Here is a 72,089-nt window from a genome sequence, read left to right as displayed (position 1 = left end):
AAAATGAAAAGCAAAAAGAAAGATAAATAAAAATATTTAAATTTCATCAGACAGATTAGATGTCAGTGGCATAGGTCAATGCTGGCCTAGCATTTATGTTTTGAATGTCTGTGGATTCAACTTTCTCTTTTTTAACAGATCTTTAAATCATCTACAATGAGAAACAAATTCACATGAATATTGCTTAGAGCCTCAACATTCAGAAAATATGAAAATGAACTAAGGTACAGACCATGTTGTTTTACTTTGTATTAAATGTTCAATGTCCCTTTCAATGACAGAACATAAAGTGACATTAAATTTAATGTGAGAAATATCAAAATTTATCTACCTCTTAACAACAGAATTCAAGACATTGAGGTTTTTGTAAACATTAATGGAGTCAGGATAAAGGATACTTTTCTGAATCTGTCACATTATTCATGGGCACAGTCTCATGGACTGTTTACTTGAGCAAATGTAGACATGTGGATAAGCATTTAGAGATCAGAAGCCATTAGCAACCAAAGTTCCCAGCAAGAAGATTTTTATACTTCTGGAGAAACTAACTTTAACACAACAATGCACTTTGATGGTTTGGTTCAGACAGACAAGTGATTCAGAGCATCTTTTATTTATTTATTTTCTTCCTGGTATTCAGTAAAAATAGCTGGGCAATTAGCAACAGTTAAATAGCTGCAACATTACCAGCACTGAATAATTTACTAATTGGCAGAACAATTCCCATCTCGTCCCTTTGACCGGATATTTATTTTATGTGTGTGCTTGATATGCAATATTTACTCCTGATAAACTGGGGAGGCAAGTGTATTTGCTTTTGCTAAATCAGGAGTAGCAAAACTTGTGGTTGAAGATATGATTATTATGAATATGACATTGAAAATGGAAATAGAAAAACATTTCCATACTTTTTTTTTTTTGTCAAATGTAAGATGTCATTTGTGCTCTGCACTTTTAAATTAGGATTATTAGCTATTCAATGAAAAAAGATTAAATGTTAGAGGTCTCAAAGAGGTCTTCAAAGACTTTTTACCCCTCTGTTAACTTTTATTGTAGCTTTTCTGCTTAAGTAGTTTAAAACATTTTGGAACTTTTTTCTTCTTACCTTTTTTCTCTTAAAGATAAGAATTTAAAAGTGAAATAGTAAAAAAGGGCTGAAATGATGAGCTCTTTGTAAGAACATATTTGTAATACAACTTCTCCTGTTTTTATAACGTGGGTAACCTATATTCTGTTCATGTGGTTTTCAAAGAGGAAACTTTTATTTTTCTCATTTTGTATGAAAACAATATCAAAGTGAACACGTTTTGCTCTCAATTTCTTTGCACTATCTGATCTTTTTAAGTAATCTATAAAACTTAAGCCATAGGACATGTAGGATACTCAAGTTACAAGTGCCCCAGGGTCTTAAGAGATTTTTTCTGTGTCATAGAGTTGAGACAGAGAACATGTGAAGTTTAGTGATTTAAATATTTCAGTTCTGGCATTTTAAAGGTAGCAGTGCCATATGAGTAGGGACAACATTTTATCTGCCTTCTTACATCAAGATTTATTTGCCATCATTATTTATGTCCTCAATTTCTGGTCACACTGATAATATCCCAAATAGAAAGAATTCCAAGTGATTCAATGACTGATGGAGTTCTATCCAAATAAATAGATCTCCTTTTTTAACGTTAAAATATGATGCCAACAATCAGGAACAATTTAAAAATATTTTAAAAAAATATTAAATAGAAAATAATTCAGCAGTGACAGAAAGCTGTTCTGAGAAAAGCAGCAAGCAAAAGTTTATTTTAAAATAATACCTCAGAAGTATGTTTATTGTTTTCAGTGGAAGAAGTTTGATTGTTTCTCCAGTTGTAGATGTATATACCTGAGAGGCTTGAAAATGTCACAATGAGAAATGTCACAGAGAGAAGCTCAGCTGGTACAAATCAACAGGATTATTGAAGCTGGTGGAATGATAGGAGGATTTCACCTCCTCAGCATTTGGTCCTCCTACAAAGTGAACAGCCGATGATTCAAAAGGTACAGAACATTTGTACAAGCAAGGGAGACACCTTCCGTGTGCATCTCGTTAAAAGTTTGTGGCTTTGATTAAAGTGAATTCAATGTCTGCCTGACAGGCAAGATTGACAGAGCAGGAAACCGATGTCTTCCATTAGCCCCAGAGTAGTTAAAAGCAAAGGCAGGAAGATGCAGCTCCCCCCACTCAGGAAGCATTTCCTTTAGGACAGAGCAAGCCATTAACTTTCAAAGGTTTTCATTCCTTGTGATGAGAATGCTGAACGTCAGACCAGTCATACATTAATGTCTGTTTATTCCAGTATGCTTTTTGTTGGTGGTGGTGTTGGTAGGTGTTTAAAAAGGGAGCAAGGAATGCAGGTAGAAAGAAAGCCATCCCCTTGTGCCCTTCCTTGCTTCTGGCAGCAAGCATTTTACAGACTTTCTTTGCAAGACACAGCATCTATGCTGCTAATAATGAATCCCACTGTCCATCTTGTAAACTTGTGAATTTAAGATATTTCAGAGTTTAAACAAATGAAACTGAACCAACCATCACTTAATAGTATATAAATGTCTCAGCTTTTTTAGCATGGTTTTATTTCCTGATAGCTGTTACTCAGTTCTGAACCCAGTAAGGCCAGTGGGGTCTCTTGCAAAGCCTATTCTTGTCAGTACTCTGGGTATCTGGGGGATTTGGGGACACAGGAGTTCTCAATAAACAGAAAATTTATTGGTCTCCACATGAGGGGAGGATCAGGTTCTGCCTGATTTCTTATACCCAGCTTTCTAGAGCACATACAAGATGCTAGAGTTAAGCCAAATTGCTCTGAAAATTTTGGTGTACTTAAAAGTGTAAGAAAAAGAAGATTTTTCATCTTGAAAGGCTGTTTACCATTATATCTAGATTTCTATACATAACAAGAATTCTGCAATCACTTAGGAGAAAAATGAGAAACCCTGTTAACAACAATTAAAGCCTGCTATTACTTCTTTAACATTTATAACCTAATTTTAATCAGGTGTTTTCTACACAGGGTTTTGGGGTTTTTGACATGCCTAGCAGGTTAAAGGATAACACATGCCATTCTGAGAAGGCACTATGAATGTGAAACCTAATAGATTTTAAAAAGGACATTTAAATAGTATTTTTATTTGCTATTTTGTTCTGAGTCTTTCAGTCAATTTTTGTGTGTTTACTATTGCTTTCATCTGGAGTGTTCTCCATGTTTTTTTTCCCCTTTCTTTGTTATCATATGCAACACTAGCACAAACAACCACAGCAAAGCAGCAAGGACTTTTGCCCATGAAATGCAGTCCAAGTTAGACACAGTATCATAAATAAATAAAGCAGGACCAGTAACTGAGGAGCTGAGGAAATCAATGACAGAAAAGGGAAAACAGTCCTTTTCTTCTTGCATGTACACTGTAAATATTTATTTTGGTCTTTTATCCCCTGATACAATCACAGGTGTGAGGAGAAGTGGTTGGTGCCAGTCTAGAGCATATTGACAGAAAGGTAGCTGCTGAAAGTGGGGCTTTAAGGAGGGATCTTAAGGAGGCAAGCCCAGCACTGTGGGGGCTGAGACACATTGGGGTTACATTAACCACAAGAGCTAAGGTAATGACTGTGTCAGGGTGGGGGAAGCTGTGCTGAAACCACTGGGCCAGGGAGAGAAGGTTTGTGACACGGAGCTGCCTGGTGCCACGGACACACCATCGCCCTTCCCAGCATGCAGACACCAGCACCATCAGTGCCCCGCGGGCGGGAACAGCCCAGGTACCAGGAGGGAAACTCCGTGAGTCTTACTGATGACACCCAGAGGGGTAGGGGAAGAGAGAGACTGAAACAGAGGCCGGTGGGTTATGGTTCAGAGACTGCCAGTGGAGTCCCTGACGAAAATGAAATTTGACTTCTGCCAATGTGGTTGCAAATGAGCTCACTTTTGGACACATTTGGATGCTACTTCTCACTGCAGACCAGCGGGTGCTCCTGAGGGGAGGAAGGAGCTTAGCATGTCTGGCCTTGCACTTCTATAATACTTGGATATCTCAGACATGCATGCATACTTAGGAAGCTATTGTTAACAGCAATACAGTATTGCTAATATAGCATTACTATAAAAACCCTCAAACAAAAACAAACAGCAATCCATGAAAAAAAACCACCCACAAAAAACCTCCACAACTGAAAAAAAACCTTTGGAAGTTTTATATTCTCAATATACATGAGGACTATAGAATATACAAATTTAAGATAGAGGTGTCAATGCCAAGACACAAATCTGGAAAACTGCAAAGTATGGATGTGGGAAATTTTCCAAGAACTTCAGATGCTGAAAATAGAGTGGGCAGGAAGAGTAGGTTAACTCTACTTAGTGTCTTCTGAAGAACATTTTATAAAATAAACATAATAAAAATATTGCTCCTACCAAAGCATTAAATAAATAACATTTTCAGCCATATGAACTTCAAACTGATCACCAGCAATGTTTTTATTTTTTATATGGAGAATGGCATGTCCTTTTCTATTTTCATGAAACACATACCACCCCCACATACATATGTTCTTAAAATAGAAATGCTATTCATGAACAGTATCCACCTGTTCCTCAAAACAGAATTTCTCAAGAAAAGAATGGAAACTGGAACTCTCCATATCCTAATTGTTTGATCTTTCTTGATTGGTTCATAAATATATTTATGTTATACATTAATGTTATACATTAATACATACAATACAACTTATATACCACACAAATGTAAGGCTTCCCCTGTTTTTATTTTTTACAGTATACTGTAATTATTTACTGTAATACCAGTGTAAGACATAGATTCCATTACAGTCACCAACTAATTTATGTTTTGACATTGGATTGTATCAATAAGGCTAGAACAGCTTCTGCCCCTGCATTCTTCCTTTTAACAAATCCCAAATGACATCCCATGCTATGCCTTTGCTTCTATAAACAATTAAATCATATGTTCACATATATCTGTAGCTCTCTGTCAGAGGAAGATTTCTTAGTGATGGAAGAATTTGCCATCAGACGTGCTTCTAGTATTTCAGGTCCGTTACTAATCCAATCAATTATTCTACATGTAAACTATAACAGGCACCTGATTAGATCTTAGTCTCATTTATTTCTTATTTTTCCCAGTTTCTTTTGCATTGGATGTAAGACATTCTCCTAAATGAACCTTGTTATTATGCTTACTTGAAAACCAACATAGGCGGATGTTATTGGAAATAATTTCACGGAATACAGACATCAGTATCTCAATCACTATAAATCATAGTGTAGATGTAGTTAAGGTCTGAAGTAGTCTCTCTGTGCTCTCATTTATGTTCAGAGAAATGAAATAAGCACTTCTAGAGTATGATTCATCCCATCCTAAAATAGATGGTGAAAATAGGTCAAATGACTCCTATCCTTAATGCACCTTTTTCTCTCTCTTCCCTATAAAGGGAATCTTAGGCGACTGCCTCACACAGATACCTGAATTCTGTGAATCCCACCTTGTCTTGCTTACCAGCGATGTTTATGGGACAGGATAAGGCTTATTTATTTAAATCCTGAAAATTCCATAAATTCTTCAAGAGGTCTAGGTACTAATATATGTGGGTGTCTCAGAGTAATTTATTTATAATCTTCTTATCATACCTTTGTTCCTCCAAGCTCACTGTGATTGCAGCTTTTCTGTTAAAACAGCTGTATAGAAAGAAAGGAAAGAAATAGGCAGTAATGAATCTATTACATCTGAACCTGAGTATTTCAGAAGGGAATTCAGATAAAATTAAGCTGAGGTAAAATCCTTTTCTTTTTTTCTTTCATATGACAATTGTAGAACATTCTCCCAAGCTCTATGACCCACGAAGTGTTTTGCACTTTCAGGGGCAAAGAATCAAGATCTTTAACAATGTTGTGATGTGTTTATACTACAATGCCAGTGAGTTTTACATGTTTACAAATGTTTTACATGGCTTTAGCAAAGGATTTGCTCTTTTAATAATGTTCAGTGCCTGATTACCTTGGCCCTCCCAAACCACACCCTTAATTATATGTAAATGTTAGAACCCTTGTCCAGCCAGGGGCTGATAATTGTATTTCTTATTGTGTTTTGCCCCAGCATGTTACTGGGACAAGTTTAGGGAAAATGTCCTGTGTCTTCTGCAACAGATAAACCTGAATTCCCCTGCAAAGCTGTGAGGTTCAGCCCATTCATGTGTTCAGAAGGGTGCCCATCTGGAAGTGCTTTACAGTTTTCATTAACAGAGAGATTTATTGAATGCAGGAATATAAAATACAAGTAAGTGAATCAGAGAAGCATTCTCTATGTTATATACATTGATCTGAAACTCAACTATATATTTTCATGCTTTACATCTGACTTTCCATATTTTTTGCTGTGACAACACATTTAACACTCTGTTTTGGATGATGCATGAAGCTCCATATGATGGCCTGCGTGAAAGGCAAGCCTTTCAGGATGCCAAAGGAGGTGGGTATCCCCACTGGAACTGACTGTGGAGGGACAACACCATAGGACAAAGTTGCTTTTCAACTCATCCTACATGCAGTGGCTGACACAATCCTTCTCTGGAATGCTTGTCTCGGAGAGAAAATCAATGTGTCTCAGGAGAAAAACAGAAACCGTATCATTCCTAGGAAAGAACTGCACACAACTTAGTAGGAGACCCATGTTTTCAAGCCCCGAATTTAACAGGACTGACATCCACAAAATCATAGAATGGCTTGAGTTGAAAGGGACCTTAAAGGTCATCTACTTCCAACTCCTCTGCCCTGGACAAGGACACCTTCCACTGGGCCAGGTTGCTCTGTTCTCCATCCAACCTGGCCTTGATCATCTCTAAGGATGAGGAACCTTTTCTGGTGCTTCACTACCCTCAGTCTAAAGAGTTTCTCCCTATAATCTAATCTAACCCTACTCTCTTTCAGTTTGAAGCCATTCCCCCTTGTCCTGTAACTACATGCCCTTGTAAAAAGTCTCTCTTCATTTTTCCCATGGGCTCCTTCTGGTACTGAGAGGTTGCAATTAAGTCACCACAAGGCCTTTCCTTTTCTAGGCTGAACAATGCCAATTGTCTCAGCCTTCCCTGACAGGAGAGATGTTCCATCCCTCTACTCACCTTGGTGACTCTTTCCTTGACTCACTCCAACAGGTCCATGTCCTTCCTGTGTTGAGGATCCCAGAGCTGAATAGGGGTAGGGTCTCATGAGAGTCTCACCTCCCACAATAACTGCCCTGAAGAGGCTGTTGGGGAAATCTGCTGGGTTTAAGGAGCTGGGCTGTTTGCACATAGAACTTTTAGCATTTTTGAGAAGGATTTTGTTTTCTTCTGTCACCTATGGATGGGAAGGACTTCAAAAAACTTGAATGTCTATACAGCCCTTTGCATCAACATCCTTGACAAAACAAATTTCTTGCTAGATCTTTTTGCCTCATTATCTGCTGCCTTATCCAACTACGATTGTTAAGAACTGCATTTTTTTTAATCTTGCCAAAATGGTAAGTGGTATGAGATCTCATTCACAAAACTAGGTGGCTGAGTTTGAACCAAGCATTAACTCTGTAGGGATAGATTGCCCCTAACACCCATGTTCCCTCTATTAGCAAGTCACTGCAATGAAAAGGGCTTTGAAGATGCTTAAGTTGTAATTACAAATTTGGAGAAAAAATTGGGTGAACTGTAGCCTGTAATTGTAAGTACATTTATACTGCTGTCTTTATAACTCCATTAGAACCACATCAGCAAGAGACTATATCTGCTTGGCTGTAATGCATACTTCAGATCTGGGAAAGCAAAACCATAGTGGTTTATATACATTTTAGTTTGAAAGCTTTTTTCCTGCTGTAAGAATACATGTCCAAATTATGCTAATGCTGTTTACAAAGTAACACATGAATACAATTGAATTTCTTTTGATGTACAGTGTAATTATCTCAGAGATCAATAACTGTGCTAAATGTGCCTTTTATAGTAGCACTGTTGTATAGTTCATTCTTTTGTCTATTGATCTACAGTAGATACAAACTTTTTTTTCTCCTCTTAATTCTCTTGGACATTTTTATGATATTGCATACTCTGAAACACATTTTCTAAGACACATGATTACCAGTCTCTTATCATTACCAACAGTTACCAGATAAAAATTTTTGCAATTATTTTTTACTCCATTAATTCTCAATCAAATACTTCAGTTGCTTTGGTCTATGTGAGACATTTCTCATTCCACTTGCACATACTGCATCAAATCTCTAGTGTCCTCCTTCACCTTACTATGAATCCTTTACATTTCAAAAGTGAGTATTATGAAGAAATAAAGCTGTGAAAGAGTCATGAGTATCAGACTGAAACTGACTTTCATTTGTTTTTCATACTTGCTCATTTCTTCTGGGTAGTCTGTCCTACAGTTAGGTTTCATGGAGTTCAATTCATAATATAAAACCATTCTGATTTTGAGACTATTTGTGGAAAACTTGAATGATTTTTCATAAGTTACAAATGTCCAGCTTTCGGTATTTGATATATGCTTGCCGTATTCCATTACAGTTGCTGTTGAAGCCGGGTTCAACAGAACAAAGAGAAAGCCAGTATTTGTATTGTCCACATCTGCCCTGTTTTGACTCTCCATGTTTGGAGAGTCATAAACACAACACTTGTGTGAGGCACATCTAACAGGTCAACTGAATGTGATACACTTAGCCTTGACCCAAATCAGGGCATAGTAAGGCACTGCATAGTACAAGCCAGTTAGCCTGTTCTGTGACTTAAAGCATTTAAAGCTCTGGGGAAGAAAAGTCTCTGCCTCTGAATTGGGTTACATTCAATTCCACATTCTTGTAGCATGCTGTCATTCCTAAGAAAAAAAGTGTCACTCCAAGTTTGTGCTAAATCAGGGGGTGTCTGTCTGTGAACTCACACCAAGCATAATTTTAACCAGTGTCACCACTGCCTGAACATCCTTTCCTCATGATCATGCAGCACCAAGTGCCCAAACATTTTTCTGAAAATATCTGAGATTTTCATTTGTGGGCCATAAGCAAATTGGATTGATACCATGCATGAGTGTCTGGCCCTGTAAGCTGGACATGGTAGATGTTTTCTTTAGCATTGCTTTTGTGTATGGTAACATTCTGCATTTTACTTTCTGATTCTGATATTTCAAGACATGTGTTCTTGTGTGCACCAAAATGGGTTAGAAAAAGAGCGTGCCCCCTGCAATCTGATTTCAGTGGTACTGTCTGACTTTGTGTTTTGGCCACACACCTCCATAACGATGCTTCTTGCAGGAATATTTTGTGTAGATCCACTTGGTAAATCTTTCTGTATTATATGTGGATTCTGTTTTGTAGAGTCATAAACTGAATTTATATTTAGGCCACTTAGCCACCTTTTGCTTACCCCTTTACAGGAGAAAAAGAAAACTTACGTATTTCTATACTCATGACATCTTTACCACAATTTTTAAAAAATTTCCTTACAATGTCATTGTGAAAACTTGTCTAGCTCAGGAGAGGTTCAGTTCATCTAATGCAAGCACAAAACTGATAATTTCAGCTGTCTGCTGTCTGCTAAGCCTCAACTATTAAAATCTTTCCTACGTGCTCAGAGCCACCCATTCAGTTCTGTTGACTGTGTCCTGACATAGTACATATTACCTTTGGTGCTACTACTAACCTTCATTAGTTACCTAAAGCAGAGAGACAAAGTACGTGTTCCATTACATAGTTAGAGTGTCACCATGTACTTCTAGCCTGGGAATCCTAACATATTTTATGACTGGATTTTAATATAGACTTTATATTGCACATATGCACAAATACATATTTTTTTTTATTTTTTTATTTTTTTTAATAAAGCAGGCTGATGCTTGCAAATGAGCTGGTGAATTTGGGCTGTACTTGGTCTTTGATGCACAATTCTGATGGACTTTAAAGGAGATGAACTTTCCCAGGGTGGATTTTCACTTCTATACTCAGATCTTTACAGGTTCTCAAGCTTAACACTGTGGTGCTAACAACCCTCTGAAAGCGAAGACCAAAATCATTGTCTTCTCCTGTCTGGTCTTGAGTTTTTTCATATGAACATCTTAATCAATATTAATCATATTTTATTAAGGCAAAAGTAGGATTTTGTTTCTGTGTATATTATAGGGAATTGATGAGTTCATCAGAAGTTACTAAAAGGACAGAAACAGGCTTGTTCACTTGTGTGTCATAAATACAATATTCTTTCCTAGCCCAAAGTTTCTTCTCTTTTCTCCAGTCAAGCTCTCCATGCTTTTAAACTTTCTGCTGTTAATAATGATTATTATTATCGGATCAAGTGCTGCTATACCTGTACATTTTGAACTTCCATATGAAAAAAATCAGCAAAAAGCAATGCAGAGCGTATTAAATTGATGAGATGACAATTTGGTACAGAATTTTTGACTTAGGATTCTGTAATACACTTAAATAAAAGATGTTTCCTGAAAATACTTACTTTAGCAAAGAATGTTCACTGAAAGATTCCCTTAGCATGGAATTGTTTTGTAAATTCTCAGTATTTCTTTGTTAATATATCAATATTTTTGCTAGGTCATTTTCTTACTCTACGATTTAAAAAAAAGCATGCTCTCTATTTTTTTCCCCTTGCACTGATTGTTCCATGTTTTTCTTCCTGAAAGAATGAATTTGCCATGTAGTTGTGGTGAAGTCATGCTTTGTGTTCAGAAATAAAAATGCATTCTACAGGAGAAACAGGACATTCCAAAGTGTCCTGTCCCTCAAGTGTTTGCAAAGATGCTGGTTCCTAAATACAAGTAGACAGGAAACAAAAATAGGTAGCTATTAATAGCGTTAATTTATAAGATTTGTCTGTACTTCAAATGCAGTTTTTCCTACCATCTAGATTAGATTCCTTAGCAGCCAATCTAAATGTCTAATTGAAGAGTAGCTTTCTGAAGAGTCTGTAACTGTCGCTTGGCTTCATCCTTCTCTGTTTGTTCCTAAGGTTTCTTTCCTCTCTTGTTTTCCCTCTGAAACAACAATGCACTCTATTTTGGGGTTGCTAGTCATGATTCCAGGAATGGGAATCCAACTCTTGAGTACAACAGGCTTTACATAGTAACTTCTTGGCAGAAATTCAGAAATGCTTTGGCCAAAGGGAATTAAAAAAAGACCCAGAACAAGGGTAACTTGAAATGAAAGACATTCACCAAAAAAAAACCAAAACAAAACAAAGCAAAAAAAAAAAAAAAAACCAAAACCCCAAAAAGTGTGAAAAACCTGACAAAACCTCACACAAAAAAGTATCTTCAGCATATAAAAGACTGAAGAATTGAGATAAATTGTGATATTTGTTTTTCATGCTTAATTGAAAGCTTTTTGCTACTCTATCACCAAGTATCATGAATACTAAGATACTTCTCTTCTAAATGTGTATGTGTATATGGGAAAATTCTAACTCCAAGCTTGCCAAACATGAAGTCCTTCTGTTTGCTCTCTTTTTAAAATTAACTCTTGATGGAGGATTGGTTCCATTCAGCAAGGGAAGGAGTTGAAGTTTTCCCTAAGTCTGGGGAATTAACATAACAATGGTCCTGGAAATGATAAACTGTTTATAACACTACTCTGTTCACAAAGAAATGGTTCACAGTTCCAGGGTTCCTGTCTGGATGCTGCTTCTCTCTCTACCCCCCGCCTATGCCCACTGCAACAAAGGAGGGACGTTTTTGGGGTCAGAGCCACAACAGGAGCTTTGAGATTTGGCACCTGAATATGTATCTTTTTATGTTTTCCCTCACAAGTTCCTTTCCTTCTTTGTGGTTATGTCTGACTTATCATTTGTCCCACTGATCATGTCCTCCTCTTGAAATGATTGTCCCAGCTGGCAGGATGTGGACACTTAATACAGCCTTTCCATCATACCTCAGAAGGCTTCAAATAGTAGGTGCTCTATTCAGTTCTTCCTTTAACAGTTCTTTTAGGATTTGAAAACCAATAAATTCCCATGTTATTTTGCTCTACTTTTCTGCTTTTATCATTACCTTGCCTCCCTCCATCCTCAAATCAGTTAAGAGAAAGAAAAGGAGTGCACAGGTGACAGCCAAATACACTTTTCCAAAGAAATGACACATCTAGTTATTGCCAAGGAGAAACACCTCTCTCCTTTCAACATTTATTTATCTATTGCTAAATGTACCAAAGCATCTATCATATTTTAAACAGAGTCTTTTTCAAGCTATTTAATAAAGTGTACTCGTACTTATGACTCCTTAACCAGCAAACCATACCCTAATGGATAGATTTCAAGTTCCTGACCCAAAACCCTTAATTAACTGTAAACCAAACATTCTTATTCTTCTTCAGAGGAGTATTATGTTAGCAGATTTGGAAGTTAGTTCTGAAGGGACCTGTTTTTATAGTACCACAGATCCTGAGGGGGGGAAAGTAATTTTCTATTCCAAGAAAATATCTACCACTAGTACCACTGAGAAGAAGAGCTCCAGTTGTTTGGGTTGTTTTTTTTTTTTAAGCCCTAATGACTAGTTTTTATTCCATAATCACAGAGAGCCCCTTTCACCTGATGATTTTTGTTTGGTCTTCAAAACACTTCCTTTTCTTCTTCATCATTCATCAGCTATGAGGTCATTAATTTTAAATGGGAGATTCTCAGTAACCAACAGAGAATTTCAGTGCAAATCAAAACTTCTCCAGCTGATAAGCTAATTTGTCAGTGAGGCAGCTCAGCAGCCCTTTTGTTTTGTATGGAATTTTCCAGAGAGTCTTTTAGGCTGACTCCAGAGAAATCAGGATCACAATTTGCCATGGGCCTTCAGTATTGATGGAGGTCCTCAAAGAAAACAGAGATGACATAATTTTCCTTGTGTTCCCAAGATCTCTATACCTCTGTATACCTACAACTATCTCCGTTCTACTGTCTGCTGGGATATGCTTGATCATACTGCCAATGTATGGATGTGTGCCAAAAAATTGTGTACGGCCATTAAGGAACACTTGTTCTCTGCCTGAAAGGGCCCCTTTACACATGTCCATCCTGAAAAAAAAAACTTGCACAAAAGCTTAATCTCCAAGATATGACAACTAACAAACTCATTAGAATCCATACGGGGGAAGGGACAAGTGGGACAAGAAACCAAAGCACCTCAGATGTCCACTATGTTTTCACATCAAAACAGCAATGACAAAAAAGCAGTGGAACCAGCTTTTTATCAAACTAGGTGTAGATTATCTGTGCTGAGGAAACTCCACAGCACAACGTAGGATCTAGTACATGGGAATTCTGTTAAAATTCATGTGCAGCCTGGCGGAACTCAGCAAATTGAAACATGCTGAATTAGCATTAACTTCTCTGTCCAAAGAAATTTTACAGGCCAGATCATTGCCTCTGTTATGACCTGGGTTTGCCCTATGCAAGTTTTTAGGTCAAGGAAAGGGAGAGGAGCAAGCACGTACTTGCTTCGTCAGTGCTCTGACTGCACATAGGCTGTGCGGGTTAGGCCAGCTGGGCTCCAGTGTACATTGGCTGGAGGAATCAAGAACATGATGTTTTCTTCATTCCTCCTGCACTATGCAGAGCTTTGGTACAGAGAGGCATTTCATCTGGCATGCATGCTCCAGAAGCATGATTTTTTTCAAAAATTAAGCTCTAATACCCAGTGTATGTGGGCAAAATATGTGTATGAGGAGAAATAATGGCAAGTCAGTCTTCTAGTTGAGACACTGTGTTATGACAGTTATGTAATACAGTGTTCTCCAGTGTTGTTCTAATATCCTTAAAACCAACTCTTGCTCTATTTCACATTGCTTTATATGCAGAAAGGAATAACAGGACTTGCCAGTTTTGATCATGGCATCCCCAAAGCTGTCCTTTTTTCATTCTCTTTTTCACCTTCAGAAAAATTCCATTCCTTCTTCCAGGTGACTTTTCAGGCCATCTCTTTGATTTTGATGAGGTATAAAAGTGACCTCTATTCTGACTGCCCTGCCCCTACTTCCTCTTGACCTGGACCTTTGGGATCACAGCCAAAGCAGCCAAAGATTAATTACAGATCTGTGCAAGAAAGAAGACCCTTCGTACTGGGATTATTGATGAAAACCCAAAATATTTTGATTGCTTATAGCACCAGGGCCTGATCCTGTCAGCAAGTCAGATGCAGACCTCCCATTAGCTCTCTGCATGTCCTACAGGCAGGCAGCTGGGGCAGCCAGCCCCCTTCAGAAATGCCTAACAGATCTGCACAGGAGTATGAATGGCATACTGAGATGTGATTTTCCACATGTAGCGCAAACTCAGCCTTACTGCTGAAGCATTGCGGTAGTTGAAGGAACACGTTTCTCAGACCCTTTCCCAGACTTTTATGATTCAGGGTAGTTAACTGGAAATGCAAAAGCCAGCCGAGTCGCTGGGTGGCTGCTCATATGGAATTTTGATGCATCAGTAAAGGAGAGAGAAGTCATCTTGTAGCACACTTTGTGCTATCAAAGGCGTGCTGGGCAGTAACACTAATTGCACTAGGCTGTGTTCAAATAAAAATGCTTGAAAGCAGTTCTGTTGAGCTTTGTGAATATGTGCACAGAGCTTGTGTATGTGACTGTTGCAATAAAGTGAAAATGTCTCTCAACAACAAAAAAAGAGAAAGAAAATAAAGAAATATGTCATTAGTACCTCACGGGAAATTTTCCCTTCAGTTTGTGACCAGTAATAACTCATTTCTCCTATAAGACATTTTCAAAGAGGTGGTTTCTTGATCACAAAACAAATCATGACACCAAAAACCACCCAATCAGAACAAGACACTCCATTGCACATGCTGCATCTCAAGGGAAAGGATGAGACAATAAACAGCATTTAACAGATGGTATTCACATTGCTTCACACACTGTTGGAAGGCTCAGACACCGTAGTTCTGAGCATGGTGAAAGAGCCCATAGAGTAGGGTCACTAAGAACATATTTTATTTAGGAAGAGATAAAAAAAAATAATTGATTATTTATACATGCATAGACAAGGTCTTAATAAAAGTAATAATCTTGAATCTTTCCACGCCACTGCTGCCCTTACAATAAAATCTTTCAAGAATACAGAAATCAGTAAAGATTATTTAAATCTTTATATATCAGTAAAGATTATATATCAGTAAAGATTATATAAATCAGTAAAGAGTATTTAAAGTTCTGAACTAAGAAATAGATACGCTAAATAACAACCTTGGTAGCATCTTATAAGGACTATCTGGATCTGTGCTAGCTTTGAATCATGGGGTTTCAAGGGAATGTTTTATTATAGTTTTGGCTTCAGTATACTAACACCATGTGGGTTTTTGCTTTAAGTTCTGAGTTTGAACGGACCTTCCAAAAGTACTTCAAAGTAAGACTCTAAATCAGGAAAATGCAGTGAGTTTCATATGCTTTCCACTCAAAACCATACCTTGGCCCAGATTCCTGTACAACGGAGGCCAGCTTCACTTGAAACTCAGCCCACATTTGTTGAAAGCGTTTACAAATCCCACCAAAACTGGCCCAAGTTTCAAGTTTGTAATAAAATCCAAATTCAAGAGTTCTTCTTGGCTACAAATTACTCTCTGTTCTAGTAATTCCTACTTGTTTCCATTAAAAGGGAAAAAAATGGTCTCATTCATGCTGATTTCTTGCTGTTGCACTGACAAACCTGGAATAATTCCATTAACTCATCAAGGTTGTTTTAGATTTGCACCAGGATAGGTGTGAGCAGGTTGATCAGAGGTTTTATTAAGACAAAAGTGGGCAGCTGGGTATACTCCAAGGCCACAATTTCTAAAAGCAACCCATGCCTTTCTGTTGAAGTTAACAAAATGCAACTGCAGACTGTTGGCTTCCTTGGGTATAAGCAAATGTTTCTGGCTATGACCATAGCACTTGAAGTGTCTCAGCATGATGCCATGCCAAAAGGCAATATCCACCATTCCGAGCCCAGGCTGTGGCAGCTCCCCATGCTGCCTGCCTCCCCCGCTCCCTCCTGCCCTTTCTGCCAACGCCGACCTCTGTACAATGACCAGGGGATCGGGCTCGAGGACTGTCATTTGTTTCCACCTGTGTCCACGCCTTGCAAACAAGCAGGACTTGAATCAATAACATTGACCACAAGGATAGTTCTGGAACATGCAGCTGGGGACACCAGCAAGGGCGATGAGCACTGCAGTTTGGATTTGAAGTCACTTAAACCACCATGAAACCATCCCTGTGCTTGCAGAAATAGGATTGTGTAAGTATATGCCTCTGCATTTGCCGGGCTTTACTATCTCACTGTTCATTGCAGATTTGCAAGGCGATATTACCATCTATTAATGTTATTATTGGTCATGCAACATTAAGAATGATATCACTGACACACCCATTACCTGAACCACACTGAATCTTATTGTCTGAGAAAAGCCCACCACAAACAAACAAACAAAAAACAAAACGAAAAAACCAAACAAAACAAAACAAAAAAAAAAAAGGCTGCATCTATTGTTATCCAGCCATCAAACCATAGTAGGGAGCTATGGTCACATTTCCGTAAGAACAAGATAGGCTTCATAGCAAAATCCACGCTGCAATGTTATGGTTGCCACCTGATTTGAGACTGGAAGTGCTGAAACCTTGCAGGGATGTAAGAGGGTCAGGTAAAATGCAGTAGCAGACAGATTTTCATTCTGGATGTTTAGACCAGTTACCCTTTCTGCACTTCCTCTGTCAGGAATCCTCAGGAGAACTCACCCTGACCCCGTGGCATTACTACAAGCCAAGGCCAGGCTTGTAGCCCTCTGCCTCGCAAAACCAGTCCATTTGGCCTTGTTTTTCATTCTCTCCTGCTCTCTGGGGAGAAGAGGGAGCTAACTGAGATACAGACGGGGGAATCAGAAATCAACGTTGTTGAATGAGCCGCTTTCAAAAGGCAGGTTTGCTCCTTTGCAGCCTTTCCCACCTTTGTCAGCCCGAACGATCAATGTATTGTTAAATAGCCCCCAGCTCCGAGCGTGCCTTCTGATCGTGGCACAAACACGTCGTAGCACTGGAAGGACTCCTCACAGGCTCCCACAGTTTGCTCCCACACGTTCTTGTATCACCCAGGCAGTCCAGAGGCGGCTTTGAGCAGCTCCACCCCACCTGCGCCACCCTCACCGCTCCCTTCCCTGACCCTCTTCCCCTGTAGAAACGCGGAGGGCTGCGGAGCGGCTACCTGAGGCCCTGAGCCGTGGAAAGATGTGATGGAGCGCAGGAAAAACAAAGTGAACGCCATGAGAAGGCCGTCCCCCCTTGCCCCCCTTCCCCAGGCGGGCCCACCAGAAGCGGCCGGAGCGGGAGCCGCAGCCGGGCCACAGGGCTGTTTGATTGCCTAAGCCTGGTGGCCAGACAATAGGACCAGAAAGAATGGCTGCTTCCTTCCTTCCTGTCGAGTGTTCTGCCTGAGTGAGCAAATTCAATAGCACTTCGCTTCGCAGCAACACCAGGCTCTCTCGCACAGGCGAAAATCAACAAAGAGCCATTCTCGGGCATTTCCAACTGCACCTAAGCCAAGGCACTGAGCTGTGGAGCCATCCGGCCTGGGGAGGGGAGCCGCGCAGGCACTGCTCTCGGCTGTGCGGCCAGGCACAGTAAGCATCCAGGTTATTCTTTATCGTGAAGCACTGCTTTCCCCCCCTCCCCCTAATGTCAGGCAGCAGGCACTTTGGTTCCCCATCCTACCCCCAACCCCTGCCACTTGCTCTGTTGGTTTGGGGGATATTTTTTTATTTTTTTATTTTTTTTTTTTAATTTTCCTGATGAATTCGCTGCTTTAAACCCCTCCATGCAGGCTGCTTGAAGGGTGTTACGAGTTATTCACACGTAACTAAATTAGCTGAAGGTGATGCTGTGTAGAAAATCTAAGCCTGCTGCTTTCTGCAGACTCAAGTGATTGCACATTTAAATCGCAGACTGGCTGGAAAAAAAAAAATAGGTGTCAGTGAATGAAAATATTTGATAAAAGTGGGCAAGCAGATGACCGTGACTATGATCAGGTGGGTATAAACTGAAACACCAGTCCCTATAATTTTCATAAATTAGAAAGTAAGATAATAATTATGTATTGCAGTTTTTTATTAGTATAAGGCTCTTTTCTGTCTTCCAGATCCCATTCTTTATTTCAGTGTTGTGCCAAAATAAGGAGGAGCATCGTGTTGCTAAAAAGACAAGGACCCAAGATGTGCACCCCCAAAGCTGACCGAAGTCACATTTTTTTGTAAGCACTGAATTTCTACATCTTTGGGAATCTGAAGTGGGTTCAGTCCATGAAGCTTTTCCCATGCAGAAATAAAAGGTGCACAGTGTTTGTACATCACTTTGTAGCACAACAGTCGGCACTGAGGAATTCCTGTGCATCTGCAGTAAGGCATCTCCCCTTGCACTTGCATGGCATAGGATGTGGGGGATACCGAGGGACACAGTGTATTCTTGTGAACATCTGGGTTTGTTGATTCGGGGGGCGGGGGGAAGAGAAAGGGGGAAGTACAGAAAGAATCTCAAAAAAATAAAAGTTTACGTGGAATTTTTGGAGTGATCTGTCTCTGTTAAAAAGCTTGGTTTTTGTTTTCTCTTTGAAACAAGCAGAGTAAGATTTTGCACTTGCCTGCTGCATCTGTTTTCTCAAGCAAAGACCTGTTTGTTTTTCCCATTGTGTGTGAACCATATTTGAAACAGACCACTGAGCCAAGTTACATCAAGCCTGTTTCTTTTCTTTTCTACTTCTGAACTATGACAGATTATCCTAACCCATCTGCAGACATGATTAAAATATGAAAATAATTTTTACTTTTCTTTTGAACTGCCTTTGATATACTATTTGCTGTCAGATAATCTATAGAGTTTTAACATCTGGTAATGCAAAATGGTATGTTATTGCAGCTGAAGAAAGAACTATTTAGAAATTTTTATAGCAATTTTTTTTGTGGCATCCAAGATTGCAATTGTGGCTTCAGTTTACAATAAACTTGTGGTGGTACAATTATGACTAAATTATTCATTTTTATGCATCAGAACATAGTTTATAACACAAAGGAAAGGAAACTCAAACCCAGCACAGAGGATCTTTATTAAGATACAGATCCTGCTTACATGATTTGGATAAGTGACATTCAGATATGTCATCACCCAATCTTAGGAAACTAGCTCAAACAACTTTCTATTAAGCAATAACCTATAAGTGACAAAACAATATCTATTTCAGTCATTGCACAGTGAAGGCTAGATTACTGTAGTTGAAAGATTTTTCTCTTTCTCCAAGAGCATTCAGAAGAAACATGCAGAGAAAAAAATAGCAATCAAAGTAGGGCAGCTGTGTAGACTTTCATCTTCTAGAATTTGAAATCAATACAATTTATAGATAGAGCTGATCTAGTTGTAGGCATTCATGTTCATGGTCTCTTTCCCCACAGAAAGATATTCACTGACTCACTCCTGGTGAGCACAAGACCCACTCCTGGTTTGATTTGCTTGGGTTTCCTTTGGTTGTTTTAACCACTGGAGAAGCTTATGATACCATGCAGTTGGTTTACTCCTAAAAAAATAGTAATCTAAGGGGATGAGGTATGCAATGTATATTTTTTAACCTAATTCAGGTAAAGTTTCCCTAAGAAAACAGTCTTCTGTTGCTTGCCCTGTAGAAAAGAATTTGCAACTAAGGATGAAGAAACTGATTTAGATCTAAGAACACCACCACCGGGCTTTATTCTGAATGCCCCAAATCTGGTATGTGTACAAATTTTATTTTTGCTGCCCCTTACTCGATATCCTCTGGAAGTGATATGCAGGTAGGTACCTTCCCCACTCCCTTCAACCAGAAGTGTGCAATACCTTAAGATTTCAGAGTCAAGTCTGAAGATTCCACACATTCAGGTATATCACATTAATTCTGAGGTCAAAGCCAAACAAACTATCAGATTCTAGCATCTGTGAAAGTGGTTGCTGGCCATGAGCTGCTCATTATAACACAACCTCTTTTCTTTTAACACCTTCTGTTCTTTTAAAATGGTCTGGTACTTTTTTTGTTGTTGTTTTTTTTTTTAATCCCCATTGTAGTCAAGCTAGAGAGAGGTCAGATGAATCAGACATTGGTTAAACCAACAGAGCTGAGATAATTTTTGACAGTTATATAACCTCCCACCTTCATTTTAGAAGGCTGCTCATACCTCTAGCCAATCGGGCTTCCCACAAGCTCCTAGGGAAAGTTGAGAAGATAACTGCTTAGTGTATTTAAGACTATATATTAAATACTCTCATTAACCCTAGGCATCTGCATTCCTCAGACTTTTGATCATTTATGTTCAGATTGCACCTGTGAGGTAGACTGATCCTTTTAGAGTTGAGTAGCTGAGGCCCTGTCTTCACTGCCATGGGGAAGTGTGGCAGCAGCAAGGACAAGCATGGCTGTGTTGGTGGCAGTGACCAACTCAGGCACTCAGACACTCGTGGAAGCATAGACAAAGCAGCCTGGGATGCACAAATCTGTCTGGGACCATCAGCATTTAACCTTCACTGAAGCCATGCCATTGGAGTGATTCCCATCTGCAATTCCCAATTTATAGTAAGTGGCTTGCTGAACCATATAAAACAAAGTCGTCACAATGGTGCTTTTGATTAAAATTTTTATAGGGGGCCACAGTGGCTTTTGAAAGCAGTGGGGGTTGACAGTGGTCTAGTGGTGCTGCTAAAAAGTTCAGGAATGCTGAACTTTAAGGTTAGGTTGTCTGACTGCAGTGCAAATATATGCTAAGTGACTTGCCCAAGGTCATTTGTATTATGATATCTATAGTAGAGCAGGCGCTGAACACTGATTTTCCATAGCTGTGGTTAGTGCTCTAATCTCTGCTATGAAAAGAAAAAATATTTTCTAATCTGACTAAGTATGTTCAATTGTATTTTAGGCAAAGTTTAACTGGCTATACAATATACATAAGTAGGGTAATAAGCATATCAGGAATCTCCATCTTTACTTCTTCCCTATGTGAACACTTGAATTGAAACAGCAGTTCATTTTAATTTACGCCTTCTGATATTTTTGATGCAGACTCCAACACAGGAATTGAAATGGGACACACTTGTTCCCAAGTGAGAAGAATCACAAACTGGTTTGGACAGAAACAATGAACGACCTGGCTTGAAATCACTTTTTTTTCTTCCTGCTGGAGAAAGTTGCAGTGGTTAACTAAAGGGACAGCTTAAATTAATCTAGTTAAACTACATTAAACAGTGGGTGGAGGTCTGTTACGTATATTCAGAATAAACAGTTTACAGCAGTTTAACTGGGTCATTCTTGAAAAACTGTGCATGTCTTTGTTCTATAGACAAAGTCTGCCATTATTGGGGTGGATATTTCTTTAGAACCTAAATTTCAGAACTTGGAGTGAGCTTTTTTCCTTCAGGTTTATTTACTGCTGTACATGAAATTGTCACTCTCCTGCTTTCCAGAGACTAATAAATCATGTGACAGACTGTTCTTCTCAAAGAGTTTAATGGCTTGTCCATATTGCTAATAGGCTAATATTGCAAAATTACTTATTATTACTGTAAACAGTGTTCAGTGTCTTTTCCAAAGAAGCTGGCTGTACTGATTGCAAATATTTTGGAGTATCTGAGAAACTGAAAATGCACGTAAATGCATATTATTACATAATACATATTAAAGCTTTTTCAAATGGAAGAAAACCCTTTCTCTAGATGACTATATTTTTACCGGATCTTATTGAAAGAGAATTTGAACACTTAAAATAAGTAATAATTTTGGAAATTGTCACTAAAGAAAACAAAAAGTAATAAGAGCAGAAACAGTAGTGGTGTGTGGAATTTCACTCAGGGTATATAAGAGTGTAAAGAAGCAGCCTTTTTCATACCCCAGAACTGTTGCGCAGACACTAGTGGAAGCCTATGCAGGGGGAAATAGATGGTATGGAGACTGCAGTAGTTCTGTAAAAGTATGTCACAAGCTCAGAGAGACAGGGAGACATAAGTGGGTAGGCTCTCTCATTTTTATGCAGAAAATTAATCATGGGCACAGATCTGAAGATCTAGTATGTCTGTGCTTAATTGTATTGCAAGCAACTTACACCTGCAAAAGAAAAATGCCCCATTTGCAAATCCACCTCTTGGGTGTGGAGTTGGGGTGAGAACTACTGTCATGCAATAATTCATGAAATGGAAAATGACTGCCTACACACTTTGTTGCATCAGGTGCTTTGCATAGTTGTCTGGTTTACAGTGTGACAAAGCGTAACAAGCTGATGCACCCAGCAGCATGATGTGAAAGTGCATTAAAAACTGTGAGCAACCAAACCATTTTTAAATACAGGCAGAATCTATAATAAGCAGCAAAACGCCCATGCCTCTCATGGCTAATGAGAATTCCCATCTGTAATGGTCTGCCACATCCCTGGTTAATTAGAAACTAAATTACTAACATCGCTAATTATTCATAATGACATTCTTTTACGTCTGTTAAATTAGTTATAAAAATGATTAGCATAAGAAATGCTCGGCTTTGAAATACTAGTCAATAAGTCAAAAAGCCTCTGTTTGCCTATTTAATCTAATGAAAGGTATTTTATCTCACATGGCATCTAAGCACACAGGCAAAATTAACCCTGTGAAAGTAAAGGGTTTTATCAAACAAAGCAGAGCAGGGTTGCACTACTATCATTTACATATACAGACTGTTTCCGTTAATAAATGTATTTCAGAATACTGTTCATACTTTGAATAAGTTACATAATTTTCTAGGGAATATATAAAAAAACCCAACCAACCAACCAACCAACCAACAACAACAAAAAAAAAAACTTTGAAAAAATGTATGTCATGATTTAATATATTAATAAAAAGATGACCCAAGTGTCTCCCAGGTTTTCCAGATTCTTGACTAGCATATTTGTTTAAAAGGTGTATATGAACAGGCAAGTTTTCACAGGGTGTCATTTTCCATATAATCAGAAGGGCTTTGTACGAAATTGTATAAGAAAGCATTCAGGGTTAAAATTCAGCATGACTCTCCCCCAAACAACCCTTCCTGCACCTTCACCCCCACTCCCACTTAAACCCTTTTGGAGGTTCCTGCCCTCCCCTCCCTGTTCTCCTCTTAGAAGCAAACTCAGCACCATTAGCACACAAATGCAAAATAACTAGCCTAGGCCTCTTCCCAGGAATACAAATTAGGGGCAGGTAGTTGAAGAGCTTAGAAAGCTGAAATAGCGAAGTTCACAATGAAAAGGATGAATAGATGAGAGACTGAAAGTGGGGTAAAGTGTTCAGCTTTTGTCATTTAAAGTGACGTCTTTAACTCTTTGCCTTCATGAAGCTGCTCTTCACAAAAATAATAATGAATTGCAATTAAGACCTGAAGGACAAAAGGGAATTATGTGTGAGAAAAAAAGAAGAGGAAAAGAAAAAAAGAAAAAAAAATATGATGACAACAAGATTATTTTTCCCTCTCATGCAGCATATGAATATCTGTCAGGAAAGCAGAGAGGATAGTTTTAGAACTGTCATTGTTTAATCTGACAATGGTGCCACTGTAGATAGTGAAACCAATGATGTCATCAAAGCAGCTGGAGAAAAGTTTGAGATGGCTCATCAGATCTTCTAAATTTATGTCCACACATGAAGTCCTGTAGCTACTTCATGTTCTGTTCTGCTTTTGGGGACATAGTACTGCTTCTTAACTAAATAGGAGATATTTTAGTTGTAATAGGAGATATTTAGTTGTAGTTTTAGCTATGTTTAAAGTTATTTGTCCTTCAATTATGCAAAGCCTTTGATTCAGCTGCACCTCTGGACTTGACTGCCACCTTGTCCCCTGCTAGAAAAGTTCTGTTTTATGCCATAGACCTATGACTAAAGTCATGGTGAGAGTTACAGCTTTAAAAGACTTCTTTAAAATGTATTATTTGTGAATATAGTTTCCTGCTGGCAGTGTAAAATGGAATGGCTCTTTGATCACACTGAGGACAAGCAGTTCCTTAAACCAGTCGTCTGGTCCACCTGAATGTGGGGAATGGATAGAGACCCAAGTTAGGTGCCAAAGCTTTAGTCCAAATTTTCTCTTACCTTTAAGTTATTAGAGCATCTCAGAAAACCTGGGAAAGGTGTCTGGAAGAGTTCCATAAACCCCTCTCCCATTTATTACTGCTACAGTATTTCCAAACAAAATGTGTTCATCAGTCTTCCATATTCACCCACAAAAGAACAAAAATAAGCCATCACTGTGGCACTTTGTAGCAGGCCATGTAGGATGGATCCACAGACTAGGGATTGCAGTGATTGGCAGAAGGCTGCATCAGTGCTTAAACAGCAAAGTAACCAGTAGAATTTCAAAAAGATAGCTTTTGAAGACAGAAAAGGAAAAAATAAACTGGCAAAATAAAAGTAAACCCTCAAATATTTATAATAAAAAGTTAGATGAATAGTATTATACAGCATTTATCTAAATGACCAGTGAGGATTATAGATACATCTTCTGATTTTACCTGGGATGTTCTTTCTAATTCCTGAAGATGTAAATATTTTTTCAGACACTGTAATGGCCATTTTACATTGTTACATTACTGAATTTAATAGCAATATACTTTGGGAAAAATTTTCCAACGGACCCATTCACGCAACACTTAAAACTTCAACATATGGAATCTTATCCAAAGTTTACCAGGATCTTTAATTTTATAAAAGAAAACTGAACATTTTACAGGTTCTCCTGTAATTCCTGTACTAATAGCCAGTATTTCTGGATCATATTTTGGAAATACCAAAATTCTTCTTAAAATAAGAAGAAACATTGAAATAGGAGAATAATTAACAAATTAAAGGTGACTGCGCACTGCTAAATTAGCTTTTCAAAAAGGGTTTACGTCAATTCCAGCTATTGCACTTGCATGACAGTTTATGGGTGTGGGAGGAAAGAAAATCTAATTTTATTTGCATTGTTTTAACTATTTTCTTTGTTAGGGATATTTCAGCTCTGTGGTGATTACTTGACATTCCATATTCACTGTTTACTGTGACATAAAAAAAAAAAAAAAAAAATCAGCTATTTAGCAGCTTTAGGGTATGTCTCCAGGGACAGGTACAGACAGATGCAAGCTTGTCTGTCTGCTCTTCAATTGGCCAGACATGAGCCAGCTCTGATCCAAAGTCATATAGAGACATTCACATGGCACTTGTGTTTTGAAGTAACCAGCAGGGTTGAGCAACCTGAGTGCAATTACTTGATTTTGGACAGGATCTGGCTCTGTCTGACCAGGTCAGGGCACAGCCAGAGGACCTTGGGTTTGTGCTTGTCCAAGTAGTCAGGCTTCAAAAACCTTCCAGAACAAAATGATGGACAGCAGTGACAGCTGAAAACAGACTTTTCAATGTCATTATAATGTAAAAGGAAAAAAATCTTAAGACCAATTTTCTTTATGGTAACATAAATTTGGATGCTTTTCAACAATCTCACCACAGTAAAAAATGAGTTATAGCTTTATGTTTAATTACATCTTAGAGATCATACATCTATTGTGAGATGTTGTGATTAACTAGTTCTTAAAAAGACCCTCCAGACAAGAAGTTTTTGTGGCTTTCTTCATTTCACAATTCCTTTGACTTCTTAAGCATATTTTAATGATTTGCCTCTTTCTTATATTAAAAAAGAATCAAATTAATGTGCTTAAATTCTGTTATAGTTGATGGAAATATTAAAAATTATTCAGAACTACTCATTTTCCTTAGCATGCCTAAGTAAATATTTCCAACACTGTGATCTATTCCAGCTTGAAATTCCCCAATGAAGTCAATAGGAACTGAACACGTGTATCAGAAGTAAAACTTTGCCTCTTTATGATTTCTAGAGCATTTTTTAAAGTCTCTGAAGGAACAACTATATAAAATACTTTTTGAGGTAAGCCATACAAGGAGAACAAAAGCAGGTATTATTTAACAGCCTCACCAAAATGCAGAGGATCTGGAATAAGTCAGGAAGAGTTTGGGATGGATTTATTGGAAGGGGGATGCTTCTGTTTAGCTTTCCATTTTTTTTACGGGAAGAATTAGAAATGTCATCTGGCAGATGTCTATAATGTTTTTGGAACAGGAAGGAAATTTGGCTTTTCCATTTGGTGTGGGTGGATGTTCCTCTAGGCCACATTTAACATGTAAAATGAGAGAGGTGGGTTTGAAACCCTTCCTAAATGGAGACCTGTAGCTGCATGTTTTGCAGACTTACCTTAGAAAATCCTCTGCCAGCAACCTGCGTACCTGATCCATATATTACCCCCAGGGAGATGGCCCTAAGCATTAGTTTCACCCTTTTTGCAGCATAAAAATTCAAGCCAAAAAAATCAAAGTATCAGGATTCAGAGCAACAAAAAAATCAATAGACCAGATAAACTGGTTTATCCTCCTTGCTGCTGTGCAAAGGAGTTATAAACATGACCTAACCAGCCAGATTCCACCAGTGCATCTAACCTTATCTGTATTTCATGCCACTAAGTACATTTTAGGTTGATGCTTGACATTATATATAATGGGTGTCCTCTCTATCCCTCCCGGAGCAGGATGTAATCCTAATCCTTCTGGATTTAGTGAGGGTGGGAGGGAAGGCTACTGCTGATAATAATAATCCTGATAATAATAACTGACACAGAAACAGTGAAAGCCCTTATATATCTCAAGAGACTACGGGAAACTTCAGAGTACCACACTCTTAGTGCTAGATGAAAAAACTGAAAAGATACAAACCTAAAGAAGATACAGAAGGACTTGAACATTTTACCAAACATTGACAAGAAAATCTAAAGTTATTATGTCCCAATACTGAAGTATGTTTCCCTCCTCATGAGAAGAAACTCCCAAGTTATAACTCAGCTGCTATTCATGCATTTGCCTTACAACAAAACAATGACATTGCCATGATTTTTGTACCCTGCATCTTTCTGGATAATTGCTGCAGAAATTTGAGCTGCAAAGACAAGGGAAGCCATCTGGCAATATTTCTTTTCCATGACTTAACAAAATCATTAGCAACCTAATAAATGTCTGCAGAAAACAGTGAAGCTTGGTGCAGGGGCCCTAGAAACATATGCACCCAATTAGAGGAATTAGCTTTGTGCTGCACCTGAGGGCTCACGCTACAGGTAAAATGCTGCAATGCAATCAAGAAATTATAGATCAAAGTACAGATCAGTCAGTGTGTCTTCAATATTTGTAAAGGTACTGAAGTGCATCAATAAAATCCAGTTTGCAACTCTTTGGAGTGAAATAAATTGTACCTTCTTTGGTCAGCTAAAAGCTAGATTTAGAGTACAACAGTGGAACTCCTTGCTGAAGGATATTGTGGACAAATGTGTTAGAATGGCTTGAGATTGTAGGCTTTAGAAGCAAACAGAAAGGTCATTAAAAAACATTAAAACACTAGATTGGATGCTGGAAGTTTCTGGGTTGAAGTAGTACTTTATTATTCCTTAAATATTGATGTATCAGTGGTTATATCTTTTTCTGGATGTTCCAGTGCTGATCTCCTGGGCATGAAATTTTGCTAGCATCACCCAGCCAATTTGCTATCTTTTGCAAATGACCCTTAAGGTTGGTGTTCACATCTGTGTTCACATTGTTGGGCCTCCTGCAGGATAACAGATGCAGTGTCTTGACTTAAATGCTTGATAAGCTGAATTTTAGTGAAAAATCTTCCCTAGGGCCACTGTAGAGAATTACTTTATCAACATACTTAGGAGAAGTTGCCCAGGGTCAGCTATAGCCATTCACATTGGAAAAAGAATCATAGATCTAGCACCACTCTGTGAGGTTTGGTTTTTGTATTTTTTTCATTATTTCTACACATTTTCTATGAGAATCCAGATGGAGATGCTGGCACCCATCTAAGCTGTAGTGGACAGCAGCTGACACACAGGCAGTTGCTATAATTCCCCTCTAACTACTTCAGGAAAACCCAAGACAGTTCTGACTTGGTATGGATTTCTGTTTCTCTAAAATGGCTTAAGAACACAGAGACTTTCTGTGGCCTCAGAAGAGCAGTTCATATAGCCCAGGATGTATTTTATGATGGTGACAAGAGAGATGCTCCTTAGAGGTAGTTTTCAGACATGGCCACTGTCTGTAGTCCATTCCCTTCCTACCCTCTCACATCCACCGCTGTTGTACTGGGACAGTAGACAGTACACCCAAGCTCCCCACTCATTTCACTTTCTGTTCAAAGATCTATGGTTCATAAAGCAAAGAGTTCACAGATACACTCAAAGTGCATGTCTTACTTTTAGCACCAAATGTACCAAAGTGAAGGAGGTTAAGGCTGACCCTGAAGCAGATTGCAGTTGGGCTGTGGAAGCTGGTTATCATTACAGGTGTTGATGAGACTGTATCTAATTGTGAAGGCTGTTTGTCCCTGAAGATTACCTTACCCACCTTCTCAAGCAGCTCCTGATTATGGGTGCAACTCAGCCTGGCTGCCACTTCTTGAAAATCTCTTATGAGGTACCTAAATTAACCTATCACCAAGCTCTTCCCTCACCAAATGTTCTGCTCTTTCTAGTGTTTATCTAGCAAGGCAATACAAAATATTAGCTTTTTACAGACCTTACAAATGTATAACTCCTGAAAAATCTGTTGTTATAGTTCCTGTAAAATGGGGGTAGTTGAATCCAGGTTTTAACCATGGTCAAGATTCCATTCTGTGCAGGGCAAACAGGAATCTGATAGCCAAGATGGCTCTTTCACAATCACACCAAAAAGTAAGATCAAAAAAAAGTAATCACCAAAAATATTTACAGTCCTGTGGTAAGACTGCTTGCTTACCAAAAGGATGTTTACTCGTCACATCATTTAGGATGCACAGTGACATAGGCTCCCACTATTTCTTCCTCTCTGCAACCAGGAGGGGGATCTCCTGAAATGCTCTGCCTGTCCTTCCTGCTTCTAGACCAAAAGTCAAACAGACCTTGTTTGGGCAATGAAGTGGTGAGTAGCTGTAAAAACTCCTTGCAGCTGGTCAGGAAGAGAAGAAATATTTGGATTTATGAAAGCAAGGTCTCTTGCATTTTAAGATGCAGATGTGAAATGCAAGGTGGGTAGTAACATCTTTTTGAGAGCGTTAACCAGAAGCTCAGGTCTTATCTTCTCTAGAGAAAGTCGGCTGGGCAATGGTACTTAGTTGCTCATGTTTTTTAAACAAACATTTTCTACTTATCAAATGTTAAAATCACAGTGCTAAGAGCATGACTGTAGCTTTTGACATGTATTGGTAGAGATGGTAAACATTTTCTTGGTAGCATGAATGACCAAACCACATGCACTGAAATTCCGGCAGCTGTAACCACATGAACATTTTGCCTTGTGCTAATGATCATGTGTGAGCAAGCAGTTGGTAAAAACCACTTTTTTTTCCCTTACAAGTGGGGACACAAAGACAACAGCTTTCTTCACCTAAGATAAATGAATTGAGTTGACAGAACTAAATCATGGACTACTTCTTGCCTTTGGCCTCTTAAGAAAGGGAAGAAAATGAGAACTTCTGAGGTATCAAAGGAGGATGGAACTAATTTCCCCCATCAAAGAAGTCCACAAATTATTTGAAATATTTTTAAAGCTGTGGAAATATGGTGACAATCTAAGCAGGGTAGGTCAGTAGCCTCTCTGACTGAAACAGCAAAAGCGTGGTAGTGAACAGCAGCCAATTACCTAAAAGCCATATATTCTCTGGAAACCAGGCTCTCAGTTAAGTCTCAGGAGCTATTTCTTGTCCTTGAAATGAACTGAACTTTGGGTATGAGCAACAAACTGTCCTGGTTTTTAAACTGTGTTATATTCTTGTTTTTAATTTTATCTTCTTGCTTTTAACTACACTCTAGATTAGGCTTGTTTGCAAAATTATAAATGAAGTATAAAGGAACCAGGATATTGATTGTTGCGTCTTCATCTAATGTCTAATGTAATTCAAATGTTTTACATGAAAAAATGGGAAGTCTGTGTATAGGCCATTGGTTTTACATAGGTCTCAGATTCTCATTCTTCTGTAGTAATGTAGTCCATGGTGGGTGAAGTAGTCCACCCACTGTTACACTGAACAATAGCTTTCATAAAGCCACATATAACTACAGGCTTCACATGCCCAAGAGCTGTACGTAGCTTTCTAGCACAATTAACCCATTGACTCTTATCAAGCAGAGCTGATATTACCTGAAATTACAGATCATTTCTAATTCTGAGTCTTGCAGAAACTGCAGAATTATCCCCAAACAGTCCAGCCCAACAGAGACCACATCATGCCAGTATGAAGTATTTCTGTACCAGCAGGGCAGTCTCAGTGGTTGTGCAGTTGTAAAGTCACAGCCCCCAGAGATGCTGTCTCTCATGGATCACAGCTGTGTGAGCCTGCCCACTAACCTCCTTCCAAGAGCCCAGGTTTTTCTGTCTCCTTATTTTTTGTTTTGCATTTGTCAACACCCCACTATCCCCGTCTAGGAGGTAGAGGAGCTCCCTTTTGTTTGATGTGAGCTGAAGGCCCGGGGGCACTGAAGGGGTTAAGTGGAGGAAATTCTTGTCAACTTCAATAGAGAATAAGGCATTTTAAAGGATTTTCTGTAAGAAGAACCCAGTATGTCTGACATCAGAGCCACAGCACATCACAGTGAAGGAGTAAAATTTCTGCTTAAAGGGTTTTTTATACTTTCAGAGTGGAAAATATTCATATTGTGGTTTCACACTAAAAATAAATTCTTCCATTCACAGCCAGCAACAGGTAGCTGAGGTTAGATCAAACCACTAGCTTACTAATGACTGTGAATTGCAGTATCTATAGAAATGACCAGAATTCAAGGCAGCCTCTAAAATAACCCAGATGAATCATTCTTGAAAAACATTATTCACTCCATAATAAATAGACCCAGCATAAATGTCCACCACACAAAGCATGCTTTAAGTATTTTATAAAAACTTAAAACACTCTTGCATGTAAATTGAAATGATCAGTTTTCTACCTTTTGCATGAGTTCTACTTTTTCACAACAAGTCTGGGAACACTGAAGTGATGCCAGGATCCTAAAGTTAAGTGACTGAATTGAAAGCACTCCTTTTGTGCAAGCATCTTGAATGTAATCAAAAAATAGCTCTTAAAGTATTATAAATAAGGAATCTGAACTGTCTTGAATTACAGTGAAAACTGTTGTTCAACAACGGTGCAGAAAGAAACAAAAGCTGATAAAATCTTAAGATTATTATTCTACTGTGCAACATGGGGTTTTTGGTAGTGAGTTATTGGTCAAACACTCTGCTCGTGGAAGTCAGCAGGACATTGCTGTCATTAGTGGTGCCAGGTTGATTTACCCAACTTGTAAATATGGGCCCCAGTTAAATTATTAAAAAACAAAACTTAAAAATCACAAACTCCCCACAATGACAGCAACCACTGTCCTGCAGTGCCGTTACATAGTTTTAGACAGGGTTATGTTTTCATATTTCATATCCAGTGTTTTGTCATTAAGGCACATGCGTGATCTGTGACCATAGGACTGCCAGACCCTAAGAAGGCTGAAGAAGATGAGGACTGTTAGGAAAAAAAGACTGAAACAAACAGTGGATAAAAACCACCACCACAACATACACACCCCTCCAAGGAAATAAATACCAAAACAGTACAAAACTTTAACTTCAACCTTTAATTTTTATTTTTTTTTTGGTCGCTGGCATTTCCTTGTCCCAGTAAAGCTTATTGTACCTCTCTGAAATTGTTACCAAGGGTGGCAGGTTGTTTGTTGGTTTTTTTTTCATTGCCATGCATGCTGTATCCTATATCTTATATTTATATATTTACCAGGGAAAAAAATAAAAAAAAAAGAAAAAAGAAAAAAGAAAAAAAGAAAAAAGAAAAGGAAAAGGAAAAGACAAAAAAAAATTGAAGAAAACAATACCTTTCATGCCCTCAATATCATATGTCTAAATCCCATATGGACAATTGCAGGTTTAAGTCCCTAAATTTAGAAATTTAGAAATGAATGCTCTTTGTATCTACTTAGTACTATTGTGGGACTGAATCTCTCAGAAAAGTTCCACCAACAGTAAACCCCACTGGTCATTATTTCATGGCCATTGCTGCTCATGGTTGGTTTCTGTACCACATCACATCTGTGCACTCATCCTTCTCTTTATCACTCATCCTTTGATATACCTCCTCCCAAAGTAGTAGTTCTGAATGTCTGTGCACTCGCGCAAGAGCTGCCTATCAGCTGCGCTGGGAATTGACAAAGGCTTTGAAAGTTGCCATATTTGTATGGTTAGTAATAAGAAAACCCATATTTGCGTCACTTGCTTGTCAGTAAAAGTACAAAGTGGAAAAAAGCTGTTCTGTTTACTGGACCATCATGCCACGCCTGGGAGATTCAATATACAGAGTACAGGGTAGGTGCACTCCACTCTGCAGATGGTCTCTCTCAGGGAAGGGAGAAAGGAGCACCTTTCACGATATTTAAAAACCACAGGAAAATGTTATAGCAAAAGCTGATACTTTGGAATAGGAATACTGGTTGCAGTGAAATATGGTAACTCAGTTCCTCATTCCGCCTAAGGAAGATGTAATTGTGATGTGCATATATCTATTTATCTATCTCTCTATATATCTCTATCTACAGGTGATACAATGCACAATATAGAAATGTAACTGTAACAATATTTTGCCCATGTTAATGGGCATCTCAGATGAAAGCAATGCTAGTACACACAGACACTTCTGTCTTACAGCAGCTCACTGTACTTTACTTTAAGCAGGCTTTCACTCATGTAACTTCAGGTAGTGCTCAGAACTGATTTAGTAACAGTCACAAACACTGTGCAGATACTATTAGTATGAATTAACCTATTTCAATTAACCAGACTGTCAGCTAAAGCAAATGAATACCCTCCCTAGACTTTTTTCGCAAGAGCTGAGCTAAATTGAATTCAAATTGTTGTAGCTTCAGTATACATGGTTTGGTAACAGTAAGCTGAAATACAAGGAGAAAGTCCTTTTTTATCACAAATTTTTATCAGCACAAGTCTGTCAGCAAAAAGCCTAACAGGAATCTACAGCACCCTTAATGGAATTAACCCCCCAAACAGAATCTCTCAGCAAAATATAAAAGATTGATGCCTAAAGGAAGCAACTACATATATCCTACAGCAGTGCTAGGAATAAATTATCTTAGTAGTAGAGTAAGTTAAGTAGGATCAGAATGAAGGTTAAAAATCCTAAACTAAGATAGCTACTCCTTGATTCAAAAGTGTGTGTCATGCAATTATAAACTTTTTTTATTCCCCTAGGCAGCTGGGATTTTCCCAGGATACCCATTCAAGTGTATGTTCAATCAGTACATATTCAGGAATTCACCTCTTGTCTATACAGAGTTTCAAGGAGGTCAAGGAGAATTTTGTCATTGCCTCCAGTGAGGCCAGGCATTTCACCCACCAAATCTTGCAGCTGAAGTGAAGTCTTTGGACAAAAACTATGTGAAATGTAAACAGAACAAATCTTGGACACATTTAATAAACCGAACAAGATATCTTTCAGTCTAATATTTCACTTTGCTTAATTTATCAACTTAAAAAAAAAAAAAAAAAATTGTTGACAATTGATTCCTTTTTCTAAACCAGAGATCTTAAGGGGTGAATTGTGACAGTCCTTTTCTCTCCAGACACATCCCTGAGACTGCATGTATGCAGAAATATATTTTGCACACACTTGAAATGTTTCAGTAAGATCTGTCCTCTCAGAGGCTAAGCTCAAGTGCAATACTTTACACACCAGTTTTTCTCTATGGAAGTCTGGAAAATCACTCAGCAATTGCAAGGTTCCATAAGCCACCCACTCTGTAACCTGGGGGCTAAGAGAGCACAGGACTGAATGCAATAAAGAGAGAACACTTTACATATATTGGGAAAAGATGAAGTTGTAATGATTACCATGAAAGGAAACTATCTTTTGCGACTGTTTTCTTCAGAGATGTATGTAATTTCCAAAAGCAAGAAACATCATCTCAATTCATTTGTAGTGTCAAACTACCACATCATTCCTAAAAATCAAGTACTGTGACATACTAAATCATACTTTTTAGTGAAAAAAAAATAGGAAAAAGTTGTTTTTTATGACTTGTCAGTACATACTTAAGAAATAATATTGCAAAATAAAACCCAAAACCAAAAAACAATGCCATTCCCCCCCCCAAAAAAATAATTAATTACTAGTTCAGGTTAGATACAAAATATCAATATATAATTTTAGATAACTGCAATGAAGCAAGTACCCCAGTCACTTAAGCTTTGCAAAATTCTAAAAAGGTATCCTGCCAATTGCCTTACTCTTTTCATATAAAAATTAAATAGGTTCCTTCTGTGCAATTAAGTTTCTACTTAAGAATTAGATTGTGTCATCTGAACTCATGAGAATTTCTCTTTGTGAGTGAATTTCCCTTGAGATGACATTTGTGGGAGGGATCTTCTTCCTCCTGGATTGCAGATAAATCTGTCCAAGAATGTTCCTGGGCACTGTGTTCCAGCTGGCCCCAAAAGGACAGTGTCCATGCTGGGCAACTCCTTTAACCTCTGAAAGAAGGAGCTGCTGGCAAGCTGACTTTTGGGAATGGGTCCTGAAATGTGGTAGGGAATAGCTTAGGAGAGTACTTTTTGGCACATGCTTAACTCACTCCAGGCAAAGTCTTAACGCTTCACTAGCGTGGGCAATTGCAATCCATTGTTCAGGAACATTTCCACCTACTGTCTGATTTACGAGCACAGAGTTGGCCAGAAACACTGTTGCACACTTTCAGACTTTGTACTGTAATTGTGTGTGTGCAGGAGAGAACAGGTCAGGCACAGCCCTGATGGAAGGTTCTCCTTTTATACCATAACCATGCCTCCCCCCAACCACACATATTTCAGAATAACTCACACAGTCTTTTCCTTCCACTTGGGATGAAGCGGTCTGAGGAGAGCCTTCTTCCCCAAGAACAGTATTGCCCTACTAGGTAGTAGGGCAGTTAAGATAACCTTCACATGTAGCTAGCTGCTTTTTTAAAATAATGGTATTATGGGATCCCCATGCACTAGTTTTAAGGAACTAACACAATGTTTCTCCAAAAAAGAAAAGAAACTGAGGTATAAAAACATAAACATGATAAACAACTGCATAATCTGCATCTGCAGGGCAGCAGAGCTAGAAGAGAGTAAAACTATTGGTGAAAGGTACAATGCATTCAATGAGTTCTGCAAGAAGGCATTGATGCTCCTGCTTAGCTTTACTACTTAATGCAGCTGCACTTAGGTTAAGTTCACAAAGTGAATTCTTGGTCCCTTAACTACTCTACTTACATATTTCATACTGCCACTTACTTCAGGGGAGCGACTCTGAGGGGGGTGTGGAGAGAGGGGAGTGAGTCACAAAACAGCACTCCATCAAATTAGCACTCTGTCTACGATAATTAAACAAAATTCATAAATAAAATGACCCAAAGCAAATAAAACCATATCACAATTTCCTCCTCTTTGCAATGCTTTATGTAAGAGAACTGAGAGGGAAGGGAAACTGTTCACTTCATGCATTTGACAGTTTGTGATTCACCAACTTTTATATGTGTCTTACGAGAAACAACACTTTAAATAAATCAGTAATTATTAAGAAAGCACTACAAAGGAAGCTGACAAAGGTCTGAGTTGATATTGAGCCCTAAAGCAGAACTGTGTCTAATTACAGTAACAGTTTTAGCATAACCAATTAGTGCAATTTACTTACAGTGCAACTAATTTTGAAACATGGCTTGCTATAGCCCTAATGTTTGTATTCATTTCTGAAGATTACAGTGGTAAGTTTGGTCATTTAAAGATTTTCCATCTTGGTGTGTTTTTTTGAGGCACACTATAAGAGCATCAATACATTCTTTCATCAGTAAACACAGCAACAACACGATTTATGACTCATTCATATGCACCACTTCTGGATCAAAATTAAGTGATGGTAAAAAATAAAAAGTAAAAAACTCCCTTTGTTCAAGGGGCTCTCCATGTCTGTAAGTTGGTGATTCTTCCTAATACACCCTTGTGTACAGGCTCAGACTCTCCAAATGAAACTTGTGCCTGCAACTCCTAAATGGCATCAAGTGCTATCTCTTATAACATATCTCAGGTGCACCAAGTGGTTTGGTAATTATATGGCAGTCTTTTCAGGAAAGCAGAGCTCCTCTGATGGTACAGTTTCTTACCTTTTAGAAACAGATTATCTCCCTTGGAAAGACCATTTTAAAATGTAACTTAAACCCCTAAGTATTAAAATATCCATAAATAATCCTACATAATAGCAGACTACATTGTCAAAGCTTCCGATTATTGGTAACTTCTACCAAAATGGGAAGTGATCCATTTTAGTCTAGCAATTTGAACATTATAGCCCTAAGCTTCTGTAATCAGTGTGCAAAGTTAAGTCAGAGAAAAAAAAAAGTTTATTACATCACATGTAAAGAGAAACTTCAGATATGTAGCATAGCCTCTGTTGCCTTCTCCCAAGGTTGAAAACACTGAACTCCCGCCCTGTTTCAAACAAAATCATTGCTACTCATGCCCAAAGCTAACTACACTGGCTCTCTATTGAAGAACCCTGTGGCAGAGGAACAGCAGCAATTCATGCTTTTATAGTAGCAACACCTCTGCCTCTTTCATCTGAAATAGAGCGCCAGTGGGTTAAAACAAAGACACATAAAGCCTTCTTGAAAAATAAAATTCATACCAAAACAATGAAAATAAGCTTTTTCTGAAATAGTGGATTCAATGTCACATGAATGGAAAAAACCCTTTATATTTCTGAAAATTCAGGATACGTGCAGCAAGGTAATAAATTTTTGTCCTAAACTTACAGGCACAGAATACTAATGAGAAAAGCGGGTTTCATCCTCCTCTTTCCCCTTTTGTTCTATAAGTGGCAATAAACTTTTATGCATTATGGCTAGGAAAGGTCAAGGAAAGAGATAGGGACCAGAAAGAATAAATAAGAAGAGAAATAACACATAGGAGTTGCCACAGGTTGAGACATGAAATATTTTTAAGCTCAAAAGTGCTATACATATCTGCAGTTTATATGCATGTGTTTTTTGAGTCAAATTGTCCCAGCTTCAACAAGACATTATTTTTTATTTGTAAGATTCCAGTTTTAAATCAGATTGCGTAAAGAAAATACCTGAGTATTTTCATTGCTAAGGATTTGGCACGCTTTGTCACCTGCAATCCCATGCCTGGTGTACTGTCTACCTGCAATCCCAATTTGTAACTGATTTATTTAAGATGATCCCACATGACAAACACTGACATTTTCAGTTAGATCTGTTCAATAGAATCTATTCAATACTATTCTTGCAGACACTACTCAGTCCAGCATGCTCTCATATCCAGCCAATTTCTGTGTCTCTGCTACAGTGACTGTTTGAGAAATTAGTCTCAGCAGATAAAATCATTATTACTTGATGTACCTGCACCCATCTAGGAACATCTGACACAAGACAGACTGTTCAAATCCTTCCTTCCCAACCATTAATTCCTAGAAGCATTTAAATGTTCCAGTGTGGAACATTTAAAACACTGTGCACTCTTCTTGCTACCTGAGAAAAAGACGTAAGATTTCACTCATTACAAAAATTAATTATTTTGTATTTTATCAGATGTGAAAAGGGTAATACAGGTAATACTGTATATTTAAATGCTGGGAGTTTAGTAAGAAAGTGTAAAAAGCCTATTGTGTTAATGATCACGACCACTTAACTACTACACTTCTGCACTTGGAGAATTTTTGGCTTTTGAAGACTGATTTCATAAGTATGTTGAATGCAAATACTCACCTGAATATGATCTCAAATCCTTTAGGAACACATTTGATTTCCATCCAAAGCACTATATATTGAATCCAAGTCTCTTTTCCTATTTTTTAATTATTTTTTTTTTTACTGCTATGACCCCTGTCTCAAAAAAGATATTATAATCAAGTTTCAAAACATTTAAGAGAAAAATAAGAAAAAAAATCTTAAGGATATTAGTAGACGAATTTCTAAATTTCTCTAAATTTGATGTATTTATTTGTAGCTTACATCATACAGAAAAATAATTTGAAAAAATGCTATTTGGTTCCATTGTTACTAGGGTCAACTGTCAGACCAATCCTGCAAGTCTCTATGCCTTAAACAAACCTTATGGAAGTTAACAGATCAAAACTCTAAAGCAACAACTCAACAAATGGATCAATAATAAGGGTTTCTCTCTCTCTCATGACTTCCTAGCAGTCTAGAATTAAAGTCCTACATGATGTATATCAAGCATGACTTTCATGGTTATTCTCAAAACCTGTGTATGGAAAATTTTCCTTACTTGGACCTCAATTTTCCTATCTCAAAGAATAAAGTTGGCATGCTTTAATAACATTATCTCAATCCACTTGAAAAGCCCTCTTAATTCTTATTAAAACAATCTAATCTGCTTGAGGCAAGATTTTGGTTTTATTTAGAATACTAAACCTTATCTAATTAAGGGCAATATTAGGACATTAACTAATATACACAAGCCAGCTTTTAAGAGTCCAGCGGCCACAAACATCAATTCATACTAACTGAAGCCTAGATCCCAGTGCCATAATTAGCCCAACAGGCCATACTTTCCTACATTCCTGTTCCCAGGAGCCATACATCCTACCCAATTTCTGGTAATGGGCTTACCTGGGGTGGGGGGGGATCCACTATTTTATCTTCGTTAAAAACCAAGTGGAAGGTAACAACCTTTTTGCTCAGTGTTTAAACCAGCTTCAAATTTCACTGTCATCAAGAAGATGGTTTTTCTTTTCCCCTAGAACCTAACTAGGCAGACAGAGAACTTACTATACTGAAAAATGAAAGCACATTCGTAATTTTAGTATTGGACTTTAGGTAGCAGGACTTTTGAGTTGCACCCTCTTTGACTGCTGTGCTGCTCAGCCATCCCAATTTTCCAGTTTCACCTTCAGCTTTCTGTAGAGTTATCTTCAACTGAAACATAAATCACTGAAAAGACGGGGCTTACCTTCAGTTTTGTCAAGTTCATCAATCCAGTGAAAACACTGGATTTACTGTTTACTGAAATCAGTGGGATTTGGGGTTTCCAACATATAGCCTAAAGGTCAAAGATTCCCCTAATGTTTGTTTTCATCAGCAAGACTAGCCCAGGACAGTTTAAGCATAAGCACCTAACCTAGTTCAATAACTACATTCAGTGAATGGAAACACTTGACGGTTATCAACCCCTTCAAGAATGAAAGTGCTAGAAACCCCCATAATTAAATAATAAAAATCTCTGTTTATCAGCAGCCAAGCACAATCTCACATATACACTCCACGACTCAGTTACAGTATACTGATGCTCTTCAAATATGGACAAATTACTCATGTAACATAAGCTACCTTCTTTCTGGCAAATTCCACTCAGAAAGCTAAGTATATACTGTTCGTCTTTGTATACCGAAATAACCAGCCAGCTGGTGCAGAGAGGAAAGCAAACCAGCTTATATTTTTCACCAGAGAGGTAAGGAAAAAAATAAAAAGAGAAAGAGAACAAGCACTTTTTAATTTCACTTGACGATTGATATCTAATATGCACAAATGCACAGTGTAAGATTTTTGAGTACTACAGACTTATGTAAAAATCATCCAAACACCAGATCTGAGATGAAAATAAAGGGGCAAAAAGAACATTTACTCAATGCTCTGGTTTTCAAATTTTAGTGAGTTCTTAATTTATTGGTAATAACTTGTTTTTCTTGGAGGAGGTTCAGAAAAGGCTGGGAGACTTTTTTAAGCATCAGCTTAAAAATACTTACAACTATTCTTAAATGCCAGCTTAAGAAATGTATAAATAAAATTGAACATTTAGACCTCTAAACTTGGAGAGACATGCTTAGAACAGGAAATGATAGTTTGTTAATAAAGAAAGGTAAATCATTCTCTAGGCTTCCGGTGGGAAACTTGGCAGGGAAAGGATTTTGACCTCAGTGGAAGGTAACTGCCACAAATGACAAATCAAGCAACTTTCTTCTTACAAGTGAAGCAAATGTTTGACATAAGGCTGGACTGCATTCAGATCTATCATTCCCTGTGGCATATTCTTCTAACTTTAACAAATAATCCTGCAAGTTTTTTGCACTGACTGTATTAATTACATTTTTTTCCCTGCTCTCTCTGACTGAGTAAAGCCATGCAAGCCTAACATTTTTTGTGAATGATTACTTATTTCCTATTTGAAGCACAAAAGTTCATCACTTATAGAACAGGTCAAGCTTTCAGTGCCTATTAGTCCTAGTCTGGGATGAATTAATGCATTTTCCTGCATTCATTTTCCTTTTCTGCTGTAGGAACAGTATATGGGACTTCTCCCAACTCAAAACAATAAATGGGGGGAAAAAATGACAAGTAGCCCAGTTTAATTTCAAACGTTAATATATTTTCTATTTTATAGTGAACATATGCATCGTTCACCCCCTGTTTGCAGCAACTATGACGTCCTCATAAAAAGGGGTGACATTTGTAAGATGCCTCTTAAAATAAATATTTCTTTTTATAAAATAATAAAACTTCAAATAAATATTCTTTACACTAAACAATATGTTGAAAAAATTAGAAAATAAAGGCTGAATTTTACTGTAACTGTACAATATACATGAAGTCCAAAGGGAAATCAAAGTCTCGTAATAGAAGGTTTCCGTAAGACAAAATACAATCTAAAAACATACTGATTGATTCACATTCTTCCGAATGTACAACATATTAGTATAATATTTTGTGACTGTGCCATGTCTTATGACAGCACTTGCTTTTCACAGTTGAAAATATTATTGTATGTACAAAAATATAGCACATTATCTCTGGCAGAAAACAATGAAAAAAAAAAGGAGTCATTTGCTAATTTACAAATTTTGCAAGTACTATTCACAAACAATAGAGTTGCCTAGGAGTGTCTGTGTTGCTTTAGCTTATGCAATATGTGGGTCACAATGTACTGCATCCCTTTTTTTTCCCCTGTATGCCACTAGCTGGATTCTAACAAGCGTATCAGTTAAGATGGCACACACACAGAAAAGCATTTCACTGCAAACAGCAAAGTACATCCCCAACCCTTCTACTACAGTGCCAAGACCATAGCTGCTTAGTTGGTTGCATATGTACGTTAAAATAATAATCCTTGTTACTTTAGTATTTCTGGCTAGTGATGCTATGTTGGCTTTTCAAAGTTCCTGGGGGGTACGCTGGGAACTTTGCAGCAAACGGTGTTGGAGTGTTTACAGCGGCACCCAGGCCGATTTACCCGGTCGTAACAGCCCTGGCACAACTTAAGGCAACCCTTGGCTGGTAGGTAACACCACAAGCAAGGCAGAAAGAGGGACACTACACCCATGGCGGACCACCTAGTGCAGCAATGTGACTGACTGCAGGAGCAGGGGTTGTCAGCACAGTTGTCCTCGTCATCATTAGAGCAGTGATAGAAGAGGCCTTTCACACAGCAAACGCATGTCCCATAATCAACCACGTTCTGGGCTGAGCAAAGACACTGCTTGTCACAGATCCAACACGAGGGGAGGGTCCTTGGATAAGTGCACTCCTTACACTTACACTTTCCACAGTCCTCACACCTGTAGCTGTGTGCTTCCAAGTCTTCTTTGCTCAGTGGCTTCAGCTCACTCGATTTGAGCTCAGACTTGGGCTGCATTCGGACTATCCCGTCAGCAAGTGGCCCCGAAGATGATCCTAGGAGTCTTTGCTCTGATGAATTACTGCTCGTACTTGTCCTTGTACTGCTCCGTGAACCTGTGCTGACTGTGCTGATGGATCGGGACAGAGGCGCTCGAGGAGATGCGTGCGTTTGTGTGTGCTGGATCCGGCTGAAATGACGATGCTCAGGCAAGCCATGCGGCCTTTCATTTTTGGGTTGGGTTGTTACCCGAGGAGAAGACTTGACCCCTGGCCGTGGAGCCACCGTAGGTCCCTCTGTGTATTCATTCGTGTTTCGGATGGCTCTGATCTGGTCCAACGACAAGACGTGAACCTGCTGCATCAGGACATCCCGCAGGTCGGGCTCCCCGTGCGGTCTGCCACTGTCACGCCGAGCCTGTAGTAAGGGCTGCGACCCACTGCCGTGCTGAGTCTCCATCGGTGCCCGGAAGCTTGCTCACCCCGCCAGGCTTAGAACACATCTGAAATCCTGGAGCAACAAAGAGAGGAGTCACTATTGCAACACATCTCATGCTCTTTCCATCAGCCTTTCAAGCCTGCAGGACCCCACAGCACCGCAGACAATCAACTAATGCACCAGCCATTAAAAAAAGGAGTCACATCTGGGACAAGTACAGGCACCGGTCAGCTGAGCACACTTCCCTTGGCCTGTTCTGCCTACTGCTGTGGAGAGCTTAAGGGATTCTTTCTTAGGACAATGCATCTTAACTTGTGGCTCTGGAAAGTCTAGGTATTACTCCTGCTACCTGAAGAGGCTTCCCAGGCCATCTTCTGGTTAGACTGTGGCCTTAAAAGTGATTATATTTCAGCCACTAGAAGTGACACCTCTTTTCACATCAGGCTACTGAAAAACTTATACTGAAAAAAACCCCAAAAAAACCAACAAACTATTCTGCAAGTATTTAGCAAGTGTAATGTGACCTGCTGCTGACAGACATATAATTCTCCAATTTTGTTTAAAACTGGATAATATTTTGGTAGGCTAGTCTCTTTACACATTAAACTCTACATGATGTAAATAGGAAATTTTAGTTTAATACCAATGGTCCCAAGAAAAACACTAAATAGCAATAAAATGTTTGAGGTTAGACATTAAATGAGTTAGTGCTACCAAAAACTTCAACAGCACAAGTAAAAATATCTCTCTCCAGTATTTTAGTGTGTGTCATACTGGTGCTCACCACTGTGATTGTTATTTTAAGGCTCAATACTACAAAAGCAATGCTACCACAGTTGTTTGTTTGTTTTGTTTTGCTTTTTTTTAATGTGTAAAAAAATTTCATAGACTACATTTCAAATTGTAAATATTATCAAGAGTGGCTTGTGGGATAGAGGCATTCATAACATCACCAAATAATGCCAGCATCCAAGAAGTCTACTTGATTGTGAATAATACTTGAAAGGATCGTTAACTACAAAGTAGAAATGCAGACTTTAGAATTTAAATGAAAATCCAGTAAAAGACACAGAATATGACAACTTGTAAATAACTTCCACATTCAAATATGCACAAGTTTCAAGTACTGCCCTCTAAATTTGTTAATATTTGTTTTGCCTTTATCATATCTTAAAGTGGCTCCAAAATCCAATTACCTATACAAAAATCCAGAACAATATTTTACAATTAAAACCCAAGCAGGGACCAAACTTCTTACAAGGACCACACAATGTCTCCAATTATACCTAGAAAGAGCACCATAGTGTTACTCTGTACACATCAGTTACCAACAATAATACTGTAGTGCAGTTTAATAAAATGTAGCCAAACAGTTTAACAAAAAGTATCTCAAGACACTGTCTTTATTCTAACATCAGTCCAAACATTTAACCTTTTAACTCCTGGCTCCCCTCCTTCAAGTGTTTTTTCTTAAAAAACAAATTTAAAAAAAAACCATATAGACAAATCTCACTTTTAAGAATTACTACTTATTTTAAATATTGCCAAATCCTGGTTTTTCTAAACAGGATCTATGTTCATTACGGTGTTCATTTCCCCCCCCTGCCTATTCCCCCCACCCCCGAAAAAAAAAGTCTTGACAACTTGGCTTGAAGCATTGCTTATGCTTATGCTTTGGTTTTGTTTTGGTTGTTTTTTGTTTTTGTTTTTTTTTAAATTAAAACCTCTGCCATACCTAAAGTTTCAACCAACAGCCTAAGTAGACGTTCACCTCCTCTGAAACTATCTGGAGATAAAAAAATAATAGAAAATAAAATGCCTTCCCCATTCTTGAGAGGAATCGACAGCCCTCTCTCCTCCACGTCCAGGTTTCCACCAGCCCCAGCCAGCCTAGAGGGTACGCCGGATCAACCCCTGCCTCTCCAGAAATGACAACCCACTGCAAAAGCAAAGCTGACCCTGACCTGAAGGCGCTTCAGACGACCCCGGGATCGGTGGCGGAGCCCCCCTCAGACGCCAAGGTGGGAGCTGGAAAAGCAGCCTCCGGTCTCCGCTTCCCTCCCCGCCTCCAGCTCCATCTCGGGCGGGGGGCGCGCAGCAGGTGGGAGGCGACAGCCCCTCGCCCGCCGGAGAGTGCAGACAACCTGGAGATAACCAGGAGACATCCTCTGGGCTGGGAGGTGGGAGGGGGCTGCTTCAGCCGTCTTATCAGAAAGTCAAACCCATGTTTCCTTTTAACTCTTCCCCCCTGCCATCCCCCAGGAGATGCTAAAGGAGCTTCCCCTCCCGGGAAGTGCCAGGCGCCCTGCAGACGGTTCAGACAACACCTCCGGGACAGCTGGGCAAAAGGCAGATTACCCCCTCTCGCCTTGCCCTAAGCACCCATTCAACTTCACAAAGCCAGCCGCTAGAAAAGCTCCTCTTATTTTACGCATATTCTGCAAATTGCCTGACCTTCAGCCCGCCCCGCTCCGCCCCAGCCCGGAGGGACCCAGGAGGCATTTCCAATGGGGCATCAGGCCGAGCCGGCTGCTCCCCGTTTTTCCTCCCCTTGATAGATCCGCTAACGGGACAGGATGCAAAGAACCGGTGCATTTATTTACAAACCTACAGAAAATCCTTACGGGAGGGCACATCTCTCCCTCCTCTGATCTAGTACTTCTCCCCTTTGCATCCGCCAAGAGCCAGAGAAGCAAGAGTTGCCTTTTTGTGTGTGCATGTATGTGATAACACAATTCCCCACTTCTAAGAGCCAAAGTCCACTCTCGCCGAGCTCAAGTGCCAGGATTGCTAACTTTTCTTAGGTGGGCTGGGCGAAAGGGTGAACGAGGGGACGGCTTTCACGTTCGGCACATTTGGGGAGGTTTAAAACGCGAGGGGCTTCTTGCGTGCTGTGCAAAAAAAAAAAAAACCGTGTACGGCTGGCCGGGGAAGGGCGAAGCCTAAGGGAGAGAAGTCCTCTGCCCGTGAATTTCTGTTTTGTGGCCGGAGCCTGTGCAAGGCACCCCCACCCCCATTCCCACCGCACACACACACCAACCACCTCCTCTTCTTTCAAAGTGCTTTGAAACCCCCATTAAGGGCCGAGTGTGTGATCAGACTATGGATTAGGGCAAAAGGGACTTTACCATCGGGGTGGGGCAAAGTGACACACAAATAGCTTGCTGAAAACACCAGCAGGTTTTTTTTTTTCTTGTGGGTTTGGAAGGTTTTTGTTTGTTTTTGGTGGTGTTTTTTGAGGGTTTTTTTTTTTGGTTTATTTTTTTGATGGGGGAAGGGGGTTGTCACGAAGTAAGCCCACCAATATATTAAAAAAAAAAAAATAGGTAAAAATTATGGCTTTTCCTTCCCCTCCACACATGCCCTCTGCATAGAAGAGCCCAGGGAATGACTTTCCTCGCCTTACAGATCGAATTAATTTCATCACAGGAGAAATATCTAAACGTACACACACACATACACACACACACATATATATTTGTAGCAGACGTGCACTCACTTCCGAATCGCACGGATCTCCTGACGCCACTACAGACAGGCGTAAATCACGCACTGGAAGGCGCGTTTCTCCTTGTCCCCCAGGACCGGGGGACAAACAGCCCCGACGCTCGCCAACCCCGCTGCGCCCTCCCTTCACCTCCCCCGGGGCTTGTCGCAAACCCACGCGTGCCCGGCGAGGCAGGAGCGCGCAGGACCTCCCGTGCCCGGCTCCCGGCAGCAGCGAGAACACGCCGGAGTTGTGGCTCTGATTCTCTGTTTCACCTCCTTCAGGAGCACCCCCCCGGCCCTCTCGCAGCCCCCGCAGGCATGCCGGGGTGCCCACGCAGCCCTCCGCCCCCCGCGCAGCCTTCCGCGCCCCCGGGGCACCCCGGCGGGGCACAAACGCGGCGCAGCCCGCAAAGCCCACGGAGCTCCCCCCACCCTCCCCGGAGAGAAACCGCTCCGAAATCCCACCTCCAGCTCCTCTCTGAGAAAGGAAGGAGAAGGAAAGGGGGGGAGAGGGAGAACCTGTACGAATGGAAAAGGGATCGGCCTCAAACATTTCCACGAGTTTTCTTGGAGCAACTATAGGCGGGGGGGGGGGGGGGGGGGGGGGCGGGGGGGGGGAAAGGAGGTTACTGAAAAGCTTGTTTTGCAAAGAAGGAAAAGGCTCTCACCGTGATCGCGGCTCTGCACCAAACCCCTCTCTCTCTTGTATTTTCTTCTTCCTGCGGTTTGCAAATAAATCCAGCCCTAAAGCAAAAAAAAAATTCTTTTCCAAACTCTGCTTTAGTCCAACTTGCAAATTAGAGTAAGAATGATCACCATGTTAAAAAAAAAAAAAAAAAAAAAGTCCAGAGCAAAGTTAGGTGCCTCTCCGCAGATCGATTATAAATACGTGTGTGCGTGTATAAACTATAATAACAATCAAAACACCCCTCCGGATCGGTGTGGGTTTTCTTTGCTCCTTAAAAGAGATCACTCAGTCTTACACACACACACTTTCCTTTTTTTTTCCTCAATGAACAGGAGGCCGAATCGCCAACACCAAGTCACTTTTTTTGTTGCAGTTGCAAATTGATCAAGAGGAAAGGGAAAAGCCAAAGAAAACAAAATAAAGTGGATCTAAAATAAAATCCCAGAGCTTTCTTCCACTGAGCTCCTCCAAAAAAGCAGCTTGTGCAATGTAGCCGTTCTGCTGAGAAGCTGCTTGCTGCAGGCTCCTCTCCCCTCTCTCCCTCTTAGCTTTCTCGCTGCCTCTGCGAGCGTGTGTGTGTTGCAGGCAGTTCTGTGGTTTGCAATCGGGGGGGGGTGTTTTGGGAGCGCAGCGGATTTGTGGTGGTGGTTGTTGTTGTGTGTTTGGAGGAGATGGAGGAGGAGGAGGAGGAAGATTTGAGATCTGAGCTGTAGGGGCTCGGCGTTTTTCTGCTCGCTCGCTCTCTCCCTCTCTCTCTTTTTCTTTCCGGAGGAGGTAGGGTGATCTCTCTGCAAAAGCAGCAGTAAATGGCGTCATGTGGATCTGAGGAGGAACAGAGCAGTTGTTGTCCCAGAGGATATATCGCATCCGGTCCCAGCTCATTGGCTCTGCGGGGCTACATTCACTGGCGCTCCCAGCGCCCTGCCAGCACTCTGAGCTGCGGGAGGCATTCAAAAGGGCAGCGCCGCCGCCGAGCCAGCCCGGTCGTCCCGGCCCCGGCCCCGGCCCCGGCCCCGGCCCCGGCCCCGGCCCCGGCCCGTCCGCGGCGCTCCCCGCGCTGTGCGGGGCGAGCGGCAGCCGCGCTGCCGGGGCCTCGTCGCAGCCTGTGCTCACGGGAGGCTGCTCCGTGCGCGGTCTCACGCCGCTCGGGGTTGCTTTTGTGCTCGTGTATTTACTCAGAGGCAAGCGGCGATAGGTTTGCAGGGAAACCGAGGGGAACTCGCTTCTCGCGGGGAGGAAGGCGCGCTCTCCCCGCCGCTGCGGGCGTTCGGGAGACCCGCGTCCAAGAGCTCCCCATTGCCTCCCACCCGTTTTTCTTAACCGAGTGGAATAAAAGTTTACACTTTCTGCCCCTCCCCTCCCCCGCTTCGCTCTTTCCAGCCGCCGGTCGCCGGCCGCGCAGGGAGCAGGAAGGGTGATTACTTGGGGCATTGTCCCGCGGATTAATGCGATTAGGCGGCGCGGAGGGCGCCCCCGTGCCCGGCCGGGAGCGCGGAGCGGGGCCCGCGGGGCGCGGAGCGGGCGGCAGGTCCCGGCGCCTCGGGCGCCCGCCCGCGGGGTGCCCCGCGTCCCTGCCACCAGCGGGGTCCCCTCGCCTATGCGGGGGGGCTGGAGGTGTGCGTTTTTTTCTAATAAGTTAAAAAACCCCTGCAAACCTCTTTCCCTCCCCGACCACCCCACCCCACCCCCCCAACTTTATTTTAGTTGCCATCCGTGCGGGGAACATGGTCTGCGAGCAGTTCGCGAACGTGACTGTTTGTCTTCTGGGCGTTTCCTGACACGGCCACAGCTCGGTCCCTTTGGTACGAGCTGGAAGCACTGACAGGCCAACTGTGGCTGGTTGTACGCGGGCATCTTGCGCCGACACGTATCTCTACGCGCACCCCTGTCCCCAGGCAGGCGTACACCGAGCACCAGTGTTCCCGTGTCACGTGTGGCACTGCTTAAAATACCTTACACCGTGTGTAAGGCACTCATCGCTGCGCTGTTCACATGGACAGCCCTTGGTGCAAAGCCCCAGCCAGCACTCTGCCACTCGAGGCGATTTCGCAGGCGCTTCCTCTCCTACACCTGCTGGTCACCGCTCTGTGGAAGGGGTGGTCATTCCCCATAAAAACGTGTAAATAAGGAGGGCTGTGTCTCACATGGACGGCCTTCGGGTTTTCGTGGTTTTATACGCAAGAATCCGGTCTTCCACAGTAATATTCTGTACCTGCAAACCAGTTTCCATACTTGGGTGACAGTAAGGTCAGCCGGAGTTAAAGGGGGCTTGCTTCTTTCCTTTCGAGCACGTTCCATCTCTCCGTAGCCCGTACAGAACTGCTGACTCCCGGCCGGCCGTGCCCTCCCCACCCTGTTGGACCCCGGCCCCGCAGACCGAGCGCTCTCCAGCCGGGGTGGGGGCTGCCCGTGGGCTGGAGCCTCAGCCCGGTGGGGCTGGGTTCCCCTCGGGGCTCCGGGGAGGGGCGGCGGCGGCGCGGCCGCTCTCCCCGCCAGAGGGAGCGCGGCGCCGGGGCGGGGGGCGGCGGGTCAGGGCGGCTCCTCGGGGGCAGCAGCCCCGGCGCCGGGCAGAGCCGGAGGGAGCCGCGGGCCTGCCCTGAGCTTCCCCGGGCAGGGGGCACCCAGCGGCCTGGCGTCTCCATGAGGATGCGCCGGGCAGGTACATGAGCATCGTCGGAGATGTGTCCTGTGTGTAGGCTGCGCGCTCTGTGTCAGCGATCCGCGGGGTTCAGTTGTGAGAGTCAAGTACCGGTTAAAATGTCCGGGAAATAGAAAAAACAATATTCCCCCAGCTGTAGAAAGACAAAAATCACTTCCTCCCACATAGCAAAGTCAAAAATAGGTTAAGAACTTTTTGTGCAAAGCTATACACATGGGAAAGGAAATTATTTATCGCCATTTATATTGAGTACATAAATAGTGTTTTAAGCTGGAAAGTTCATAACACCATTTTAAAATCCATCGGTTAGTAGTGCAGTCATCAATTCCCACACCAGTTCTCAACTACAGGTGTATACACTTAATACAGAGAGTAGTGTCAAAGATAGATCTGAAAAGAGTGAAGCTATTTTTATTCACAGAGCCAGTCATGCGTGCAAAATGGTGAAGCATCAATGTGTTATAGCTCAAAAAAGAAAAAAAAAAATTAAAAGAGCCAAAAACAAAGCCAGCAAAACCCCCAAGAATACAGCATGTTGGTACTGATGAGTTTGAAAGAGAAGCCTTAAACTTGCAAGATTTGTACGCTGGCACAAAGGTGAACAATAAATTGTGCACAAATCTTCCAAAAATTAAGCGTGCTCTTTTTCGTGCGTGTGCTCGTGTCGTGAACCTCGCCGCTGATTTCTCAGATTTTGAATCTGATGATATCTTGGAACCAGCTTTTGGAGGATTACATGTATCACCCGCATTTCTTGTCGTGGAGAATGGCTTAATGCATGTGATTATGTTTCCCCTAGTGGTTTGCTCTAACCACTGCATGGTGTTTTTTTGGTTGTTTTTTTTTTTTTTTTTTTTTTTTTTGCTATTCACCCAAGCAGACCTTATTTTTTGAGACGAAGTTCTTGAGTTTCTTTTCTCAGCAGAGAAATATAACTGTTGTGTATAAATATATTGGTGTACACACCAACATACACGTATATTTATACGTGTATAGGTGTTGTATGTTCATGATATATTTGAATAGTAGCAATTCCAGTGGCTTCAGGCGAAAAATGGGGCACATACATTTGCAAAGTGTATGACATGACAGACAGCCATCTGAAATAGCTGAAACTTTAGTGCATCATCCTGAACTTTTCCCATAAGTTTTCACTTGATTCAATTTTCAGACCAGGACCTGGAAACAGGTGGTTTTCCCCTTTACTTTGAGAAGGGAGGGAAGTTCATTCATAAGGAATTCTTCCTGCAAGAGAATGAAAGTCCTTTGCTGACTTTGAGAACATTTCATGCATTATCTCATGAGTTAATGCAATGATATGGGAATATTGATTCTGCACATCCTAAAAGGACTACATTTGGCTGCACATTGCTTCTAACGCCCAGAAGTTCCATCAAAACTTAAACCTTTGATTGATTATCCTTGTTTGTGACTCTGAATAAGCTAAAGTGCACAAAGGAATTATAGAGCTTTTTAAAAGTGTAAAGCTTTTTTTTTCTGCTGATATTTCATTGAGGTTCTCAGGGCAGATAAGGTCACTTAGATAAATCGTAGAGAGAAAGAGAAGTCAAATACACTGTATGCAAATAGCTCGACATAGCTATAAAAAAAATTAGTTGACCCAGTACTGCTAGTTTTGCTTTTGCAATTTTTGTTGTAGTTTGCCTGAAGGAAATCCTGGAATTCTCTTCCCTGAGAAGAGGGGGAAAGTGAACATCGCGTTCTAGGAATACAGTCTGGTGGGACAAGGAACAGCACTGTTATGTGTGAAAGAACTGATACTTGCCACTCTGGTTAGGAATGCACAAGCTCTGCAGCTGCTCAGAGATTTAGTCTCCTGCTTTTAGAGATGCCTTGATCTTCTCCGACTACACTACTATTTTCAGATCTAGCTCATGCTAGACACCTTCCTTAAAGGCGATAGAGGCCAGATCCTGTGTAACTTTATCCCACCTGGTGATGTCCCCAGTATATAGAGGGACAGTTGCCAGAAAGATATTTTCTTTTTGAATACCAAATATACTTATGTAAACTTAAAGAATAAACAAAACCCTTTCCTGATTCTTCTGAAATTATACTGAAGGATACATACATTTAGTACTTATAATGTGAAGCTTTTGCATGTAAATTGTTCTAATAAAGCTAGTATGCTCTTTGATGTGTCATTCAATGTTATTTGGTTATATTTGTGTCCTTGATAAAATCAGCATTGGTTTTTTTAATTCAACTTTATAAAACTTTATAGTTTATACAATGCATTTTATAATTAATTCTCTCTTCTCAAATACCTTGAGACCAAATATTCATAAGTAGGACAACTTGGTGTGGATTGGGACTAAGTGAAGTTCATTTGCTAAATCTGGTATTACAGCAGGCTTTTTATGGTGTATATGGTGTATTTGTTTTTAGTACGGTATTCCTCCTAATATTTTTGATTACTTTGGTAGAAATAATCATGAGAATGACAGCACAGACAGGCCTTGTCTGTTAATGTTTGAAACACTGCACTTTGGAGATTCATTCAGGTAGAGGCTAGATAACACTGGGCTTGACTATACTAGAATTTTATGCAAAGTCAACTGGCTGCCTATTAAAATGTTAATAAGCTCTAGTTTGGGAATTCCCAAAATATTTTGTAGCAGGATGCAGACATTTATGTGTTGACCTGGGATTAAAGTGACTCAGAAGAGATGGAAGAGGTCAATGTTAGAAGTTATGGGAAATTTGAAAGGTTTTATGAAAAGACTTATCACATCTCTGCTGTGGTTTGCAGCAGTAGTTTTCAAATTTCTTCGGTCTGTAGACTTTTTCTATGCTTTAGAAGAGAAAAAAAAAAACAAACAAAACATAAGGGAAGCAGAGACTTTTTTAGAAAATTGTAAATTACAAGACCTCCCATTTAGAAGTGGTCCAAAGGATTCACAAATCAGAGTCAGAAAACCACTGATGTAGAGATATCTGAACTAGCTCTAAACTGCAACGTAGTAAAAAGGTAAATTAATATCTTGGGTACTGTGAGCATTGGAGTTGGAAGAAACCTGCTGTTCTTAGAAGTGTGAGGTAGCCTGCATGGACCTCCATGCTGTGATGGCCATGCTGCTCCCAGAATATAAGGTATTTTTCTGCACTGGAGACAGGAGTTCAAAAAACACTCCTAGAGATTAGCACTAAGGTAACATAAATTTTAAAAGTCAGTCAAGGCATATGTACAAGCCAGACTTCCATATTTTGCTGCAAACAAAAGGAAGAAGATTGAGCAAATGTTAAAAAAAAAAAAAGTATAATTTTTATCCTATTTACTAAGATTATATTTATTTTCCTCTGTTGTGAAAGACTTGTATTCATCTGAATACAAGCATACAAGCTGTTCTGGGGTGACAGAAAGCAGAGGTGTTCTATGCAGGACAGAATAATTTCCTGGAGACTAATGAATTTTTGTACAAAAAGGAAAATAAAAATTTTGGTGTTTCCCAGTCACTTGTCTGAAAATCAGAACAAAATAAAAATAAAATACTGTTAATATGGTTACATCAATTAAAAAATATATTAAAATTTGTGAAATACCCTGATCCTGTTGTCAGATCTGTACTGTCTTTTTTTCCTGGTTATAATAGTAATATCAATGTCAATAATTAAAATGCAGGATATTCTATCACAGTTTTCTCTACATCTACATCTCAAACTAGTTTTCAGAAGATGTCACTGCCCATTTTAGAGGTCAGAAAAAACAGGGAAGAAGGAAGGAAAGAGGTAACTTATCTCAAAAGCAATAACTAGGACTCTCAGGTCCTTGTCCTGTCTCTATGCTGCGTACATGCTGTTTCCCATGAAGGCTCAAGGTGTTAATTTCCTTCTGACCTCCAGAGTTTTTCTGCAAGACCAAAATTGCAGAATCTGTGTCTGATAGAATCGGAACACTTTAAAAAAATATGAACTCTTAGGCAATTATCTTACTTTGAGAGGGAAGAGGACGAAATGTTTGATTATCTAAACAAGGTTATCTCTGCAGGAACATCCACTCCCAGCCCTTGATTAAAGAGTTTCTCTAAACTTCCATCTCTGCATCTGGTGCAGTTACTCCTATCTCATTTGTGGTTTTATAATCATCTTTTCCTGTATTTTAAGCAGGTCTATTACTTTCAGAAGTCCCATAGATACAATGGCAGAAATTAACAGAGAAGCTGAATCTTGGAGCTGTTCCTTCTAAATAAGCTCCTGACTTCTTTTGGAGCCTGAGTGAAAGTCTTATGTGCTCCAGGCCAGGGAGGGAATCCAGCTGTCCAGAGCAGCTTCTAGGATGGTGTTCTAATTAATGAAAGTTAAAGGAAGCATTGGAAATTGTGTTACAAACAGAGACAATAAATCCACTGCATCTGACAGAACAAGCTTGCAAAATAAGCCCACTGGAAAACTTCCTTCATTCTTGAGGTTAAGTGTTTAAACCGTTTAACATATTTTAAGTTTTCTTATTGTTGCTTACTCACAACGCAATTCAAATTGGCATAAATTATATCCAGTTCTGATGGTTTACGTTGTGTCAAAGCAGTTGTGTTTTCCAAAGTATGTGCTGTTCAATTTCCATTTTCTTTCTTTGCTCTGTAGATTTGTTTTCTCCACAGGGACATAAATTATGGCTCTATAAAATCTATTTTAGCTAAGGAAATTTCTGTTAACGCCTTATTCAAAATCCCAATGTAGACAATAGAAATAAAGGCAACAACCTTTATTTAGTTGAATAGCTTTTGCATCAGGTAAAGTTTGACTGCTGTGAAGACAAAGTCTTTGCAGAGTTAGAGAATATATATAAATATATGGCTAAATTAGACGGTCAATATGTAAAATTATATGTACAGATAGTAGATGCTGGGCCACAGGCCGGGCTAGTAGTAGAACTTTCAAGTTTGGTCGAAGCTGGAGTTTAAGCTGCAAGGGCAAAATGTTCATTCAGCCCAACTTTAAACCCAAGGATTTTTTTTCTGCAGTGAAAAGGACTAGGAGAGGAAAAGCATTTTCCCTGTGGTGAGAGGGCGGCAGGAGGCAAGAGGGCTGCCTTTGCTGAGACGGGCTCGGATTTAGAATCGCAGAAGCTGCTTCTGAAGGCAAGTTAGTGAAATAGAAACGGGAATTTCCTCCGCTCTCCTTCCTGCTTCTGTCTTTGCCGGTCTCACCTTTTGAGAACCTGATTTGTATTTGTATACATGCGTGTGATCCCGATTTCATTGTTTGCCTTTTCACACAAGCACTTTCACCTACATCCCCCTCCCCTCCCTTCCTCTCATTTGGCAGCCAGTTGGGCTTCTTCCTGCCTTGAATACCGCATTCCCTGGTTATTCAAGCTCAGTCATTAGCACCCTGTCCCCCCACTGAAATTATGAATGAAAAGCCTTGTTGTTCTTTACAAATAACTCGGGCTTCCTCAGTCAGTCAAATTCAAATGGCAGTGACTGCCAGACAAAGCGCCTGTATGATGGACAGTCCTCTCAGCAAGCCATCAAGGCACACAGGAAGTTTTTAAAGGCACACTCTAGGTAGCGCAGCCTGGGCGTTCCCAGATGGGGCTGGGGATGGGGATGGGGCTGGGGACGGGGCTGTGGGGCTGGGGATGGGGCTGGGGACGGGGCTGTGGGGCTGGTGATGGGGCTGGGGCTGGGGCAGGGGATGGGGCAGGGGCTGTGGGGCTGGGGCTGGGGATGGGGCAGGGGATGGGGATGGGGCTGGGGATGGGGATGGGGCTGGGGAAGGGGATGGGGATGGGGAAGGGGCTGTGGGGCTGGGGATGGGGATAGGGCAGGGGATGGGGATGGGGCTGGGGAAGGGGCTGTGGGGCTGGGGATGTGGCTGGGGACGGGGCTGGGGCTGTGGGGCAGCCGCTGCCCTCCAGCGCCGCGGGCTCGGGGCTGGCCGGGCGGCACCTCCGGCACCTTGTGGCGGCGGGGGCGGCGGGCTCGGAGCCGCGGCACAGCCCCCGCCGCCCGAGCATTGTTCACCGGCCCCTTTCACAACGGGGGAAAAGGTAATTGACAGCCCCATTGTCAGCCCCGGCCCCCCGCGGCTTTAAAACACTCCGGGGCCCCAGTCACACGTTGTCAATGGGAGCTGTCGGAGGTGACGAGTGAAGAAGGGCTGTTCAGGAAACAGTTTGAGCCCTTCAAGTGGACAGGCCTCAGTGACTTCTCCGGCACTCCGGCTGCCACAGGCAGCCCCTTCAAAAATAACCTTAAAGCAATAAATCATACATGTTTCCTGCACTATACAAGGAACAGCTGGTTATTTTTCTTCACTTCCCCTCCCCCCCTCCTTTTTTTTTTTTTTTTTTTTTTAAGCCTAAAATTATTTAAGCACAGGAAATCAAGCATGTCAAAGTTTGGCAAAGCAGTTGGGGTGATTTAGCAATTACAACACTTCTTTCTCTATTAGCCAATCCTTGGGCTTTGACTTTTTATCTCCTCATTTCCACTGGTTTCTGCATCTGCTCCAATGACTGGGGTAGCTCATCCCTTGTCTTCCATACAGCAAGGGAAGTGATGTGCATGGTTTGCAAGGAAAAGCTGTTCACTCTGATTCTTCTCTTTCAGAGGAACTCTGTGTCCTGGAGTTCGATAGGATGTCATGGACTTAGTCCATCAATTTACTTAGGGAACAAAAGCCCTGAACCCGAGAATTTCTGGTGTGTCTCATCGTGGGCAAGTCTGTACCTCTGTACTTAATGCCCTTGAGTATCCGATGCAGGCAGTATTGATGCAGCACCACGTGTGATACATCATATATGATGTGTGTGCGTAAGAATGTATTGGATGTATTAAATTTTAAATACAACTACAGGTTTTTCTCCTAAGGCCTCTGTTGCTGCAGCTGGATTCACGCGGGCCAACATTTGTGTTTGCACCACCCCCTTTAGGAGCCCACCTGCCTGGATCTGATTTCAGCCTTGGAGCTGTCATTTCCTGCCATCACATGAGGTAGTTAGTGCGTGCTAACTAACTAAAACCCAGATCTGTTAGACTTAGTGTGGCCGTTTAGCAATGCCCAATTCTGCCAATATATTCAGCGCTTGGAACTGATGATACACTTAGGAAATAAAAAGCAGGGGTCAAATATTCTTTGCAATGTTCTGCAATGTCCGTACACTGTGACTAAAACATTGTATTCTGGCCAGAAATGTAACTCTTAAAAAAAAAAACCAAAAAACTGACAGAAAAGCCAGAGGATGAAGTAAGGAGAAAATCAAACTTTTGTGGAGGTTTGGGGTCTGTGAAAATCAAGGCAGAAAAGAAAGAATTAGTTAATGTGCAGCAGCTCTAAATTCTCTTTACTCACATAACATAGTATATATGTTCTTATTTCTTTATCATGACACCTACTATGTGATCTGCACAGTTCATGACATTAACCTATCCATTTAACAGCATTGGTAGGTCAGGCCATGGGAAGGAAGATTTGCATCTTTTAATCTTTTTTTGAGTATTCTTACTGTCTGTCTTTCACTTGCAATATGATATGTCTGTATGTCTGTTAATATAATTTCATCTCCTTGTGGGTGTAGTTTCAGTTCATCTATCCACAGCACATTTCTGCCGTGGTTTAAAGGCTAAGGTAACATAGACTCGCTGAGTGCCTGAGACTAGTTTACAGGCAATTTTAGCCAAACCTTACAGTATGCTGTAAGACATGGCTCTCCTAAATATCTTTCGAAATCTTATGGGAGTAAAAGCTGCTCAAAACCTCAGACCAGATGCTTTGGTAGGATCCAGCCTTTAGCTTGCAAATTACTCCAGGCAAGGATCTCCTTCCTGTTTGGCAACTTCCTAGAACACTTTTGCAGCCGGATACATAAACTGCTTATTATGTTGAGGAGGAGATACTCATCTGGGGTGATTTACCATTGCTCACTTCCATCCTCTGAGAATCCAGCACCATATGGAAGTCAGAGGTTATCCATGTCCTGCAAAGGGAACCCATGATGGAAAGCTTTTGCTGTAAAAACCTGTTTTCTTACTTTCCTTTACTGTGACCAAGAATTACGCATTCTCATATGTCACATTATACCAACTAACCTACAGTCTGCTCACACAGTGAATATAGCAATGTTTTGCTGCTACAATGAATGGCAGTTTAGAACCTGCCACCCTGGGGGCTTTGAGGTGTGTCTCTTGTTCTGGGAAGCAGTATAGAAATGCCCAGTTAACAAGTTTTCTACTGCCTTTGCCCAGCAGTGCAAAATGATTGCTTAGTCACCCTTAGATCAGTGGAGAAAAAGAATCTCCCAACCAAACAATAATTAGGAGACCAAAACCTCTGCTTCGCACTGACTACATGTAGAAGAACACTTGAAAAGCCATTACAGAATATGTGTGCTTATTCCCTAGCAGAGCTGAATCCTTCACTTCTCAATTTTTGTCATCTCTTTGGGTAGGAAAAAAAAAAAATCCTGTGTTTTGGGGCACTGCTGGCAGAGAAACTCAATGTCAGTACTTTCCTGACAGGCTTTTCCTACTTAGCTAAGCTCATTTCTAATGGGAGATGAGAAGCAAGTATGACAAATATTTTTCTTCTGATGTACAAACAGGTCTGTGAGCTAAGGCTGTGAATCCTGCCATATGAAAAAGTGACATCAAGATGGCAGGAAAGCTGACATCATGTGCTGAAAGAGGAGTGACAGCAAGGCTGACAGAGAAGCTTAACTGGGCAGTCAAGTGTGAAGAAAGTGCAGCTGGACAGGTGTGTGTAGATGACAAGATGGGAGAAAAAAGTGCCAAGAACTGGTAACTGTCTGAAGAGGGGATCAATTTAATCTATTTATATATTTATTTATATTTTTATTGCTTGTCTTATTGCCCTGGAGAACCATGCATTTTCTCTGGATTGCAGTGAGGAAACTGTTCTTGCTTTCACTTTGCCTTTGCCTCAGTCTTGCGGTCACAGTCCCCTAACACTTGTTGTGAAATCTAGGCTCTAATAAAGTCAAAGGGAGTTTTGCCTTCAACTTTAGTGTGGCCAGGATTTTACTCAGTTTGCAAGTCTGGCAGTGCCAGCAATGCTGGACTTGTATAGACCAAGGTTTAATTTGACAACAGGATGGGAACCTTTTCCACATTTCCCCCCACTCCTCTTCCCAAAAGAAAGATGTAAGCCACTGCTGAAAGACAGTTAATAGTCCTTAGTCACATTGGTGTAAACTTGGAGGAAAAACATCCATTCTGCAAGGTATAGGCTAAATACAGCCTGCAAACTCAATTTGTCCAGCTTGTAACCTATACCCAGGAATAGCTGCTGGGGGAGCTTGGGAATGAATTACATAGCAAATTCACAATTTCTGGGAAACACAGTGCCAGTTTGCATGCCAGCCCAATGGCGAACTCCATGAACACTCTAGCTTGGGCTATGTAAGTTCTTAAGTGCTGGGGTAGAAGGCTCTCACTGGCTCTTAAAATGAAGTATTTTCCCAGACAGCCAGAAGAAATCGGGAACTGCTGATTTAGATCACAGTAAAATTTTCTTTTGAGATTCTTGTCAGTGCTTCCACCATTCAACCAGGAAGAAGTTGGTCTGCCAAATGAATTGAGGTTGAAACCTGTTTCTGAGCATATCTCTGGGTTCAGTAGGACATAAATGTAACAGATGAAGTTTTGAATCTTTTGAAGTCTATAGGAAAACTACCCTTGACTTTGATGAGGTCTGAATTTCATCTTTTTCCCATCACATTCTTCTTCCTCCTTCACCTAATTCACCTCATAAAACAAAAACTGAGACTCATGTGTGTTTTTGTATAGCTGTCTAGATTCCTTTGAGCCATGCATTAGTGTACAGACTCCATTTGTATGTACAAAAGCCAGCTATGCATATGCAATTGTAACTGTGCATGAGAAGATCCTCTACAACCTTAGGCTTCAACTTATGAAAATCTGATTCTGGAAGCTTTATGGTTCCAGACTCTTTTAGGGAGAGTCAGGGAGCCAAGGGATGTGTCTGTCTGCTACATTTTGCAATGAGCTTTTTACTTGGGAATAAAACCTGCAAGATGCTGAGCGCTGCAGTTTGCTTTAACAAGAGTCCCTTTGAAGGCATGGTAAAGTGGGATCCAATTTTGTGAGAATCCAATAATGAGAATCATGAGGAAAAGAAAAGGCCTTAATTGACTCTGTCTTTAAGTTTTCTGGAGTCCTTTGTATGGATCTTCTAATGCGTAGAAGGGCTTAACACACATTTTTCCTCTGTCTGCAGTCAGGGGTGGACAGGCCCTGACGTTGTCAGCTGTGCAAGTAGCGCAGACATCACGTGTTTCATCCTCAGAAGTTCTGCAGTTGCTTGGCTTCAGACACATGGAAGTTTTACCTGAGTAACGGCAGGAAGATAAGGCTCATTAGCTAATTAATTCTCGCAACGCCCAGCTCACACCCCTTCCGCAGCGCACGGTGTGTTGGATACGCAGATGTGCACAAACATGCCCCTCGTAGAGCAGCATCTCCCCTCTGTGCAGCGGCTGCTGTGCCTGAGCACGTGTTGTGCCGCTAAGTGCGGATGATTTGAAGATACATTTTTGTTACACAATTTAGCCACCATGCCTTGGGATATCTTACCTCTCGTCCTGGTGAAATTCCCTACCTGTGCGTACCTTGGTGTTCCAGATGCTAGAAGTTAATTAATCCTACAGCAATCTGACACCTGTGTTACCTCACAGCTGTATTTGTGATGCATTAAAAGGTGCTTTTAGCATGGAACGTGAGATCGTTAAGTTTTGAAAACATTTAATTGGGGGGGGGGGGGGGGGGCTGGAAATTAGAACAGGAAAGGACAAAGCTCCCCTCGCAGGTTTGAAGCCCACAAATAGCAATGCTCTATGCTCCCTCTGCTGGCACCAGGGCAGCCAGCCCTTCCTCTCCTAGATGCACACTAAGGCACTGACACTATTTCAGCACGAAAAAACTCATACGTTTAGTGGCAGTGCTTTTGTTAGGTGTAATAAATAATAAGCCATTTGAGATTTTTTCCTCTCATTCTGTTTTTCAGAAACAAGGGTTTGAGAAAGAAACAGAAAGCATAGCTAGGCTGCATGATTCTGCATTTATACTTATGTCTAGCCTGAATACACAGCTTCCTGTTACATAAGCTGCAGACAAATAGGGAAAAAGACATATTTAGGGTATCATTGATAGGGAACAGAGCAATAGAGCTATATTATTCTTATTTTCAGGCTTTTTTATTTTTTGGGGTTTTTTTGGTTTGGTTTTGTTAAATTAGAATCATATCTAATCTGAGTGTTTCTATTCTATGACTTCTGTTTTTCATTCTAGCTGTTTTGGAGGTTCTTATATTATTAATATAAATAACCTATTTATTTAATGATTCAATGAATATTAAGTAAGGCATTGCTTTTCCTTTAACAAATGCTAATACATGGTAATATTTTCTTTAATAAATGACCATTTACACTGGTTTAGTGAGCTGCAATTTATCACATATAATTTCTTTTTAAATTTTCTTTTAAAAGTCAGTATTGTGATTTTTAAAATCTCTCATTTGTAAAATTATATTTATCTAGTTCTAACTGTCAAATTGAAGAGAAGAATTATTTTCCATCTAATTTTTTATGCAATACTCTTTGATGATTCTGCCAAAAAATTAATGCCAACACACTATTATTTTATTTATTATTTCTCTTGTCTGGGTATGCTTTAGTTTGCAGTGGAAGCATTGGTGTAAGGAAACAAGCACGATGTTTTTTTCTAACTTTAGTTAAAAAACAGTGCAAAATCTTTCGTTGAATGACAGAACCATCACTGGTCAGGTACGTCTGGAGGAAGAAGTGCAAAGCTCCCCTTGAGGAGTGGAACAGAAGTGAGAGAGATGTGCAGACATTGGTCCTATAGTGATTCTTCTGTCCTGTCCTTGCTGGAGGGAAGTGATGAAGATGCTGCCCATCAACCAGTCCATTGTCCCTATTTTCTGCCTCTTTTTCATCTGCTTTGCTTCCTGCAAAGAAGGGTATAGCTGGAAGAAGAGCCATATTGTCAGAGTGGTGATCTTTAACAGCCTTGCTTCAGGAAAAAACCCCAAAAATTGCAGTAGAGGTTACTTTGGTATAATATCGAGGCTTTGGTGTAGTGCAGACGGGGAAAGCACATCTTATGCAGATAAGCATGGCTCAGGTTTGGCCAATGTCAAAATATCAGTGTACACATACAGTACAGATCAAATCACTCTTGGAAAAATTTGGGACACTTTCAGCTTCAAACAATGTTGTCATATACAGTCCCAGAATACTATGACTAATTTTGAAGGTTTGACTTACTCTTCTCTCTCCAAAATCAATGACAGTGGTTGACGCTATGACCAAACAAATTTCTTGAAACAGAATCTTTATTTAGTACAGAGACACTTCAAAGAAAACACATTTGAAACTAATTAAAGAAATACATGCATATCTAACTTTTCCCTGAGGCTTATCTTTCCTTAGATCTGAAGGTCCTAACAAATTTCAGCACTCTCCACAAACCTATTCTCTCTTTCTTTCTCTTTTTCATTTCCTTAACAGCTTCTGATAGGTAGCTACAGCACAATAAGAAATGTTTTTCCTGTGGGACAAGTGGGACAAAACATTAAAATTTATATACACAATGCACACAAAAATACCCCCTCCCCCTTCCCAAAGATTATTGCTGAATAAAGAAAAATAAATCAGATTTTTCACTTAAAATAAGATGTAGTCATTTATACCAAGCAAAATATTTTCAATAGGAAAGCATATAGCGCTGGGATTCTTCAAAATGCTGCTTCAGTAGCTCACGTTGGATGAGCCCTGGTATTGCTCTGGCAGCTTCCCCATTGCTGTTTGCTCAGGGGATTAGCTGGGACCTAGGAGGACTGAAGGGAAGAACTGCACGTCAGTTGAGCAGAGGAAGATAAGGGAAGAGAACATGGGTGGAAGACCTTTTTTAAAGATAAGCAGTTAAACAAAGAATAGTAAAATTAAGAAAAGTGCAGTCTGAATTCAGCTCGGGGCTGGTAGGTTGTATAACCTAAAGCAAAAGCTCATTAATTTGGAGGACGCAGGCTGATGAAGAAATCAGAACTGGGGTGGTATAAAAGTTTGTCTGAACTTAAGCCAAATAATGGACCAAAAGACACAATTTCCTTTAGTAACCACAGGTTTAAAGGAATGTGATTGAGGGCCCTGTTCTGAATGCAAAAAGCAAAGGGAAAAACTTTGTGAGAGTTCTCTAGGCTGTGATAAAGCCTATTGCACAGTCTCAGAGAAGACTGTAGTTCAGCTTCTGATATAATGAGTTGAGATGTGACAACTGTTCACAATAGTGGTTTGAGTTAGGTGAGGTGAGTGGGTATTTGTACTTTATTTTCCCATATACTGGGAGACTGTTGGTCTCTCTGGGGAAGAAGCAGCTGATGTTTATTTCTCTTACTTAAATGTATGTAGTTTATTTTAAAGTTGAGAGAATTCCTTGTCAATAATTTAGTCAGAAATGTTACAGTCCCACAAAAGATTTTCTGATAAGAAAAAGCTCCTTCCCCTTTTCTGTCTAGCTTTAATAATATGACCCATGATTATATTTTCTCTCCTATCCAGTTGTGGAAGGGAGTGATAGAGCAGCTTTGGTGGGTACCTGGCATCCAGCCAGGGTCAGGCCATTGCATATGGTAATTTAATTTCATTGACTAAATTGCAAACATAACCCCCAAAATTATTATTCCCATAATTTTATTTAGCAGCCTGATCAGTTGTACAACTGCCACAGGTACCATTTTTCTGGATCAAATGTCCGTCTGTCTCAAAAGTTTGTGCCAAATTTCGGAGGAAACATGATCATACACTGATTTCAAAGTCAGATAGTATTGCATGTCACAAAATCAGACCAAAACCAAAAAATTACCCTTATACATGCACACTCAGAAGGCAAATCTTCCTCTGCTGGTAATTGGACTTTGGAGTAATTCTGCAGTTTGCTGTAGCTGCTCAAGCGTAATCTCAAGTAACATGTTTTGCATTCATTGAGCCCAGAGGGTCATGAAAATGGATTTTATGGACAATGCATTATTTTGTTATGATACTTAATTTAGTATTAATTTTGTGTGCTCATTAGTAGTACTCAGTTCATGGAACAAAGCCATCCAACTCATTACATAAGGGATATTGTGGCACATAGGCTAGTTCTAGTTCTCAGGACAGCTACAGCATCAGATAAGAATTATTTTCCCTGAGAAAACATCTGTGATATAACCCATCCCACAGTAGACAGGAAAGTGAATCAGTGTTGGGAGTCTGAACAACTCACATAATATGCATTGGATGTGCACACTGGAAAAATAACTGGTTTATCATGGGTAGAATGGACAAAAGATGACTCCAATCCTGCTGAAAATTGCCCCTCTAGCTACACCTGTGAGAACCCTTGTACAAACATTTTCCCAAGTACTGGATTTACACAGTGGTATGTCCAAAAATAAGATTTAAATGCTTGCACTCATAAGAAGGAAATCACTGCTGTGCTAAGGCAGATGGACTGATAGCACTTTCTCTTTTCCAAGAATAAGCCTAAGGTTAGTGATGATGAAGGAATCAGAGAAAGGCTAACGGATTAAAAGAATGTTTAGAATTCTGCATACTGCAAAGAATTTTTCTATCTTCCTGTCTTTTTCCCTTTTTTCCCCCCAATTTCAATAGTATAGATCTCCCAGACTCTAAACCTTACCTGTAGCTACACTGGCAAGGTGGAATTTATCTTCAGAAATTTATGGTTATTGTTAATGGACAGAAACAGGTGCTTTTAGAGTATTTCAGATGGCTGCTACAGTTTAAGATGACAGACATTATGCAAGTGCTCTCCAATAGCTATAAAAGATATCAGGATGAGTAGTTTGGAGGTAGATGTCTTTAATTACTGTGATAGCTTCACCACAGAGCTCTTTATTAGGTCAGGTGTAAACCACTGCAATTCAACTCCTATCTCTAAGTTTCTTTGTAGCCTTGGAGAGCATGGCATTTCATATAAACACATGGGATTGCTGTATGTATGCAATATGTATGTATAAAACAGAGAAGACAAAAGGTATTTCTTTAAGTTAGTTCTGTACCAGAGATACATACTGGAGCAATTAATATAATCTAGGATAATATTAAAGGGAATAATAATGCAGCTGTGGTCATGAACCTCTTCTTTACAGCTGCAGATGGAGAAACTGATTATTCCTTTGGATAATTTTGCTAGATTTAACCTCTGCTCAGCAGGGAGGTTTGTCCTTTCTGTATGAGAAACAATATTGACTTGTGTTGCAGTGTGCTGGCTGCTGGATCAGCTGTCACCAGATAACAATGTATAATTGCATACTGCCTACATGAGAACATCCTGTCGCCTCATGTCCAAGAATAACTTCACTGCAGAGTTCATTGTTCTGCAGAGTTACTGCCAGTGAAGTCATGTGCTGCAGACCTCCAAGAAGAGGAACAATTACACTGGTCCAAAAATCCACATTTAAAATTAAAAAAAAACCCAAAACACAGAAGAAAAAGCCCCCCCTAACCCCACCTTCCCCCCCAAACCCAACCAAAAATACCCAAGCAAACAAAGCCCAGCAAAAGAGTCCTAGCGGTAAAATATGCAAGGAGCAGAAATTAAGCCTGCTAAAGTAAAGGCACTTTCTTTTCTTGACAACTTTAACGCTCCCTTTACACTACAATTTTTAATCATATTATTACATACACCTTTTTTACTCTGGGGCCTCTAACACATGTAATATGCAGCATAGATTATGTTCTTTGATTTTCTTCTTGCGTGACATTTCCTAGGTGTTATTTCATGGTGCTGCTTATTAATTGTTTGCAAATGTTTGTAGTTTCAAGAGTCTTGTCCTTACACTCTTTCTCTCTCTTGCTGACATCAGTAGCAGTTGTAGGTATCACAGCTGTAGGGGTTAAGGTCTTGCCTGACTTTAAAGAAATTCAATATATATTTATGACTGGGAAGACACTATCATTCATTTTTCTTTCCCGTCTTTTAACTGGTCCTTCTTCTCACCACAGTGCTGTAACACTAAGATAGTTACTACTTTAGATATTCTTTTAGAGTTGTTGTGACTACAAAAATAAAGAGCAAAGAAATGAAAGGGCATTTTCTGTGTATTTGGAAAGAAGTGAGTGTTCTATTTGTAGTGGAAAGCACAGATATAAAAGTATATCTGTTTTCTCATGGTGGGAATGAATTTTAATTTTTCTCTATGTTTTTCATGAGGTCACATTACTAATGAACTATATAATTGCCACAGTAGTATTTTTTAAACATAGGCCCATAGAAGTGGACTTCCATACTTTTTCTGAGTCCATAGTGAAATGGTAATTTTAGATTACTGGCTGCTAGTGAACAGTCCTCATCATGCAAGTGTTAACTGAGTTGCAAGGTGAATACTTTATGGTTTATGTTATATATTATCTAACAAAATAGTATTTTCCTTAAGAAGCAGAGTTTTATAAAGCTCAGATGTTTAAACAATGATAGTGCTGAGTAATACAGTGTTCTGATAAGTTAATTTCAAATTGACCAAAATGCATGAAATTAAAATTTGTAATTTTAGACTGGGTTTCCAAAAATTCGGTCATACCAATTTTTCTGTCAGATCTACTGATAAATGGATTATGCTGTCCTTTCCCTCAGAAGAAAATGATTTCTGGGAAGATAAAACAGGTGTGGCACTTGAAAAAAGTGTGGCACACACACACAGACACAGTCTCAACCTGAGACACAGGCCTCCTGCACATTTCTTCCTTCAGCTCTAGCCAATGAGTTTGCTCCATTTTGGATATGACAGGGCCCACCATAGTGACAGTGTGTTAACAGTGGTTAGATCTTCCAGTAAAATTGCACCACATTTTCATTTATATTGATGGCTCCCTCGTGTTCCCACAGTGGTTCCATTAAAGGTGCTAAATCATTTATTTTCTTCCTACTATACAATACTTCTCAAAATGCACTCTTTTGATAGCTCCCATCACTGTGACACTTACAATGTAAAACTTCTGAGAGCAATTAGGATTGTTTTCCCATTTTATCCCCTCTGATTTAAGAGATTAGACAATGACAATACTTTCTAGGTCTTTAATTTTCTTACTTTGCCAATATCAACTTTTTCTACCAATGTTTCTATTTTATCTGTTGTCTTAACCAGTCAACATTAGGCTTTTCTAGTAAGATATTTATTGCACTTATATTTCAGAGGGTACTAAAACTCAGTACTGTATATTTTCCTAGTGGTGGACCTAACATTTTTCTTTGTTAATATTGTCCTTTCTCTTAATTTTGCTCTCTTAAAGAGACCTACATTATGCTATGCACTTTTCTAGTGAAATCTTAGTCATAGTGAAGTTGATGAGAATTTTAGCATCAGCTTCAAAGAGGGTATGATCTCCCACTTGCATGTATTAAAGTATATTTGTATTTTTCAGTGTGAGGAAGGCTTACATTCAATGCTTACCATGGAGCTTTGAGAGAGTAGGATTAGAGTAGAACACAGCACGTTAGAATATCTGACCAAAAGAGTACACTGTCTAGACCTAATACAAGTACTCTTATCACAAAAATGATATGTTATCTTTACCATTCACAAAAAACTGACCTAAGAAATTGTCATCTGAATTTTTGAATTTTCTTTTATTTGGAAATAAACTTCACATATCACACACATGCATTAATTAATCCTTCTAGATTTTGTAATATTAAGAAAACAAAGGTGGCATTTGTCTCATATGACTTGAAGCATGCAGAAGTTAGATCTCTAAATCTAAATTAGGCTGCTTTTTTTACCCCCAGGAGAAAAGTAGCTATCTCTGGACATGATGTGTCTGATGTTATTCCAGAAGGCAACATTATTATGCAGAGTTTATGTCGTGGTTTAACCCCAGCTGGCATCTAAGCCTCACAGAGCTGCTCACTCGCACAGCATTCCAGTGGGATGGGACATGGAATTGGAAGGGTAAAAGGGAAAACACAAGTGCTGAGATAAAGACAGTTAGATAGGAAAAGCAAAAGTTGCACACACAAGCAGTACAAAACAAAACAAAAATTTATTCATCACTTCCCATGGGCAGGCAGGATGTTCAACCATCTCCAGGAGAACCAGGACTCCAGGACTCTCCAGGACTCCACCATGTGACTTGGTGTTGTGGTTTAACCCCAGCCAGAAATCGACTACCAAGCAGCCGCTGTGTCACTCACGCACCATTGAGTCAGCAAGTGAATCAGAAGGGTAAAAGGTAGAAAACTTGTTGATTGAGATAAAGACAGTTTAACAGGTGAAGCAAAAGCCATGCATGCAAGCGAAGCAAAACAAGGAATTTATTCTTGTTTCCCATGGACAGGTGTTCAGTCTTTTCCAGAAGAGCAGGGCCCCATCACATGTAACAGTGACTTGGGAAGGAAAACAGCATCACTCTAAACATCCCCCCTTCCTTTTCTTACCCCTCACTTTATATACTGAGCATGGTTCCATGAGGTCTGGAATGTCCTTTTGGTCAGTTGGGGTCACCTGTCCCAGCTGTGTCTCCTCCCAGCCTATCATGCACCCCTGGCCCCCTCACGAGTGTGGCAGTACAAAAAGTAGGAAAGGTCTTGGCTCTGTGTAAGCTCTGCTCAGCAATAACAAAAACATCTCTGTATTATCAACCCTGTGTTCAGCACAAATCCAAATCACAGCCCCATACCAGCCACCGTGAGGAAAATTAACTCTACTCCAGAAAAAACCAGCACACTTGGGAAGTCAAAAGCCACCACTCTGAACATTCTTTTCTTTCTCCTTAACCTAGAGTTTTATGCTGAGCATGACAGCATATGCTATGGGATATCCCTGTGATCAGCTGGGGTTAGCTGTCCTGGCTGCATCCCTTGAAAATGGCTTTTTGTGCCCCAGACTACATGCTGGTGGGACAGTGTTAGTAGCAGAATAGGTTCTGAGTCTGTGCAAGCCCTGCTCAGCAATGATGAAAGCATGTCTGTATTAACATTATTTACCGCACAAATCCAAAACACAGCCCCATACCAGCTACTGTGAAAAAAACCCCAAAAAACAACACCTCTATGCCAGCTAAAATCAGGACAGGTAATTTCCTGTTTTTCTTTGTCTATCATGACAAACCTAGAGGGACTGGCTCAGAGATATTGGTGCCTTTATTGCCCAAGATAGAACCTGTGAACCACACCCTAAATTTTCTACATTCTATGCCAAAGATGGGTCTCTTGATTACTTTTGATTCTTGAATACTTCAAAAGTACATTACGGATCTCAACGTGCTCCTTTTCTGGACCTGTTCCAAACAGTTGAGGATGATTTTGGAGGGGTTGTCTCTAAATAGCTTGTACTATTTATTTTCATGCTGAATAAGATACACAGTTCAGGTTGGTATCTTGTTTTATTTTTCCATTTTAAATTTAATTTTCTTTCCTTTTTAATTCATTGGTAGAGTTTTTTGGGTTTTTTTTATCTTTGTACTTTTTTTCCCCCTTTGGTAGCTTTATAAGTTCTTTTATTCTCTTTTTCCCTTTTTGGCCTATTCAGATTTAAGAGTCCTTGGATTCCTTTCCTGCCACTCCTTCCTGTATATGTACTTTGAACTCTGAATAGCCCTTTTGAAGACACTCTGACCATTGCTTTGCCTTTTATCTCCTTTTCTCCCCCCCACAGATGAGTTTCATTTCTTTTGCGGTTTCCCCAGAAGTCCCCAATGGTTTTTTTTTTCTTTTTTATTTTAAAATATAAGTTTTAAGCATTTATTATTATCCCATATTCAATATTTTATGTTCTCTAAAATGTTTCTGAAAGTGGAGTTGATTCCCTTACACTCTTTTCCTCACTGAATTATTTTCTTCCTGTATTAGGTTCAAGTGCTCTGATTTCATAGTTTCAGTGCCCCACTTTCCAACAGCTGAAACTTTGACCCAACTCTTCATCTAGTTTTTAGAATTCACTCTATGTGTTTGACAACTTTGCATCTGTATGCACTATCTAGAGACTTAGTCAACTAAAATGCAGTCAGAGGTTTGTGCCTTCCCTGGCCCTGTTCCAGAGTACTGGCCTAAGGGATATGCATGAAGTTATTGCTATAGGGGCTTGTTTTTATTGATTTTTTTTTTGTGGGCTCTTTTTCAGATTTTTTGTTTGTTTGTTTTTGGATTTTAATTTCTTGGATGCTTACCTGAGATGTTCACCATTTACTGTTGTGACTGTCAAAATGATAAAATATGTGCTTTCAAAGCATTATATAACATATTTTATACCTATTGATTTTCTCTACTCTGCCTTTCCCATGCATACTGCATCCTGTCTTTTCAACACAAGGGAATTATCCCACTAAGTTTCAGTTAGTCTTTCCAGATCGTAATCTCCTTTATTTAGTACAGCACCTTCCAGTTCTTGCTTGTTTCCCCACACGTTTGAGTCAGGCATTATATTGATGTTATCCTTCATCTTTTGCTTCAGAACAATTTTAGTTTCTCGCCTAATTTGTATGTTGGAAGTACAAGCCGGATTATCCAAATTAAGTGAAAGCTTTCCCTTTCCCTCCTTCTCCTGAAGGTTTGCAGCCTGCCTAACAGGTCCTGCCAGTTCTGAGCCCAAGAGGCTGGCAACCTGTCTGCAGAAGGGGAGACAGTGTAAGCCAAACAGCTGGCTGCAGCAGCAGGAGGCATTCCAGTGATCTGTGCAATCAAACCCCTCCAACCTACCCCATCAGATCTTCCCTTGATTGGCTTCCACCATGAGCATTTTACCTTCTTCACCTGTGCTTGACATGGGGAAGTCTTCTGCAAGTTCCTTATCTGCACAGTTCCAATTAATTTTCTTTTCCTTACTGTCTGAAGAAACAGTTTCTTGTATATTATATCAATATACTTTATTGGTGTCATTTATTTCTTTAGGGAATATGATGATTAGAACTTCTGGAGCATTACTCAATAAATCTAGCAACACCTTTGTTATGACAGTCCTTTTCATCCTGGCTCTCTATTGTGTTTTGCTTATTTAATATTTTGAACTGCTTTCCTTGTATGCAAATTAATCAGTTGGGACTGCTTATCCTTCTGTCTTTCTGACAGGTCTCTATCAGTGCTTGTGTTATGGTCCTATGTGGTTGGCACCCCTTTCTTCATATAGAAAGAATAACACACCTGTTGCAGGTGTTAGCAATGTTTCCATGCATATTTCCCATCTGCTTTTCCTGTGGGCTTTCTTAGGATTCTGCCTTGGCACAAAGCTTTGCTTTTCTCCTCTTCTATATGTGGGGTCTAAATCGCCTCTTCATTTTTTTTTTTCTTTTTTTCTGGTAATTTCTTCTCTTGGTCTTTGTCCAATCCCTGCTGCAGTCTGTCTGTCTTTCCCATTTACACTTCATTTGGCTGCTCCCCTATCATTCATAGAATACATCTATTCCCCACTGTGTTTGTCCATGGAAAGGTCGTGGACATAGTTTTGAGCAGCTGTTTCTTCCTGTTCTTCAGGCCGGTTTGCAATGTCACAGCCTTTTTCAACCCTTTCTACATTAGCTGCACCCATCCTGTAGCTGATTCCTGACACTGCCCAGTTTTCTCTCTTGGTTTGCCACTTGCTGCCATTTGCCTGAGGTGATCCTAGCTACCACATATGACTGGAAATATGGGAGAGGGAAAAGTGGAGGAAAACCAGGCCTGTATTTTCCTGAGGATGCAGCACATCTTCCTGCTGCAGCTGTCAGGGAGGCTGGTCACAGCTTTCTCTTAGCTTGGGCAGATTTTGCTGCCAAATCCTGGGAGATTTGCTATAGTCATGGGTAATCAAAGCAAAGGAAAAGATAAAGATCCTTTAGCATGTTTTATGTGTGTTTAACCCATACAACAGTCATCATAATACTTTGCACTCAAATATTTTGTCTGGAAAGGAAATACAGTCTTGTGGAAGAGGTACAGCCATGAGGTTTGAGGACAGAACACCCCATGCAATGTCATAGTTACAGAATCATAGGATGGTTTGAGTTGGAAGGAGCCCTTAAAGGTCATTTAGTCCAATCCCCCTGCAATGAGCATGGTTCCTTCACCTGTGAAGAAACAATAGGATTTCTTGGGCTAGTAAATGAAAAAGTAAGGAAAAAACCCCAGGCACTATTATTCCAGAGCCAGCAGGTTCCTTCTCCATATCAGGCCCTGAGACATACTTTGTACCCTTGAAGGTGTTCAGGTGAGAGGGAAGAGCTGCTGCCTCCCTCTGGAACAGGTCCAGTCCTCTCTGCCCTGTTTGTCATCCTTCTTGTACCCACGTATAAATTATGTTGCTTAGGTAATATTCTCCATATAGCCATATTACTGCCACATGTAGCAGAGAACAGTAGAAATATAAGGCTCTTCTCTCTGGTTCAAGGCTAATTAGGCTTGCTGCAAGCTGTATAGAAAGCAGGTTTGGTGTCTCTGGAGTAGACCCATAGATGGGCTATGGATTATGGGGTCATCCATAGAAAGTGCATGTAGGTCATAGTGGCTCTGAATTCTGCTTTTCGCCCTCCAAATTTTTTTATGTGAACTTGCTGGCAGCGACTCCCTTCAGGCATGAATTCCTCATCACAAGTCATGATGTGAGTTAGAAGCACTTTGTTTAAGGGAGATCTGAGCCCATTTCCATGCAAACCAGGTTCCTTAAGGAGACAATAATCAGAATATAATTTTCTAAAAGCTATCTTTAATTTTGCTCTCTTGTATTGCTGACTTCTGTTGGTACTCTGCTCTGCGGATGATTTGCATTTTTATTTCATCCTATATTTTTCCTCCTCTTATGAAATGGCTATGTATATTTTACAGGCCTCTCTAAGATCAAGTGGCTGAGTTAGAGCTGCAAAAAAGAATATAGCAAACATTTTAGAAGAGATTTTTGTAATTTTATCAAAATAAGCCACAATAAAACATATTTATACCAGGTCAAAAATAGCATTAAAATTGGGAAGAGGGTAATTTTGCAGTCTGCTAGTAATTTTCCATTCTCAAGAAGCAGACTAAGTTTTGTTCAGAACAACCC

The 72,089-nt window shown here is 40.2% G+C and overlaps 1 protein-coding gene across 4 annotated transcripts; it reads right to left on the bottom strand.

Annotated features, from left to right (window-relative positions):
* Positions 1-40,583: 40,583 nt before the first annotated feature.
* Positions 40,584-47,207, bottom strand: SPRY2 (sprouty RTK signaling antagonist 2). 4 transcript variants are annotated; one of them, XM_005516435.3, is made up of 2 exons: positions 46,380-47,207; positions 40,584-42,294 (listed from the first exon to the last, which is right to left on the bottom strand). In XM_005516435.3, exon 2 carries the CDS (start codon positions 42,241-42,243, stop codon positions 41,308-41,310), a length of 936 nt encoding a protein of 311 aa, XP_005516492.1. In that variant the 5' UTR covers positions 42,244-42,294; positions 46,380-47,207; the 3' UTR covers positions 40,584-41,307. The 4 variants fall into 4 exon arrangements, with proteins under 4 accessions (XP_005516492.1, XP_014111243.1, XP_087908358.1 ...); XM_014255768.2 differs by lacking the exon at positions 46,380-47,207 and adding an exon at positions 46,177-46,288; XM_088052232.1 differs by lacking the exon at positions 46,380-47,207 and adding an exon at positions 45,722-45,976.
* Positions 47,208-72,089: the final 24,882 nt, after the last annotated feature.

The sequence above is a fragment of the Pseudopodoces humilis genome, chromosome 2 (genome assembly GCF_049639895.1).
Source record: "Pseudopodoces humilis isolate 2021_Gansu_Grassland_sample_001 chromosome 2, ASM4963989v1, whole genome shotgun sequence".
NCBI classification, from domain to species: Eukaryota; Metazoa; Chordata; class Aves; order Passeriformes; family Paridae; genus Pseudopodoces; species Pseudopodoces humilis.
This window is presented reverse-complemented; position numbering and strand designations above follow the sequence as displayed.

What these genes read in the sequence shown, in the direction of transcription:
- SPRY2 (XM_005516435.3), bottom strand. Translation starts at nt 42,243, where the DNA reads ATGGAGACTCAGCACGGCAGTGGGTCGCAGCCCTTACTACAGGCTCGG.